At 30.2% G+C, this 72,089-nt stretch overlaps 2 protein-coding genes and 1 long non-coding RNA gene across 3 annotated transcripts in view; all 3 read left to right on the top strand.

Annotated features, from left to right (window-relative positions):
* The first annotated feature begins 24,546 nt into the window (after positions 1-24,546).
* LOC129969176 (uncharacterized) lies at positions 24,547-33,038 on the top strand. The gene is made up of 4 exons (XR_008784472.1): positions 24,547-24,676; positions 26,482-26,636; positions 27,603-27,709; positions 29,183-33,038. It is a non-coding gene; the product is annotated as an uncharacterized LOC129969176 (long non-coding RNA).
* Positions 33,039-41,897: 8,859 nt separating this feature from the next.
* Positions 41,898-54,086, top strand: LOC129968326 (astacin-like metalloprotease toxin 5). Its single transcript, XM_056082182.1, has 6 exons — positions 41,898-42,052; positions 46,015-46,097; positions 48,059-48,140; positions 48,431-48,545; positions 50,277-50,461; positions 53,848-54,086. Exons 1-6 carry the CDS (start codon positions 41,983-41,985, stop codon positions 54,072-54,074), a joined length of 762 nt encoding a protein of 253 aa, XP_055938157.1. The 5' UTR covers positions 41,898-41,982; the 3' UTR covers positions 54,075-54,086.
* Positions 54,087-67,828: 13,742 nt separating this feature from the next.
* LOC129969665 (8.6 kDa transglutaminase substrate-like) overlaps positions 67,829-72,089 on the top strand; it is an 8,153-nt gene continuing 3,892 nt past the window's right edge. The window contains exon 1 of the mRNA XM_056084320.1: positions 67,829-67,988. Within this exon, the coding sequence (XP_055940295.1) occupies positions 67,939-67,988 (50 nt within the window). The 5' untranslated portion in view covers positions 67,829-67,938. The remainder of the gene's footprint in view (positions 67,989-72,089) is intronic.

Raw genomic sequence — 72,089 nt, 5'->3', positions numbered from 1 at the left:
GTTTACAAGTGACAAATTTTAAAAGATTTGAGTGAAACTGAGATGAACCAAGATAAATATTATTGTGTACATTCTATTGCTGAGGATAAATTTATAATTTATTTCAAGATTTTTTTTTCGAGATATGACATAGGTAAAAATGAATCGAATGAATCAATTATTTTCCCCTTCCTTTTCTTGCTAAGAAATTATTATTATTACTTTTTTTGTTGTTCTACTAAGCAATGGATTGTGCAAATAAAAGTTACTAAGTCTGAATTATTTTGTTTTTATAATATTAACATCAATGTTTTTTTAGTCTAATGGTATATTGCAATTAAATGAAACACTAATATTATTGTGTTATTGCGTTGTCTTTGTTATTTTTTTCTTTCATTTTTTAGTATTTGTAACTAAAATTTTAATCGCTTTTTTTTCTAATGAATATTATTTTTTTCAAGGAATTTTAGAGTTTAACAAGTACAGTTTAGTTTAGTTATATTAACGTCCCGTTTCAAAGCAACATTAAGGCTATTTTTGCCACGGACCTCGTAATTTTGAGCTGCGGTGAGATGACGAGAACGACACCTGAGCTGGCACCCCCTCTCCAAACTTCCACACCACACACGCGGGAGGACGTTTGGCCCCTACGGATTTGGCGTGCATCAGGCTCGCTTGCGCAACGGTTCTTCGGTGGAATCGGGTCTCGGGCCTGTAGCCTTGCGGTTCCGAAGCCGAGACCTTACAACCAGGCCATCGCGGTCCCTCTTAGAGTTTGACAAATGAATGTTAAAATTGTAAAATTTACTAAACTTCATTGAATGTAATTTAGAAGGGGAAGAGTAGGGAGATAATGATTATAGAGATGTAATAAAACTAAAGCAAAATAAAAATGGAAGACAATGTTATATCGTTGTTAGTATGTCAAAAACTACAGTAAAACACATAACATTTTGATGTAACAACTAGAACCCTTCGGGTGTGGATTTAAACAACTTGTGAACTAGGTCGTGCATATTATGAGAACCTCTTTTAATTAAATTATTAAAATCTTTCTCACTAATATTTTTAACATTAGCTATTAAACCCTAAATTAGGATAATTCAGTGCTTTTGGTTCAAATTTGGAAAATATTTTCACTACAGAATAAATAATAATTAATAAGAATTGTCCAGGGTTGTTCAAGATTACTTCACTTTATTGATACCTACCTTATTTGGTGTCTATAAAGTTGACTACGTCAGATACCTACATCAGTTGGTATCAAATACTTTATACCTCTTAATGCTTTTTAGCATCTCACTAATCTGAATCTTATTTATGCATATGACTGTAAGAATTACAGTCATACTCTCAGCATTTCCGAGTTGATCATCAGTAATATGATTAAGAGCTTTTATTTATTATCCTGCTCTTGTTGTTGCTTATGGCACTTGTCATAAACAAGCCCGTTGACTAGTTCAGCGATTTTAGGCTCATGTTTAGAGTCTTTTGTTTCAGTAGCGCCATCTAGAGCCAAGATTATGACTTAGCTACTCATGCGTCACGGCCCTTTTCACGGGGCAGACTTCGTGCATACATTTCATTCACTCATCCACTGATCCACTGATCGTAATATAGACCTGAGTCAGAGAACGATGACCTCTGATCCAGTACCCTTAGCGATGTTGTCTCGATTTGGAGGACTTTGTAGCTACGACAGATCAGATTTATATATTCACTAGCTACCATGTACACGGAGTGTCTGCGGCAGTCGAGACTCGAACTCCCAACCCAAGGGAACCCAACATCCTACCAAGGCTTCCCCGGCCTATTTATTATCCTTTCGACTTTTAGCTTCAAAGTGAAGACATAAAAATTAATTTCAAATAAACAAATTGTAATTTTTAGAAAAGAAAGAAATGAATGACCAATGCGAATATGTTTCTCTATGTAGAATGCGACAATGCAATAAAAAAGTAAACAAACTGTGATTTACATAAAAAACAAAGAAGGGAAGAAGTGAATGACCGAAACGTAATACTTTTCTATGTAAAATGTAACAATGTTGTAAAAGAAGTAAACTGAGCATAAATAGGAGGTGAACTGTAAAAGAAAAAAAAAAGACAGTATGTTTTTCTGTCTCTTCTAAAATTTCGAAAAATACCCTTTCTTGTCAGGCACTGATTACATCATATAATGTACATGAATATAATTCTAGAGACGTTATGACATACAAAACAACTTTGAAGATTTTAACATGACAACTGTGAAGAAATGTTTCCCATCGTGTTACTATTAGTTACTAGCCTCTGACGAACTACTAGTTCGTCAGGATTACTGGCTGCCGAAAACTGCTTAATTATTAAATAAAAATTACTATATAATACAACTAGCAGACCCGGCCACTCGTTGCTGTGGCTAAGGTTTTTGTTATATTACATAGTAGTAAACTATTCAAGGGAAACGGTAGGAGAACACCAGTCATGGGGACCACCATGCTTTTTTACACAGATGCCATTTGTAAAAAAAAACATGGGGACATCCATGATTGATTTTCTACTACCGTTGATATTGAGCAAAAATCAATACAAAAAAAAATTAAATTTCTTTATTTTTTTGTTTTCAAGTTTGTAACAAATGAGTACATTACAAAGTTGTTAGTAAAAAACACGTAACACTTAAACTTATAAATGAGGTAGGTAGGGCAGATAGTTTTAAATCTTTTATTAATGTTTATTAATAAAAGATTTAAAACTATCTTAATGTTTATTATTTTGAATTATAAATACTTTTAATTTCAATTTAATTTAGCACTAATCGGTGCATAATATTTTTGGTTAACCTGTCTTTAGCTAACTCAAATAGATTTGACGGTTTTCCTACACGTGAACATGCAACATATAGTTGCCCATGAAAAAAACATGGATTTTCCAAATCTAAACCACAAATGGACATAGTTTGGCCTTGAGACATATTTATAGACATGGCAAAAGCTAAACGAATTGGAAACTGTAACCTTTTGAAGGGTATAGTAGATTCTGATGGTATCATCGGAACACGTGGCAACAGGACCACTTCTCCTTTAAACTTTCCAATTAAAATGGTAGCTTCAAGTATATTTCCGGTGATCTTTTTGATGACTAAACGCGTACCGTTGCATAATCGAGATGGATTCAAATTACGCTGGAGAATAATACGTGAACCAATCTTTAATCGAAGGTTATGTGGTTAATTTCGTCAACATCAACATTTTTGGCTGCCAAAATAGCCCGATAACTGAGCCAGTTATGATTGAAGTAATTACTCTGTATATCCGGAAAAATACTCTGAATCAATTCATTTTTTCCCTGAAGAACAGTACAGAAATTGTCTGGCAGTTTAATGCATTGCGTATTTGGTTGCAGTTCTATTTTACCGTTCCCAATATCTAGTAATTGTTCAGAAAATATTTGTGCTGATGGATCATTTTGCAATTGTACGCGCATGTTTATGGCCAATCGAAGTGTTTCAACACTTTGCCATAAGAATGATTGTTTTAAACATGCATTTTAATTAAAGATTGTTGAACAATGAAGCACTAATAATTAAAAAGCAAGAAGAATTGCACTGTATTACTTTTACTATAATATGAATTCAATTTAAACTTCAGTCTAAATAACACGTGGTCGGCTATGCTAATACCAAAAATTGAAAAAGTAAGAACAATTGAATTTCATTGTATTGCGTTTACTACGAAATAAATTTAACTTATACTTTAGATATCCGATAACTTAACTTAATCGGAATTCATTCAAAACTAAAAGTAATAATTATCCGTGTGCACCTCCAAGTATTTTTCCAAACTTCTTTATAATTAAAAAAAAGCAGAATTTTAGTATGCTGTATCAATCAGTGATCCGTTAAAACGTTTGTAATTAATCATTTTCAAATAAAATATCTTATTTCTGAGAATTGCCACCGTACACAGTAATACAAAATTCAAACATAAGATCGTGATACTTTATCCGTTGCAATGTATCAAATTTATTGTATAAATTAAAAAATAATTGTGGAAAATGATATCTTATTCCTGAGAAACGTTTTCGGATAGGATCAGAAATAATTCGAACATTCGGATTCGAAACGTAACGCAAATGCGTGAGTTTTTCTACGCCAGTTGGGGTAACTCTATGCAGATTAGAAATTTTTAATTTCCTTTATTCTGTTTTATTTTAATTCAAAAGTACTTAAGAATGAATCTGAAAGATCGATTCATTAACAATGTTTAATTTTAAATGCATCAAACATTAAAAAAATAAATAGAATCGTTTTAAATAATCAGCCGAAAAATCTTAAGCCTAGCCTCATGACTGTTGGGAAAAAAAAACTGAAGCCGTACTCATTTGGCGGTGGGGAAAATGAAACGATTTTTTTGGCGGGAAAGTTAGTTTTTAATTAATAATTAAAATTCTAATTAAAAATTCAAAAAAAGGGCTATCCTATCTTTTAAGTTAGATCAAACTGCACACTTTGTGCAAATTTGATTAAAATCGGTTAGGTAGTTTAGGAGTCCATCGCGGACAAACAACGTGACACGTAATTTATATATATTAAGATAAGAGAAAAACATTAATGTTGAAGAGAGATAATATATTTTATATGTCCAATTATATTATAATAAAGAGAAATAAGGATCAGAAATTAATAAATTATGCATCTTTTTAAAGTTAATTAATTACTGCAAAAAATCAGTAATTTTATTAAAATATGGTTTATAAGAGAAACAAAATGGAATAAAATACAAAAATTTTCCTATCTTGGTTATCAACAAGGAAAGAAAAATTCATTATAAAAGATTTGTCGTTACAAATAAATTTGCTTACAAAAATGAAAAGCATTATTGCAATACACCTAAAAATAGTTTCTTAATCTATTGTATTCTACAGCTACAAAGTATTAAATATAATAAAACAAAAAAAATTGAAATTTTCTGATGATGCAAGAATTGTTTTGGAGTTACAATATTTCTGTGAGTTATCAACAAAGAAAATTTTAAATTTTTATTTAGTTTTTAAATAATTAAAAATTTTCATTTCCTCAACATACTTATTTCCGTCAAATTATTGAAAAAAATTCACCGGTTGTCCGTTAAAAGTATGATTTCCAATATGTTTGATTCTTCATTCATTTCAACATACCAGTTTGATTTTATTATCATCAAGTAAATTAATTAAAACATTTTTTTTCTATTTTTATCGATAGAATCTTTAGGAATTTATTTCGTAATATTTAAACGTGTTTGAGAATATCCTCATCTAAATATTTAAAAAAAAAAAAATTGGAGACCATTGGTTGTTATTATTTTAATTAGATCTAACCTATTTTATCCACTCAGTAATTTGTATAGCTCTTAATACCCCATTTTTTCTCATTTATTTTTAACAAATTACAAAATAATTACTTCTTAGACTTTACTATTTATTATTTCCTTCCATTTGGCACAACATAGACCCCCTCCTCAGCTCCAATTAAAAACAGCAACATTGCATCATAAAAATTCCATCTTCCGGTGATGATGTTGCTGAAAATCTGCTCGTGTCAAATCAGAACAAAGGCAGCTCTGAAAAATTGCAGATAGCAGTCATAAAATAATTGCCCCTGATTTCATTTTTCTACTCACGTTTGGATTCGTTCCAAAAATGCTAAATAAAACGCTCCATAATTACAGCAAACAACAATTCATAAACCGAATTGCTTCTTTTTTTTTTTTAATAGCACATCCTTCAAGATCTTACAATTGCGCCACAAAAGTCTGATAACTGTCTCGTTTTTAAGATTAATTGTCACTGAGCCGCAACACTTGGTTTTCAGCCGTGTTTTAGCTCACAGAATTCCTGCTCAGACCGCATTAGCTGGACTTTAATATGTCGCAAGGGACGAAGAAAGTCATTAAATCCTGAATTTTTGCTCCCTCCCGGATGAAACTGCGAAACATTTTCTGTATAACAGACAAAATAAAAATCCCATGTGTTTATTCTGTTAGATGACTTAGAGAGAATTAATCGTCTGTTGCTAAATTATTTTGTAGCTCATTTATTTTTAATGAACATTCTAAATGCAGAAAACATATTTTCTAGTATGGACATCTGTTCTTTGCAAATGATAAAACAGCTGCTGTGATGATTTTTTTTTTGGTAACAATTTTCGCTTGAAGGCACTGAAATTTGTTTCAAAATCAAACGTTCCAAAACGGAAATTAAACTAATAAAATTAAAACAGTTACTAATACGGGTTTAAATAGTTAGGGAATTTTGAATGTACTAATTATACTAATATTAATGCATCATTTGGAGTCATAATTTTTTTAAAGTTTCGAATGTTTAAATAAAAAAATCCATATTATAGGTACAAAATTATTCCCCGGCTCTAATGAGCTGGCGACTGATTTTAGATAGGCCAGTCCATTTCCTGAAACTGTTCTTAAGATAAGCCAGTCCCTTTCCTCCCGGGGGGGGGAGGGTTAAATAGAGAGTAAGTCGCTGAGAAATAATTAGGATGTAATAAATAAGCCTATGTTGACTCGTCAGTTTATCAAAATGGATTCATCTGATAATTAAAGTTAATCTATTGACATTAGAGTTAAGAATAAACTGTTATGTTTATTAAAATTTATTTCAAAGTTTACAGATTAAAATCCTGTTAGAGATGAATTATGCATTTCATATTTTTATATCTTCATTACATATCTTAAAGGATATATATGCAATTATCTATATATATATATATTGTTACAAAATTTTTCTTCTACAAATACCGCCACTCAATTGTAATAACTCAGCACATTTAATTGCTAGTGCAGCAGCTTTCTTGCTGTCTAATTCAGTTTTTCTACGTGTCGGCGACTCCGACCACTCTCACACACCATCGCCTCTGACTATACACACACTTCTGACGATACACACGACTTCTCACGATACACACGACTTCTTCTCAGCTGGATTGCCTGTCTTTTATAGTTCCGGGAGGCGGGGCTGGAATCTTCAGACCAATCAGGGCGTACCTTGCTGTATCTCGGGTCTTAACGGATGGATCGTGAAAGTTCTCGAACTTTCCAGTAGTGTCCATTTAGTCGCCAAACTCGCCAAATGGTCGCCAAGCTCTCAGGTCATTTACGCGGCAGCTGCTCAGCACAGATCTTACAACGGTCTTTCTCATGATGACACTTTTCATGCCGGGTAGCAAAATTACAGATTTGTAACAATATATACTTATAATAAAGTTGAGTCTTTGTGTGAGAGAGTGTAATATCCTATATCACGCGCACTTGTCGTTATTACGCAAATCATTTCTCCTTGTGATGATGATGATTTCCATCAATCAACATTTTTGCTTTTTAATGATTAACTGACCTCCTCTGGCAACTATTTTGTTTATTCGATGAATCGGCTTTCCTGCTATTGTACTATTAGTATGAAATGAATTTATTTAAATTTTCATCTTGCTATTTAATGATTATTAAAGATAGTGGAATTGAAAATTTTATGGAATTATTTAATAATAAATTACAGAAAATACAAAAAAAAAAAAAGTTGTATGTATTACAAAATAAAAATGGCAGGAAAGACACTATTTCGTAAGGTCCAAAAAAAGGCATTTTTTTTAAATCTTGATTTAAAAATTGGTAAAAGTGCACCAATAACTGAATCATTTGATTAAATACTGAAGTGTGTTTAATTTCGATATAACAATAAAAACATTGCTACAGATTGTATACAATGTTTTAATCAATTTAAATTTAATTAAATTGGATTAAAAACCGTACCGAAATTAAATTGGTATATTATTTTAAAAATAATAGTTTGCATTTTAAAACAGGGTTAAATTCATTTTTTTTAGTTTTGGAAGATATAATGTAATTGAAAAATAAAAAAACTTGCTTAATTTTTAATTAACTTTTGGAGTTTGAATCTTAACGGTTACCCGTTTTTTTCTTGAAGAACATATGCCAAATTTCATCAGAAATGGACAAAAGCTACAGATTTAAATATAAGACAAATAAACAAACATTTATTTTTATATAGATAGATTTAGGCGATTATATTACTTAATTAATGCCATTGATTACCATGTTTTTGTTTGCTCAGATATTATAATAGCCTCATTTGTCAGTTAAAAAATATTGATTCACATTTTAAAAATAATTTTAAAACTAATTTCTTCCATTCTTTTACCTTTATTTTTAAACTGGATAAAAAATAGAACTTAAATATCTATTGTAAAAGAATATAAAATGACTAATGCATTTTGCTTGATGAAAGAGTGAAACTCGTGATTAGTCACAAATGTCCCATAACGTCCTTTGTGCATACCAAACAGTTGACGGTTCAATGACTCGGCGATGAATCACGGAATCACCAAGATTTTTTTTTAACTTCTACTTTGGGAAATAAAGATTACACTGCGACACATTATTCAAAGTCTATATTCAACATTAATGCAGTTTTTCTTCTACAAATATATGAATAATGTATTAACATTAAATTTAAAGAAGACTTATACAATTAAATTCTTATTTAATTATATATGAATGAACATATTATAACCATAATTAAATATTGTTCACTATAATTTAAGTTACAAGCCATAAATTTCCTGACCATATATAGTTAAATATATATATAAATAACAACGGTTAGGTATGAAATTCAGGTATACTACAGTATAACATTTTTGAATAAGTTCTATATTTTATATAATTTTTTGCATTAGAATGATAAATATTAGGCATTATTCGGCACAAGTAATAAGAAGGATTTTAGCTAGAAGAGACACTCAAAAATATAGTAAATACTAGAGGAAAATATTTGGAATTAATTGTTTTTCTATCATTAAAGTACCGAGCAAGTAGCCAGAACGGTTCCCTGTCGCTTGGATAAGGATATGTGAAAATATTATTGAAAGCAATAATAATAATAAACTTAGAATTTGAAAAAAAGACAAAAATTCACATTAAATAGAAACGGCTGTAAGCTATACGTGTCACAGGGAGTTTGTAAGAATATATTTTAGAACGTTGATGTACCAAAATTAATAAAACTGAAGCGAAAAACGAAATAAAAATTCAATTCTAAAAGAAATATAAAGCAAAAAAGTCTTACAAGAAAAAAGAAATTATTTACACTTCAAAGCCAGTTTTATAGAAAGTTCAGCTAAAATGTCAGCGATTAAAATCGTATTGAAATCTCAAGTATGCTGTATATTGTCAGGGGAGTAATGCTAAGAAAGGCACTAAATATAGCATCCAGATTGTGCGTCACCAAGACTTTGTAAAAAGAATTTTAACTCAGGAAAATGAAAACAATATGTCTACTTTCTTTTTAATAAAAGCCATAAAATTCCTAATTCTCGATAAAAAAAAAATAGAGTGCTGTTATTATTTGTGTCTACGAGAGATTCTCATGTTACTCGAGGTGGTTAGAACTAATAAGTGTTCATCCTATGGCATAGTGTATGTAATTTTATTAGAGCCTCCCCATTTGTCCTCCGATCTCAAATGGAATTGATATATCTATTGAAAGACTGAAATCCTACTATGAGTCACATCATCATTTGACGTTAAACAGGACGCTGTGGTCACTATATCATTGATACTAGTTAAATATTAAGAAGTGTTTAAAAGTTACTGATGTAGTTGAACTGCGAGACGAATTGATGTTATAATTTGCCGCCACCAGAGATCCTCAGGTTTCTTGAGGCGATTAGAGCTGATAAGTAGTTATGCTGTAATATAATTTATGGAATTTCCTCGGTAACCACGTCACATTTGTCCTCGGATTGCAAATGTAACTGATTCAACTATTGAGTGATGACATCATTTGACGTTAAACTGGACACTACTATATACATCACTGATACTTCTTAAATATTAAGACATATATAAGATATGTTATAATTTGCCGCCACCAGAGATCCTCAGGTTTCTTGAGGCGATTAGAGCTGATAAGTAGTTATGCTGTAATATAATTTATGGAATTTTTTCGGTAACCGCGTCACATTTGTCCTCGGATTGCAAATGTAACTGATTCATCTATTGAGTGATGACATCATTTGACGTTAAACTGGACACTACTATATACATCACTGATACTTCTTAAATATTAAGAGATATATAAGATATGTTAAAATTTGCCGCCACCAGATATCCTCATTGTGTGGGTTTCTTGAGATGATAAGAGCTGGTAAGTAAGCATGCGGTGATATAATATATGGAATATCCTTAGTAGCCGAAGCCACATAGCTACTCTGATTGCAAATGTAATTGACTTTTTTCATATTGTAATATAGAAATCCTGCAATCAGTACCAATACCATTTGAAGCTACATGGAGCAATACGTCATATATCATTGACACTAGCTAATTAATTAAGGAATATTGAAAAGAAACTTATGTGTTTTAACTGTCAGTTTAATTGTTATTAAAATTTATCTCCACTAGAAACCCTCACTTTCCAATGTGGATTTCTTAAGGTGACAGCAGCTGCTAAGGGAGCATGTTGTGACACAGTTGCGAAGTAATTTCTCCTTCGCCACGTTCTCATTTGTTCTCTTATTATAAGTGAATTGAGAGTTCTCCTAAAGGATACATATCCTGCAGTCAGTGACAAAACTATTTGGTGATGTGCCGGAAGTTACCCACTTATTATTGGCACTAGCACAATAGTTAAGAAGAATTTAAAAGTAATTGGTGTATTTTAATGTAACGTGTTTTAAATTCTAGAAATTCATATTTTGAAAGAACTAAGTTTTACATTTTAATTGAAAAGTATTTAATTTTATGGACTCTTTTTATGACTCTAAAATGCTTGATTACACGAATTATTTTATTCACCCTTAACGTGATTATTTATAATTTTCTTGTATTGAAACGTCCATTTAACTGTTCGTATTTCTGAACCATTTTGATAAAAGAAGGAATTTTTTGCACCTAATTACCTTATCTATACAAACAACTGGTAGTACTTCTATGCTTCCAAAATTTCAGCAACCAGAAATTTAGAAATGTTAAGTGATACTTAGAGTTGTATGCAATCTTTCCTCCAGGCATAGAACTGATAAGAGCGAGTAAATAATGTCGAGGATGATAATATTTTTAAGCATTTTTATCATATTTGATCTCAAAAAAGTGAACACATTTAATGTCAGTGTTTTGTGTTCATGATTTCTTCTACGATTGGCATTCAGGGCTTCTATAACATCCTTGTTTGAAAGTCTCTATAGTTTAGTTATATTAACATCCCGTGTAAGAGCAACACTATGGATATTTTGGGATGGACCTCGTAATTTCGAACAGCGGTCCGGTGACGAAAACAGCGCCTGAGCTTGCAACCCCTTCTCCAAAGTTCCACGCCACACCAATTGGAGGACGCTGGGACCCGACGGATTAAGCGTGCACAGAGCCCGCTTCTTAACCACAGAATGGTGGAGTCGAGTCTCGAACCTAAAACCCTCCCGTTCCGAAGCCGAGTCCTTATCATCAAGCCACCGCGGTCCCGAAAGTTTCGATATCTTTGTCACTTAAGTCTAAGGGGCATATTATCACTGCTGTACTAAATTATTGTAGAAAAATGTTTGTATAATTATCTATATCTACTCTCCAACTGTTTTAGTTATAGTTGACTTTTATCACAAACTGCAATGCATTGCAGGTGCCCCAGCAGTTACATCAATATTTCTTATATTTTTGACTGCGAATTTTTTTATATGTGACATTTTGATACAACGGTGAAGATATGTGAAATATCTATTTCATGCTTTCCAAACCGTTATGTAGAATACTTGAACAATATATAAATCTATAATATTTATATTAATACAATATGTTTAACTATATTATTAGGGTATTTTCACTGCAATAAATAACATTCAGATTATCGAAAGAGATTGTGTATATATAGTACATTATCTTGTACTAAACGTGCAATATTTTGTTTATCTTATCTAATATTCTCAGAATGGGTTTGTTTTAAAATATATCCTGAAAAATTTCAGATCTGAATCCTGCAGCTCTCTTTAAATTAATTCCCAAAAATAGAAGAAAGAGAAGTCTTTTTGTTCTAGTTGTTTTATTTTTGCATCATATAAAATCACAAGTCTTTAGGAGACTAACTAATGTACATTAAAAATAATTTTATTTATATCAGCAAAATATATACCAAAAGATCTATCAACTATTTTCATTGAAAAATATCTCCCCTGCTGATAAATTATTCAGTTTCTATTTCGAAGGCCAAAGCAGAAAGAGACGAAGTCGATAACATAACGGATAATATGTATCAATAAATATTTAAACATGAAACCCCTGAAAGAATTTATAAGGTCACATGTTTTTATTTTGCTGTTGCTATTCGTTTTATTTTTCTTCTTTTTGCGCTACGTTTTGATTTATCTATTTGATGTTGACGATTAGATTCAGCAGACACGTCAGCATTTCTGTCTGATGGCTGCGGAACCTCGGACATTGGGCAGTGACCTAACTGCAGTCTGGACTGTTCAAACAAATGGGATTTTTACCGAACTAGCAGACAAAGACATTTCTCGAAATATTTTTATCTCATATTTATGGAAATTTTTTAGAAATCGTTTCAGCTTGAATTCATGATGATATCCACACACAAAATGTTAGATTCGGAAATATAGTTCAAATATTTCACTTTTTTATTTTCGTAGGAGATATAAGAAAAATCAAGGGATTTAAAAAATTGATAAACATCGATTTGATTTTCATTTTTAACAGAGAAAAATACTGTAGTAAATCATATTAAAAATATTTTTAAAATTTTTCTGAAACTTGACACAAAATTGGACAACAAATGAATTGGTATTATTGAAATGATAACATTTGGAATTTTAAGTTATTGCAAAAATTATTTTTGTAAAGCAATATTTTCGAAAATTATCCCAGAAAAATTCTACAACCCTAATGAATTTTTATGTTATTAAAATTTAATATAATTACTCTTAGATGCATATTCCTACTTTCCAATATGTTAGTGCGAAATTTGGTAATTCTGCATCTATTGGTCTGTTCTATTAAACACCAAGGACAGACAGACATATAGTGAAATTCGTTTTTATTATTAGAAAATAGCGTATATATTATTTAGGAAAAATAATGATAAAATACAGTAATTCCATTTAATCCACATAACTCTAACATTATTTTAAAAATAACAGAGTTAAACAATATTCAATTTCGGTTTCATTATAATAATAATAATATTTTGGTGAATTTAAAAATGCCCTCAAAGTTGATTTAATGTATTAATACACGATTTAAGGGTACATCTTTTCTCTCTCCAACTTCCAATGTCATGTACTGATTATAGAAATTAATTTCATTACTCTATAAAAAAATTTTAAGTTTCAAATTTCTACAAAAAAAAAGTAACAAAAAATGGTAATGGTAATTTCCCGTCTTTTCCATGAGAGCAACTCGAGTATGAATAATTCAAAATTCAAATTTAAAAACAATATTTAACCAGATAGTGAAGAAACTACAAAACCATTCTTTTAAAAAATCTAAAGGTTATTTATTACCTATAATCTCTAACGGGTGCTAGGACCAGCATTAGTTTCTTTTAGTAAGAAGGCAGTGCATTTTCTCTAAATTATAAAGAAGCATTATATGAAACTTACAGAAAATTAATTTAATAGGAATGTTGCTACAACAATGTTATGAAAATTAAACAATATTTGATTTTAATTTTAATGAATTCCAATGAACGGCCCATTTAGACTAAATGAAAAAATTATTATATGAAAAAGTATAATAAAAGATCTCACGTTTCAGGGGTTCCATTTGATTTCCGGCCATGAACAGCAGATGTTCACCCAGGATTTAGGTCTGTAAGCCCGATTAGCAATTCCATTGTGCGAAAACCTTTCTTTGCAAGAAAATTGCCAACCCACCAAGACAAGTGAACTAAACATGTTTCTTAAAAGCGGATTGCAAAACATCTGACCCTCCCTGAAAAGATGAACATACGGCTCCACCTCATACCTCTAAGATGCCATAAAGCCTCGGTCAAATATTTAGAAAAATGTGTGGTAATCCGCATTGCATATTTCTGTGATATAACATTAACATTTCTGAGAAATAACATATTTTTACAGACATGGAATTCTGACCAATCTTCACCCTGATATTCTGCTTGTGATGGAGTGTCTCAACAAACATGCAACCGGATACCTCTTCTTGGATATGTTGGAAAGAAATCATTGTAGCAATAATAGTGATGATGGTGATCTGTGTTAATTCATATCAGATGCCTCGGTCAAATATTTAGAAAAATGTGTGGTAATCCGCATTGCAGATTTCTGTGATATAACATTAACATTTCTGAGAAATAACATATTTTTACAGACATGGAATTCTGACCAATCTTCACCCTGATATTCTGCTTGTGATGGAGTGTCTCAACAAACATGCAACCGGATACCTCTTCTTGGATATGTTGGAAAGAAATCATTGTAGCAATAATAGTGATGATGGTGATCTGTGTTAATTCATATCAGATACCTCGGTCAAATATTTAGAAAAATATGTGATAACCCGCATTGCAGATTTCTGGATATAACTTTAACATTTCTGAGAAATAACATATTTTTACAGATATGGAATTCTAGCCAATCTTCGCCATGATATTCTACTTGTGATGGAGTGTCTCAACAAACATGCAACCGGATACCTCTCCTTGGATATGTTGGAAAGAAATCGTTGTAGCAATAATGGTGATGATGGTGATCCGTGTTATTTCATATCAGATACCTCGGTCAAATATTTAGAATAATGTGTGATAATCCGCATTGCAGATTTCTGCGATATAACCTTAACATTTCTGAGAAATAACATATTTTTACAGAAATGGAATTCTGACCAATCTTCACCCCGATATTCTGCTTGTGATGGAGTGTCTCAACAAACATGCATCCGGATATCTCTCCTTGGATATATTAGAAAGAAATCGTTGTAGCAATAATAGTGATGATGGTGATCTGTGTTAATTCATATCAGATACCTCGGTCAAATATTTAGAGAAATGTGTGGTAATCCGCATTGCAGATTTCTGTGATATAACATTAACATTTCTGAGAAATAACATTTATTTACAGAAATGGAATTCTGGCCAATCTTTACCCTGATTTTCTGCTTGGAGTGTCTCAACAAACATGCATCCGGATACCTCTCCTTGGATATGTTGGAAAGAAATCGTTGTAGCAATAATGGTGATGATGGTGATCTGTGTTATTTCATATCAGATGCATCGGTCAAATATTTAGAATAATGTGTGGTAATCCGCATTGTGGATTTCTGCGGTATAACCTTAACATTTTTTAGAGGTAGCTTTTCATTCCAGAAACGAGATGTAGAACAGTCCTTGCCCTGATTTTCAGCTTCTGAAGGAGGGTCTCAAAATACATGCAATCGGATATCTCTCCTTGGATATACTGGAAAGAAATCATTGTAAAAACAAATATATTATGATCTGTGACTGAGAAACAACTGACCCCTGAAAAGACGAACATACGGCTCATCTTCATATCTCTGAGATATCATAAAGCCTAGGTCCAATTTTTAGAAAAAAGTGTGGTAATCCACACTGCAGATTTTTGCTTTATAACCTTAACATGTCTCATCAGATAGTTTCTTTCCAGAAACGAGATATAGATGAGTCTTCGCCCTGATTTTCTGCTTCTGGATCAGGGTGTCAATGAGCATGCAATAGGATACCTTCCTTTGGATATGTTGGGAAGAAATCGTTGTAGTAATGATGGTGTTATGTTTTAGTTTATTTCATATCAGAGTTTTTGACAGAAGCCACACAATTTCTCTAAATTATTCGGTTGAATAATGCGTTTGACTAAATGACATCCCCTTTCTGGATAATTACAAAAGTGAATTTTTTCCATATCTGAGCATTCAAAAAAGCCGAAAGGAGTTAATTACAGTTCGGTTTTCTAGGTTCGCATTAGCGTATCAGCAGTTTGATATGCAATATCTAAACTGATGAAAGAAAGTATTTGCGAATGTACCGATATTCTACAGAAAAGATCTTTACACTTAGATACATCAAATTCGGCACAGAAATCTTTAGAAGAGTGAGCGTGCAGCTCAAATCGATTTGTTAAGGAAATTTAAATTTCAAAAAATTAAACAGAAATTTGATTTTTTTTTTTGTCATAACTTTCAAAGATATTATTGTACAAATTTGATTTCTGTGTCATTTAAAAATTTAAATAATAGCCTTATAAACAATGTCATTTTAATTAAAGTGTAATTTTTCCCTTACATTTTTAGAATTTTTTTTTAAAAAATATTTTTTGCATGATTTTTTACAACAGTTTCTAACTATGAAAATATATTGTAATGAAATTTAAATTATTTTCACTGCTTCATCAAATAATCATAAAATTTTCTTCTGTTGTTAAAAGCTAAGGAAGAAATATCCTATCTCTTATCAGAACAATTTACATGAGCAATCAAAAAGAGAAATTACTCTGTTTAAAAAAACACGCAATTTAAAACAGATTATTAGAAGACGTTAGTTTTAATATCATTTTTAAGTCATGGGAATCGATTTCCTAAGGCAAACTCTTCTTTTATTGAAAAAAAACATCAAGTTGAGCATCAAGTCATGCATAAAAGATATAATCCAAATTAAACTCAACAAATAGTCCTTAAAATCCATTAATTGTCAAGTCATATCACTAACTTTCCAACCTTCCTCAAAGGCTTACGGATAAAAACTGAATTATCGCGCCGCAGCTACAGCAACCCTGACGGGAACTGTGGTTGAGTCCTAAGAGTCCGGCCACGGCACAACCCTTCCCTGAGGAAGTACGTATCGTCATCGATGGGAGGAGCTATATCCCCACTTTTACGTGTACCCTCCAGCTGGAAGCTTTTCATATTCGATTTCGAGGTGCCCCTCCCCGGGGGATGGGACCAGTCCCCAAAAGCATCTAGCGGATCAAAGAAAATTTATTTGATAGAAATAAAAGTTGAAAAATATCAAATACGTTTTTCTCTCTAATTTATTGCACAATTCTTCAAAAGGATCTCGTTTCTAATGTGTGTTTAAAAAAGATTGTACTTAAATGTTGCGCAATTAATTTCTGAACTAGGATCAATAATATCCCTAAAAAACATTAAAAAAAAAAAACTTTATTTTCCCTGGACAGAGGTTAGCTTTTTTTCTTTTTTGAGTTCATAAGTCATATCGCTGACTCTCCCACCCGCCCGAAGGCACACGGATAAATAAAAATTAACGGAAGCGCCGCAGCAACAGCAACACTGGCGAGAACTGTGGTTGAATCCTAGGTGCATGAGTACAACACTTCCCTAAGGAAGTACGTGCCGTCATCGATGGGAGGAGCCAGATCCCCAACTTTTTGTGTATCCTCCAGGATGGCGAGAACCAACCACCATGCCGGAAGTTTCTAATCCTCATTTCGAGGTGCCCCCCGGAGAGATTTTTTGAGTTCATAATTTTGATTTTGTTTGCTACAAATATGAATGTTATTATTTCATTAAACTCAATTTTTTTTCACCAACTTCGAATGAAAAATTTTCCTTTAAAGATGACAATTTCATTTTTTATACTATTATATTTTCATAATGAGCACTTTTCATTAATAGATATTATCAATATATCTTTTTATTGCCTCAATTTTTAAATTCACTTTTAAAAGTTGTGAAAATTGTGTGTTAAAAAACTTTATTTTATAAAATTAATTCTTTGACACAAATAAGTTTATTTGATATTGTTTTGGCCTTCGATAGCTCAGTTTTTAGAAAATTCAATCACATATAAATGAAACACAAACTCGTGGACTGTATCTCTCTTTCTTTATTCTCAACACTCCCGACACACCCTCACTCAGGGGTTTACACACACACTCTCCAGGTTATATGATTTCACCACTTGGTGGCGCTACAAATTTAGTAGGCGGAGCGTTCTGCTGACTTATTGGCGTCAACAGATATGTTCATGTGGCGAAGTGTCAATGTACTTGTAATTAAGTGCAATAATTAACTCGAAATTATATTTTCTTAAGATATGAATGATAACATACAGATGATAGGTAAAACGCATATAAAATTTTAATGACAACGCAAATGACGATGGGCACATTATTATGGTCTTCGGGGGGGGGTTAATAGTAAGAAAATAGCAAAGATAACTTAAAATGAATATTTATTATTTAAAGAAAATTAAATCCAAGTAAATTAAAAACAAATGCTGAAATTTAAGTTTCTATCTTTCAGTAGGTATTTCAGTTATATTTTAGTGTGCAAATCTTACTCATAGTTATACCGAATGAATCACTTTCTTTTCCAACTGGAAAACAACAGAAACAGAAACAATAACAAAAAAAAAATCTCATGCCCACACACGCAAATCCAACAGAAAATAATTTTCTGATAAATCTTATCAAACACAATCTTTCGCTCAATCATCAGTGAGTAACACAGTGACACACGCATCCCCATCTCCTTCACGCATAATAAAAAGCTCCCTCTAGTGACAAATTTATTTACTAAATACTAATTAAACCTTTTTTCACAATAAAAAGATAGTTGTATGAATTGCCAAGTTTTAAAACTCTATAAATACTTTGTTTTAATATGAACATGGACATTCTAGGGAAGCATGAATGTTCATTTTTTAACCTTTCTTGGAATTTTCCTGAGCTTAGAGCATGACTTTTCTTTGATCGTCATAGATATCCGAAATTGTCATATATGAAATTTTTCTTGACGTAAGTTGACGTTATCGGATATCTCCCACCATTGAACTGTCTTACAGTGCCCAACAAGTCTATTTATCTGCTATCCTGTATTAATTATTTGCAGAGTATTGTTAATACATTTTTTCAGTCTAGTGTATTTTCTGAAAATACATGAACTATGAAAATGTATGATTAATTTAAAATAAATAATTTTCATGTTATCTGTTTTCACTTTATTGCTTAATTTTTGCACACTTTCTTAGCACATGCAGAGGTGGGTTTAAGTTAATTTACTTCTCTAAATAGTGTACATCAAGAGGTCCCTATTTCAATAAAGTAGTAGAGACTTAGGGATCAGATGGTAAGTCATATCACTGACTCTCCAACCCGCCCGAAAGCAGACAGATAAAATTACTGAATGACCGGACTACCACTACAGCAACTCTGCCAGGAACTGTGGTTGAGTCCTAAGGATCATCACCGACCACGGTACAACCCTTCCCTAAGGAAGTACGTCCCATCATCAAGGGGAAAAGCCAGACCCTCACCTTTTCGTGTACCCTCCAGGATGGCTAGAACCAATCACCAAGCCGGAATCTTTTCATCCTCCTTTCGAGTTGCCTCCCGGGGGATGGATCAGGTAGTAAAGAGGGTATAGAACCGACCCTGGAATGCCATGGTAACTAAACATCATTGCGTATATGGATCTTTTTAAAGGAAAACATGATGAATGGGCGGACTAAATAATACCATGCCTCGGGTGAACTTTACACTTTCAAAGTCACTGATGACGACGAGAGGCGAAAAAATTTAGATGGTTTGTACCTCGGCCACCCTTTACATCCTCTCAACATCACTGTCAACTGAACAAATTAATTTCCTATTTCAATACATTTTTAGCATGTTAATGATTTATTTTAAGTTAATATCTTTTTTTTATTTTATGCACTTTTTGTAATATAATGAAACGTTTAAGAAAGCTGGATAATTAGGCTTGATAAAATTTTTATATTATCCAAATATTTTATAATTTATTGAATTTGTACTTTAAATATCATATGACAATCGGGGGAAAATTTTACAGACCGGCTTACAGAAACTTCACTCTTACGGTCTCTTCTCAGCCTAGAGACCCTGGGCTGATGCCTAATCGGAAATCCTCCATTGAGCACAAGAACCAACTTTAATAGAGAGAGACGCGACTTCTTACTTTAAAATTCACTTTTGATCGTCAAAATGAATCGAAAGTGCAGGCTGGCAAGCGACATCCGTATTCATCCAATGAAGTTCTAATTCTTGACGGTTTAGTTCAACTAACATCCCGTTTTAAAGCAACACTAGGGCTGTTTTGGGATGGACCTCGTAACTTTAATCCATGCTCAGACGACGAGGACGTTGGGCCCGACGGATTTGACGGGCACCAGGCCCGCTTACACGACAGTTCTTTGGTGGCTTCGGGTCTCGAGCCTGAGGGCCACCGATTCCGAAGCCGAGACCTTACCACCTTCAAAACTTGTAGTTGAAATTTCATGGGGAGGTAGGAAAAAAATGAGGAAACCGATTTCACATAGGAAAGTATGTACGCAATCTTCACCTGCATGGAAATTTTAAAAATAAGTTTTGAATCATCCTGTGTAACAAATCCGCCGACTATAGTGATCAACATTTCATTTGTAATAATCAATTTCGATGATCGGGTCGGAATGTCTAGAGCTTAACAAATTTTTTTTCCCATTAGATCGTTGCATTCCCTGAACCAACCCTTTTTATCTACCCTCTACAGTGTCCTATATCATTCCATTGCGTGAGATAAGGGCTGCTATCGAAGAACTTTTGTCGGCTTCATTACAAGCAAATGTCGCGTATTGAGTTTAATAGAAAAATGCTATCATCTGAACGATTATAGCCAATTTCCCAAACTGAGTTAAAAAAGTGATTTATCAAAGAAAGAGTAAAGGACGATGATGTAAAAGGCCCATTACTTCCTCAGAAGACTGAAAACTTTTAGGATCATTTCAACCACATGTTATATTTTTTGTTGAACATCACTCATATGAAAGGTTTATCCAATAAATTTTTGATAACTTAAAAAATATATTATACCGACAACTTTTTGAACGAAAATTTAAATACCTTTTAGATGGAAGTTAATTAAATATGTATGGATTTTTCTGTCAATTCTGTACATTGTATTGATTTTTCTAATTAAAACGATTGTCACATGGTCTTCTTTTTTGGTGACTTTCTAATCTTACAAAATTGAAGTACTTTTAAGACATTTTGGCTGCATTGATTATTCGAATGTAATGATCCCTATAAGCGACGTCTACAATTTAAATATTTGCAAAATTTATTTTTTAGTTAATTGATTAATTTTAAGGCATTTTCGCTGTATTGATTATTCGAATGTAATGATCGCTATAAGCGACGTCTACTATTTAAATATTTGCAAAATTTATTTTTTAGTTAATTGATTAATTTTAAGGCATTTTGGCTGCTTTGATTATTCGAATGTAATGATCCCTATAAGCGACGTCTAATATTTAAATATTTTCAAAATTTATTTTTTAGTTAATTGATTAATTTTAAGGCATTTTGGCTGCATTGATTATTCGAATGTAATGATCCCTATAAGCGACGTCTACTATTTAAATATTTGCAAAATTTATATTTTAGTTAATTGATTAATTTTAAGGCATTTTGGCTGTATTGATTATTCGAATGTAATGATCCCTATAAGCGACGTCTACTATTTAAATATTTGCAAAATTTATTTTTTAGTTAATTGATTAATTTTAAGGCATTTTGGCTGTATTGATTATTCGAATGTAATGATCCCTATAAGCAACGTCTACTATTTAAATATTTGCAAAATTTATTTTTTAGTTAATTGATTAATTTTAAGGCATTTTGGCTGTATTGATTATTCGAATGTAATGATCACTATAAGCGACGTCTACTATTTAAATATTTGCAAAATTTATTTTTTAGTTAATTGATTAATTTTAAGGCATTTTGGCTGTATTGATTATTCGAATGTAATGATCCCTATAAGCGACGTCTACTATTTAAATATTTGCAAAATTTATTTTTTAGTTAATTGATTAATTTTAAGGCATTTTGGCTGTATTGATTATTCGAATGTAATGATCCCTATAAGCGACGTCTACTATTTAAATATTTGCAAAATTTATTTTTTAGTTAATTGATTAATTTTAAGGCATTTTGGCTGTATTGATTATTCGAATATAATGATCCCTATAAGCGATGTCTACTATTTAAATATTTGCAAAATTTATTTTTTAGTTAATTGATTAATTTTAAGGCATTTTGGCTGTATTGATTATTCGAATGTAATGATCCCTATAAGCGACGTCTACTATTTAAACATTTTCAAAATTTAATTTTTAGTTAATTGATTAATTTTAAGGCATTTTGGCTGTATTGATTATTCGAATGTAATGATCCCTATAAGCGACGTCTACTATTTAAATATTTGCAAAATTTATTTTTTAGTTAATTGATTAATTTTAAGGCATTTTGGCTGTATTGATTATTCGAATGTAATGATCCCTATAAGCGACGTCTACTATTTAAACATTTTCAAAATTTAATTTTTAGTTAATTGATTAATTTTAAGGCATTTTGGCTGTATTGATTATTCGAATGTAATGATCACTATAAGCAACGTCTACTATTTAAATATTTTCAAAATTTATTTTTTAGTTAATTGATTAATTTTAAGGCATTTTATTCGAATGTAATGATCCCTATAAGAGACGTCTATTATTTAAATATTTGCAAAATTTATTTTTTTTAGTTAATTTATTAATTTAATTTCATTTTCATTCGCTAGCAATCACGGCATTTGGAAAGGCATTTGTGAAAAGAATAATTCCACGAATCTACAGTATTATTGAACGATGAATTATAAATTAAAAAAAGATGAGGTGGAAAGTAATTACAATAAAAATCTATCTTTTAATAAGCCAATATAAGTTGGCTGAAATATTTTTTAAAAAATCCAATAATAAATAAATTAATAAAGATCTTTTGCAAGCTGTTTATAGTTATAGCTATGCATATATATTTTGAAAAATTAAATAACAATCATAAATGCAGAAAGAAAACAAATATTTTTGAAATTATGTCTCTTTATGACAGAAATCTCTAGTTCTATTGTTAAAAGACGAAAATTTCTTATTTAAAATATCTACGGATTTTACAGATTTATAAAACAAATCTTTATGAAATTGTGAAAGAAAGTTTGATTGAAAAACATTTCGATATCTGAAATTCTGATATTAAGTGGAATTTGTTTATTTGTTTTTAAAGATATTTAACCATGAAAGGAAGCAAAATGTTTAAGGAATCTAAGTTCATTGTAATGTTTTTAAAAAGTCTGATTTTCACAGTTTTAGTTTAAAGTATACTCTCTAGATGGCAGCACGATACTTTAACTAAAAACTCGACTATTTTTCCCGCGTGAATATTTTTGTTTTATTTATTTTACGTTATGCAAAATATAAATATGACATTTATAATCGATCTTGAAAATTCTCAGAAAAAATTCCATTGATAGAAATTTTCATATGCAATCATATGCTTACCGCTTTCTTACTGCGAAAAATTAAGCATGATTACTTTTTCAAAGAAATGAGGTCTTAAAAATAAAATTATCAAAAAAATTTATTTTTAAAAAAGTATTTTAAAATTGTTGATGCTGTACTTGTCAAAATTCCTGGTTTTCCGAAGTGTTTTTATTTTTCATCCTGCCGTTCTTTTATTAAGTTAACACTCTCGAAAAAGTAAATTGATGCATAATTATGAACCTAATATAAGGATTTGTTTATTGCTCCGAAAAATATGTCTGTTTTGAGTTGAATTTTCCCGAAAAATTAATCTGTATATCCTTACCCATTTGTAGGTGTTTTTAACCATAAAATTTTTTAAAAATAAATAAATACAATGTCAAAATGATACACCGTCTTGAATGGTGCCTGTGAGGTGATCTATTTGTAGGATCCCTTATGCCAGGACGCCGGCTTCAAGTCCTAATATGAAGTGAATAATTATGCATCGAATTACTTTTTTGAGTGCAAAACGTTAATATACATAAACAAAGAAACGGTAGATTAAATGAGAAAAAAAGAGTCAATGCAGCTTGCATTTTTGAATTTTATAGTGTTTTTTATAACAGTAAATGAAAAGTAGTTAATTAATATTTAACATACAATGATTAACCACTTGTGACGAATACAGGGATGGATTCTTAAATTATGAACTGTTTTAAAAATGTTTGAAAACTTTTAAGGGTTTAATATAGTTAAATCAGACTGATGTAAATTATAGTTAGATTGAGTAATGTACATAATAACAATCACCAATTTAAATTCAAAAATAAATTTATATTCATTGAACCCATCAGTGAAGCTGGAAAACACATAAAGACTCATTATAAATGAACATCGACGTTTTAAATAATCGCAAAATACTGAAACGGCACCAAAATACGCAACTGAGCTAGACACATCAAAAAAAAGATATTTGATAGTCGATAGAAGAGTTAAAATGCAGCGTACGTGTATACATCAGAGAAATCAAGTCTCGAATCAATGACCTTCTATCGTTGAAGCGTATTCTCACCACCATACCATTATGAGGCCGAAATGAATAAAGAGGAATCTATTTTATGCAAATGAACACCTAATGGTAAGATAAAAAATATCGATTACAGCTATTTTGATTGGTTAGGAGATATACAAGATTCTTTAAAATAAATTGATAACTGGATGTTCTTATCTTTCATAAATTTTTGTGCCAATTTTCTTATTAAAGTAGTAGAGGTGGTTTGTTTCCTATGGAACTGTTTGCTATATTGTTCTGTTTGACATTTACAACTAATCACAAGAGACTTGACGGCAAACTACTATCCAGTTTATAGGTAAGCGATTTTTATAGGTTTTATTAGAGTAAAATTTCATTTCTAGATAGTTATTTTATGAGTAATATCTGAGTGAACATTTACGTTCTTAAATAACGTCCGTAATTCCAAATCTCTTCACCACCATATTGTTGTAACATTTGAATTTTTTGTTAATACGAAACTCCTCCAATTCGCATCTTAGCAAATTGGCTCTTTTCGTTTGTAATAAGAGCTGACTTTAGGAATTGGCTTGTTCACTGGTATATTGATTCAAGTTAAATCAAGTGGATATAACTTTATATTCATGTGTCGGACCATGTTATTTTGATCGCCTTTTCTATATTCTATGTATTGATCGTATGCACTTCCTAAAGGAGACCAGTATCAAGACGTCATAGCGCCATTAAAAACATAATACAACTTCATCTTTTTTTTTTTATTCGCCTCTTGTGTTATTTGAATAATAGAATCTTCGCTTCGATTTTTAACAATGAAAGCAACCACGCAATGAAATACTTGAAACAACTGTTCGGGCCCTCTAGGTGAAAATCAAATATTTTGTCGGAGACTAGTTAACAAATTAGAAAAATTAAAGGCAAACTTTAATAGCTATTAAATTATAATCAATAAAGATTTCTAAACTATGAGACTTGTAATTCTGCAATATTTTCAGAAGTTACCGTAAAGATATTAATCTTTCTTTAGCAAATTTGGAAGTTATATCCTTAATTCGAATTTCATTCGTAGATTAAGCAAAATTGTAAAAATAACTAAGAAATGTATATATTCTCGCCATATAGTCTATCTTATAGAGACGCAAAAGCGCACATTTATTATTAGCCGAGTACTATATGAAATTCATTCTTATTTCTATGCATATAGGAATGATTAACTACTATTAAAACTAATGAAAATAAAGTTGTCAAAATTAGCTTTTACTAAGCACAATAAGGAAACCTTCTGTGAGCTCCTCTCATGAGCAAAATACAATTCGTTAAATCATACCGAGCATCGATGCTTAATAGTTAGGATCTGTTAATCAGTAGATTTAAGTCAGGAAATTTCATTATACAAAACCGTTTTCTCTAGAGAATTCTTAATTTCAAATTTTGCTTAACGAATTAAATCTCCAGTAACAGCTCCGGTAAATCATGCTCCAGGACACTTTACGCATGTCTTGCGACAAACTTTAGTAATTTTTTAAAGATTAATTTCCATTAAAATTTGTTATAACCCCATAGATTCTAATGTCCGGTGTGATTGCCATTGCTTAGGATACTTTACATTAATTTTGTATAATTATTAAAGCCGAATAATAGCAAACTTTTAATTTTAGGAAATATAACAAACCTATAACTATTCTTCTGATTCGCAAGCACTAAAAAGAATCCACACATTATAATATATAATGCATCTCATTATTTTTCGGAATGCTTAAAGTTAATGATGAAAATAGGTTGCAATTAAAAATGAAATTTATGATGACAATTCTTACGAATGGTCGTGAAATGAACGGGGATTGTTAAATCTCGTTACTCTATATTAGAGTAATCTGAAATGTCTTTGAACAGATGCGACTTCCTATATTCGTAAATAACTTTTCAAATCTTCAACTTTTGCACTCGGAAAGTAGAAAGATGTATATTTAAACGAAGAGTTTATTCTATTGTTTGGAATAGTAAATTAGATGCTACAGTTTCCCGAAAAATCAATACCTTAAAACCTCGTCCGTTAAAATCTAAAAAACGAGGAAATTAGCAATAAGAGTGCAAAAGTTAATAGCTTTGAAATATTTATTACATAGTCTTTTTAATTTCTTGCAGAAACGCCGAATAACTTCAAGCTTCTGCTCTATATGAATTGCGAACTGCCAGTCTACATCAAAATCCTTATCGGGCATTGCATATGAAACTCGATTTCAGAAAGAAATGAGAAACGCCATGCTCCACTAAGGGATCTGCTTGAACTTGCTTCAAAGGTGAGAAACAGTCTTTATTTTACGAGAACTTAAAGTCATTAACTACGGTTAATTCCAAATTACTGTGAAATGAAGTATTTAAAAGTATGCAAAGTCACTGGTGAATGTTTTTAACTTGCATATGGCAATCGCCAATATAGATAAACGGGAATCTTTTGTTATCTGCCGGAGCGCAATGTAGACTTGTAGATTTAACAAGAGTAACCTTAATTTAATAAGATTTAAGAAATTTAGTGTATTCTCGATGACTTGCATTCATTGGAATTTCTCTAGTACTTTGGAAGGAAAAACCCGCTCATTAATCTATTTCTAATTTCAATGATTTTCATTCTTAACCGTATTTTTCTACTTAAGAAATGTATTCAATTAACTTAATGGAGAAATTCGGAAAACAAATGATGTAAACTGTTTATTTCAAGAGCTTTAAAAAAATATGCGAAATTTTAGTAAGATTCAATAAACGACTGTTTGAATGGTTTAATATTTTGATAATTCGAAACAGTTCTTGGAAGTATCTTTTCTTTTGCCATTTTCAAAAAAATGGCTAGTCTGTTATTATCGAGTTGATTGAGTAAACCTAAGCAAGTTGGCATGCGCCATATTTAAGCTTATCTCGAAAAGCATACAGAAATTCAATAAAACTCTGTAAATGGCACATTACAAGAAATTGAATAACATCCCTCTAGTTTAGTCCTAGTAAATTTCCATAACTCGCGTATAAATAGAAATGCAATACTTCAAAATACAGTGAGAAGAAAGTCTACTTAATTGTGGTTTCCGAAATCGCCCTTTTGCAAGACTTGCTACTCAAGTTCCCTCTATTGGAGAGAATTCTTGTTAGCAAAACCTTCCTGTAGAGGGTTAATTATCAACATATATAAACCTCATTGTCAATATACTTAACGGTCAATATATTAAAAAGAACTTTGTATCTTGTCCATATTTAACAAATTTATTTCTTTATAGGTTAATGAACTGAAATCTTCATTGTGCAGAACTTATCATATGGGAGAGGCTAATTATCCTAAGATTCTTCAATGTTCTGTCCACAACTGGAATGCAAGATTTCAAAGGTAAGTTTAAGAAACTGCTCACTTTCGTCTGTCATTTAGACAATGTTAGATCAATAAGGTTCAGTACAATAATATAAACAATATTAAATTTTGCGAATGCTAGTTTATCTGAAATAAAAGCTTAATCTTAACCTTGTTCACATTTGGAATGGACAGCTAAAATAAAGTTAAGATGTTTTATGCTTTCGGCTTAATTGAGCATGTAGCAAAAGCCACGACGTATGCAAGAGGAAATTTTATCAGGAGTAAATCTATTGTGTATCTACTGCAGATAAGAGCGTTAATTTGAGAAAATTAGCCAATATATAATCTAATGCAAAAGTCCCAAGCTAATTGTAATGTTATTGATCATGGGCGATTTTATTTAGTTTCGTAAAACATATGTCAAGCATTTGGGAATAAGACTGAAACTCGTATTATAAATTCATACTCGACTATAGTCGGTGAATAGTTTTATAATTGAAATTCATATTTGGGTAACTCTCGTTAGATTTAAGTGAAAGAAATCAATTTACCCATTTATAAACAAGAGATTGGTCGTATGGAATTAATACAAATGGCCTATCCATTGAAATTATTTATGAGAAAGCCATCTTTTAATAAATTATTTGGTTGGGTTGGCGTGCTTATGCTCCTAAAGCTTAATCGCGGGATTTAAGTCGGATAGTTTCTTTCTGTATGGATTTTAATCCAAGAGAATTTTCAAAATTAACGTAGGAAAATCCATAATGCAGTGGAAGAATATAATAGCCGATTCCTTTTTATTCGGAAGATGCCGAAGTCGCAATCGGCTAAAAACGGGACTCTTGCATATTAAAGCGTCAGTTGATTGCGTCCCTCTATTTTGCAATAAAGAGCAAATTCTCTTTAAAAAATTTTTTACGCAATTTCATGTTTATTAACATGGATTCAGAATTCCTAATGTTTAAGGATATTAAAGCTTAATAGTCGATTGGATATTCCTGAATAACGGCAACTTCTATCGGTTTATTCGGTAGGTAAATTCCGAAACTGGTGTTTCGTTGCTTATGGATCAGAATTGTTATTACCTTTTACGTTTATGATAGCCAAAGGTGGCTTTTGTGCTCTAAATGCATCTTCATGCTTGAAAATAATTATCTGGCTTGGAATTCGAAAACTATATCTGATTATCTAAATATTACTTCATTGCTGCGTTATAAATCTCAAGTGTACAATGTTTCCTACACGACTTGTTAATTTATAGCTTTCATTCTGATTGATGAAATTGGATTTAATTTGTGCATAGTATAAGGAATTGGTAATCTTTTAAAAAACTTTATAAACTGTTTTCTCATGGATATCTTAATTCCTTTGCTATTAAAAATTCTTCGAATATCAAATGCGATTTTATGGTAGTTGTATCTTTTTTCTTTATTTTAAATTTTTACATATTGCTTACGATTACTCTGAGCACATTTGAAAATAGCTTACGTTCAATTCTCGTTTTTCTAGGACTCCTAGTAAATTCCATTCATCGAACATAAAGACGCAGATGCTGATCTAAGGTTTAATATTCAGCAGTTGCGACTTGCCAGTTCAGTTTCTGAAATCGTCTTGCCAGCGGAATGGTAAAACTACTACTGAAGTACTTTTATGTTTGAAATATATTGGAAATAATTGTACAGCATCTTATTTCAAGTGACTTTACCAATGAATTGCTCAACTTAAATTTTTAGTAATGAGATTACTCTGAAGAATTGCTTGTACTCAAGTTGTAGATTCAGCCATGAAATTAACTTTAACAGGTTGCTGTAAATGCTCGTTGACCATTATGCAAGGGAACTTCAATATATTTAGTAAGTTTTCAAATTCTTCATAAATTCTTTAAACATTAAAAGCGGAGATAAATGTAAACTTGATTTTTAATTACCTCGAATGAAACGGACAAAGCTACTGCAATTGCCTTAAACTGCTTCATTTTTGTAAATACTCTAACGTAACCAGTAATCTCAATTTCCAATCCTTAAAATTTAATTATTCAACGCATTTATGAATTCTACTCAGTACTGATAATGCTCTCCTCAGACCATTATAAATAGGATGCCTTTAAGTTTTTCTTACAGAAACTTAATAGAAAATATCGTCCAGATAAGATCACTAAATTTTAAATGGTATACTAAACAATATTTTCAGCGAAATAGATATGAAGAGACATTTTATAATAGATTATATTAGATTGCCGAAGTGAAGATATCTTATCGTTATAATGTTTCAGCTCAATCGTCGGCATCGGTAAAGGGCTTTTGATCTAAAATTCTTTTAAAAGATGCGTACTTTAAATTTTAGTTGTCTAGGGTAGGTATTATAGGTAGGTTGACTAGTGTAGGTATAATGTACAACATTTTCTTGAATTTGATTGGCATATGGCTATCATTTGCATATGCCAAAGTTGAAGTAAAATTGCACTTAACTGGTTCACTATGAATAGTTGAAACGATTGCGTGAGACCTAGAGAATAGGTAGGGATGGGGATGGTTGACACGTTAAGTAATTTACCGGTCCCTGTTTACTTTCCGTCTAGTCTGTTTGGGACCGGCGGACTAAACGGAAAGTATCGGTCCCCAGGTATCCGGCACTTAACGTGTTGCCTATGAGTAGGGTTAGAAGCCATCGTGAAAGAATATATCGAGCGACTTCTAAATTAATACGATACAGTAAGGAGATCTGTAATTGGCTTAAATGACAGATCAATATGACGGGGAAGGAAGTTTGAACCTGTTGAGTGTAATTTATACTTTAGTTTATAATTGTCGTTGCCACTATCTCAATTTGAATAAGATTTAAACGCGTAGGTGTTAATGTATTAGTAAATTTAGCGTTTAACAAAGAAACGCAGACCTGGTACTAAATTTTACTAGAAACTTACGCTTACTATGACTATTAATGAATTTTAAGACATTTTAAAGATTAATGTAAAAATACATTTTGTATTTCTCCGTTCCCGAAGAATAGTATCGCAGACATGAATATTTAAACAGCACTTTTCTGTTTTTGTCTTTAATGTGTAAAATTCAATCTCAATTGTAGTAAGTGGGTCAGGGATGTTTAGACTATATTGAATGTCTGGTTTCAATACTTAATTTTATCTGCAAAATTTTTAAATAAACATTCTCTCGCTAGTGAATTCGCTAATGGTCTGAGGAGTCTTGAGGGCAAGAGTTTTAAAGCTGTTAATTTATAATTTCCTTCAATAATCGAACTTAAACAATTCACTTGAAGAAATTCTAAATAGGGCCTTCTAAAACTTAATTGTCATTTAATCTAACATCAATCTGATTCGGAAGAAAATCAAATTATTTGCTTCGGTTTATGGCAATATTTATCTGTATCCCTTAGTTAAAAATATTAAATATCGGTTATGTGATAATTACACCAAATCTGTAGCTGGAACAGCAATGGTGAATAAAGAATCATCGTTAAATATACAGCTCTCTTCTAGGATCAACGTTTAGTATTTTTCCAAGAAAATGTAATCAGATCTTGAATTTTCTAGATTATCTCGCAATTAATATTGTAATGTGGATTACTAGAATCCAGTGCAATTCCACAAATAGAATATCCATTGCTCTATTTCGAATGGTTAATCTAAAACCCACTTAAATTTTACACTAATCGATTGCAATTGTTATATTTAGTTACCGTCACTAAATTAAATCCTCGCAATTGTCCGTTTCATTTGAATATAAAGCTCCAAGTAAATTCCTTTAATTTATAACGGAATGTTTATAACCTCCAACTCAAATTAAACCTAAATATTTTTGGTATGCAAACTTAATTAAATGATGCATTTCTATCGGGAACTTAATTCGTGGAATAATTCGTCTTAATTTTCATGCCATGTATGGACGTTAAAAAAGCAAACCTCAATATACGTAATGCAAACTTTTTATTTGGTATTGGGTAGTTTCGGAATATTAATTTTATTGAAGTTCCATTGCTGTTTTAAAACTTTAATTGAAGTAACTTTCTATTGTAACCGTGAAACTGATTTCTTGTTTAGCCGCTAATATTTTAAATTTGATCTTGACTCTTATAAATAGCTTAAAGGACGACTCTTCCACAATAGATTGCATTCTTAAGATTATGAACTGTAATTGCATGATACATTAAATTCTAGATTTTCTTTTTGTAATTGTAATACTTTAAATATTGTGATTACGTATTAAGTGTAGTGCAAATCTATCTCAAGGCTGGATGATGCATGGACTAAATAGATTCTGTGCGACATTCCTTAACCTTAAATGCTTAATTACGGTTAAATATCTAGTTTAACTAATCGTTATTTTGATACGAGTTAGCAAAAGCTTCAAACGGGAATTCATACAATTGAATTGATTTTAATTTTTCAGACGTTTCTAATCCCTAAATTTAAATCATAATCTCAATTTTCCAAACTTACTCTTTATGGAGTAATGAATATGTATTTCTTAAATAAGATTAATTTAAAAATAAAAGTTGATGCATTAAAATTCAGATTTTCCGTCTTGTATCAGATTTTCAAGCATTGATAGCAAAGTTGTAAAAGTGGAGGACACGAATACGCAATACTTGGAAAAACGGGGAATTAACTTGTGTAGGATTCTGGACATGTTTTAAAAATTGTGAATAGATACAAATGTTTAAACTTTAATAGTAGCCGAAAATGCCAGAAAAATTAAATTTACCTTAGAGTGGAAGAATTTCAGTTTGGCGTTATAACCCCAAAATCGTTATATCCATTAGTTCCAACCTTGTTAATGATAGGCTTAACGCGTTAATGGATGTCAACAATTTTTAAAACGTGTAGCGAATAACGCAGATATTGTATTTAAATGCAATTCTCCGAAACTATTTCTTTCATCTGATCGCGGTTCAAAATTACGAGGTCCGTTCTAAAATAGCTGTAGTGTTACTTTAAAAAAACGGGACGTTAATATAATCTGATCCTAAGCGATTTCTTTAAGGAATGAAACCTCATCAATACAAACTCGGCAATTTTAAATGACTAATCTTGCTATTATATCTTCCATCAAAGAAACTTTAAAATCTTGTGCATAGGTACCAGACAAGTCCGCTTTACTTATCTAAATTCTGGTCTTTTATAGATGCAAACATGAACTTCTAAAAGTTCTCGCGATTAATTTTCATAAACACTTTAATCGTGCGCCACAAAAGTTTAAAAATCTTAAACTGAACGTAAATCGGGACTCCCGTAAGGTTAAGTCTCCACTAGCTGAAAGTGGCCTGTAGCTTCGCCGGCAAGCTAATAGACCACCTTTCATTTCATTTGAGGCATTTCGATCGCGATGCCTGGCCAACATTCGATCGAAACGCTTTAAACAAATTGCTTTAATCCGCCGTTTATTAGACGTTTGTAGTAGTTTAAATATTAAAGTTAATATATCTGTTTATATATTTATAAACTGTAAATTTACACATCTTAAAATGTGAAATGAAATGTCCGAGGTACTGTAATTTCAATGCAATTTTCGCGCATCCTTTTTCTAATAAAATCAAACGAATTAAATATTTTACGACTTAATGCAACGTTTACTTTACGAACAGCTTTAAGTTCAAATAACTTATCAATGGCGGAACTTGTCTGGTTTAAAATCAGTTAATAGATACAACATTGAAAATTCCGCTGTGCTCACTTTCGTATCGTATTGTGATAGCTGTAATCCTTATGGCAAGAAACGTTTAATTTTCGGATCTGCCGATACAAATTTTCCTACTACACGCTATATGCTTTAAATCTGCCTTTTCTCAAATTTCTCGGGCGCGCAAGTTTTGGGTACTTTTTAAAATGCGAGTTATACGCTTTAGTCGATGCACATCGAATCGGGTGAATGCCAGCAATTAGAGGGAGAAAAAACTTAAATCGCACTTAAATTTTAAAAATAATAGTCAATTCAAATTTCTCTCTCGTAATTTAACGATATTCTAAATGTGAAATTTTAAGTGTATCTGGATTTTCGGTAGGTAAGATTTTTAAAGAAACTCAATTCGGAGGGCTTTCTATTTTAATTCGATTTTTCTGGACTGTTAAAGAACGCTGGATAAAATCTTAAATATCACCGTTATTCCAGTTTATTGGCTAACGGAGAGGGCCTTCAGCTGCATTCATGGCAAAATGTTTGGCTTGAGGTGAGTAAAATTCCGTGGAATACAACCTTGAATATCTTGCACACCAAGCAAATAGATGGAATTAAAATAAACAAATTTAAGATACATGATGGAAATTTGCTGCAAGCAAGATTTAAAAATCGTCAGTTTTATTCCTAGTTTCGGCATTGGTTACAAAAAAATTTAAACCGTGACAAAAAAATTTAATCCGATATTTTAAAGAATTTTAGAAACAGACCTTAAGTTTTAGAAGTTTAGACTTGTGAATTTTGAACCAATTCTACATTTTTCGTTTAAAAAAAAAAAATGCCGACATCGGAACTCGCGTCCATTAAGAGTGTCGGTGGCTGTGCTAGCCAGTCAACTGACATTCTTCCAAATTTCTGATGGCATCTTTTGATTTCGATGTCTGATCACCATCGAAATCCAAAATGCCTTGGCATTTCAAACCCTTTGGTGAATAGGAAGCGTACATCTGAGTAGAAACCTATTTGATAGGACGAATGCGAAGAATTTCCAAAAACACTAACGGTACTTGTCAACCATTTTATATTTATGATCAAAATGTAATTGCACAGAAACTCTTACTTAACGATATTTAGTTGCGCTTTTACGATTCCATTTATTTGCTGGTGCCTTTGTTAACTTTTAATCTAAAATGAAAGTCCGAAGCATACTTAAAGTTAGTATAAATCTCATGATAAAGTTCAGGAAAATCCCCCTTTTGTACAGACCGCTTATGAATTTTAGTTCTTGAAAATTAGTTCTGAAATTTAGTTCTTTGCTTTCTTATGAATTTTAGTTCTTGAATTGCCCCTTGAATTACGATTCCGTTCTTTAATTTTATCAGCTTAACTACTTCAATGACAGAATTAATATAGAATAACTGGCATATCTCAAATCTTATTCGATGAAGGTTATTCTGTAATTGGAACAAAACGATTAAATCTTCGCAATTAACCTACAAAAGAACCTTGCTTCAAAATAATACTCCTCATCCCACCATTCAAGTTTAAAAATTAAATAAGCCTGTTTGTGCTGGGTCTAAATGCTGTAATTTGTCCGCTGGCATTCACTTCTGCGCGATGAATCTAAAACGAGCCTTTTTCGCAGAAATAAGATGCAATCAGAGAACAAGTTTCCAAAACTCCGCAATGGTATATTGAAAGGCAAACTCGCGCTTAAACGAGTCTCTTCAATTAAAGATTGCCTTCTCATAAAGAATGAAATGTAATATCTTAAGGAGAAAGTACGATTTTATTAAATTAATCAAAAATGAGAACTTAAAATATTTCTTATTAATCTCAACTAGACTTGAACGAATATTTTTAAATTTTTTAAAAAAATCTTAGTATTTTCAGAATCGATACAAAATGAGCACTTTTATTTACAAAATGCATCATCCAGCCTTTCTTAATAGGTTAAGTTCCTTTTATTTTGAGGCATTTTAAAGTTTTCAGGTAATTTAATGTTTCTAAGTAAGAAATGTCATACCTTAATTCCAATGATTAAACGAAAATGTGCGAGCACTTTCCTTGTATGTATATTCTAGATCTGTTTATTGTCACCTTCCTCGATTGTTAATATTGTAATTTTATGCAAATTTCCCTACCTGATTTTGCCAATTTGTATTTAGCCTAAAAACTAACCATACGAAGATGCGCCTTGCACAATTCCAATCGCAATAAAAAAAATTGCTTTCTATAGTAAATTGTGGACTGCATACTTTTTTAGAGTGTAAATCAGATCAACTGATCCTTCTCCGTCAAATTGATTCGACAAGTTTCATTAGTGCAACAAATGCAGAAATTCCTTGGAAATTTAAACTTCCAGTTTTCTGTTGTACTTCTGATTTCTGTAAATAGAAACTACTTCAATAACTAAAAGGAAAACGAAAATCTTGAAATCGTTGTGCCTTAAAGAATTTAAATTCGCATGTTTTCCGAAGATTCGATTTCTGTCCACTCATTGAATAACCATAACCATGATAGCCAAAGCATTCTCAGATTGATATTTCATGGATAATGACATTATATTTAAATTAACGACTTGTAAATCTTGGCGATTAATGCGAGACTTGAAATTTTCATTTAAATCCTGCTTGGTGTATTCATAGGCTAGAGCGAATAATTGGAATATGGCGATTCGTTGACAAGTTTTCAAATTTTAATTTCTGAAGTTAAAACTGTACAAGTATAAAAATGCCAATTTGTATAGTTCAATTATTTAACCTATGTTTTGTGTATAAATGCTTTAATTTTTGTACTCAAGTTTTGTATTCCATACTAGTTGTATTCATTGTGGCATTTGTTAACTTTCTTAAGCTTGGCATATATTCATATTAGGAAAGTGGAAGGTAAATACACCACTTAAAAATGCTAAATATGATGAGACTTCTCTCCTTAAATATAACTTCTGACAATCGAACTTTCCAATTAGTTTTATTTAAAATTTAATCTCATTGATAGCCAGCTTCGAATTTAGCATTTTATGTGCATTTATCATCTCGAAACGTGTTCTATTAATGATCCTTCAAAATGGAGCTTTTCTCCCGTTCATGTTGGCGCCGTTTTCTATTTTACAATATCTAGCTTGTATGCTATACAAGAGTAACTCTTCCCTCAAATTCACCTCACAAGAGGTTATTCATATTTGGATTTTTAATCTTTAGTGTTTTATATTGTTATCTTTGAATTCTTTAGCATTTATTGAATTTTTTAACTGTCAAACCTATTGTAAATGTTAGTTCTCTTTCTGTACTCCTGTCTGATGCGACTATTTAAGTGTTTTATTTGAATATCAATGTGATCATTTATTTTGAAATAACTGTGAAATTGCATATTTCATGTAGTGAATATTCATGAATAAATCCGATTCTTGATAATTTTGAGTCCTTATTTGTTTTCTCCATTTTTGTCTCCTTCATGAAGTGATTGCATTGCTGCCTCTTTCATTCTTGTATAAGCAAAAAACTCGAACGGTTAATCAATTGTTTAAGTTTTAACTATCAAAGCTTTTTAATCGGGTGGATTTTTCAGCTTTTATTTAATTTAAAAGTGAAATGCCATAGTTCAGCTTGGATATCTAAAGTTTCAAATTCATGCAAAACGTCCATATCCTGCTTTTGCTTTTTAATATTTAATTGCTGAAAAATTGTATATGAAATTAAGCCTCCGGTGCAACTTTCGATCCATTTCCCCCCCCCTAAAGTTTTAATTAGAAATTGTTAGTCTACAATCAGTCTCGTTTTTAGGAACGCTTCTATCGAACTTGCAACTTAATGGCACTTAAGTTGATTAATCATATTCTGATTTGGGCTTTGTAGTTAATTTCTTTCAAATTGTGCCTCCCTATTCAAACTTCTCTTGCAATTTTCCAAACGATTACAAACTACTTTTGGACCTCTACTTTGTCTGATTTGATGTTATTCATACTTTCCCTCCCCTATTGTTAAAATCTGTTTCCCTGTAATAACCCTGTTATTGTTCGGCAACACTTAGTATTGCGCCAGTGTCTTAACGCTCAACATAAAGTGCGCTTCAAGTTTTGACTTTAGAAAAGGTGCATAGTGCTGCATTTAGTAATTTAATATCTTGATGGTAGTCTTTTTCAGAATTATTTCTTTTATTGGTGGCATTTAATCAGAGAACCAAGGAATGCAATTCAAGAATCTCGAAAGCGTTTTGTTTCATCTTGTAATGTTACTTTCAAGAGAATACAACTGGCTTTTCTGTTTTGCAGCCACTTCTGTCCGCTAAATTTTAAATCTTTTTGCCTTTGCTTTCTCCTTTCCGTTAATGGCGTGCTTGACATTGATGGAATGCTTCAGGCAAGTTTTCCAGTAGACTCGCAAATGTAGACAAGAACTTATTTGCGTCGACAAATATTAAGCAATTCAAGGAAAGTTCTTATACTTTCGGATAATTATGGAACAAATTTAAATCGTGTAAAATCTCTCCAGAATTTCTTTAGTAAGCGAAGCAAGATTTTTAAAATATTAATCTCGGATAATTTTTATCTTGTGTGAAAGGATATCCTAAAGGCTTGAGTAAAACTCGGATTATACAGAACAGAAATGTTCATCTTTGAAACTGAATCTTGACATAAAAATTGTCGAACTTTTCATACAATTTTATTTTTCAAGTATTCAATAGTTTTGAAAGAAATGGGACGTTTCGTTAACTGAAAAGCTAATTTCAAGTTTTCAACCCATTCGGTTCAACTTGAAGTGTATCAATATTTTACTCGCAATGATTCGATTCGATATTTCTCCTCAATAGAAAAATATGAGTTCAATGTACTCTATGATGGATGTCTAGATCTAATAAATACGAGACTTGGTTCTATGTTTCATTAAGCATTTTCCAGAGCTTCATTTGTTTAGTTCCGAAAAGGTAACAAGTTTATGGAAAAGAATCTTCTCAGATAACTATTATCAATTTTAATCTCTGCAGCACAAATTTTTCTGTAATAGTGGATGAAAACGTATGTCAGAATGCAGACCACTCTTTAGTCTGAAACATTAAATGGTTTTTTAAACAAAGAACATTCTTGCTAGTAATTGTGGAGGGCAAAGTATAACAAATGTACTTGTGTATCTAAAATATTAATATAGTTAAACTATTTTGTGGAAGGAAATTCAAATTTCAGTTGAAATAGAAATATCGGTATAGATCTCTTAATTCCACTAATGAAATTTACATAAAAAAAATCTGTTGATGTGCAACATAAAGCAACTCTCGAGTAACATATTAACTAAAGCATGCATTTTTTGCAAAATTAATTTTCTCATTTAATACTTTTTTAAGTGCAAGAGTTTGGCCTAGTTTAAGCTAAACTAGGCTTGCATATTTTCTGTTGAAAACGTTCTAAACAACAATTGAAATTTGAATTACATTTTTGTTGTTGCTCATATTTACTTCTCACCAAGAAATGTTTACTAGAAAGTTTCGATTTTTAAATTAAAAATTTAATCGAAATTTTGACTCTTTATTGATCGTATAAATGTAATTAGACCTTAAAATCTAAAACATTTCAAGTGATACTCATTAGTGTCGAGAAATTTCTTCAAATTTAATAGATATGCTTAAAATTTTAAACATAAAATGTATTGTTATATCAATGAAATTGAAACAGATTATATTGTATCAATTCGTCCCAGCGCATTCTTTTGTCTCTGAAACGGATTTTTCTTATTAGCACTTTGCCATCTGCATGTCCATTAAAAATTTCTTCTCTTGGCGCCGGCAGCACTAATTACGATTACTTCGCTTATCGCCGGCAGTTTTTGAGATTATTGGGCTTGTAATTATAATTTGTCAACTTGTAAATTGTCAACTTTATAAACTGCATGCTTTACGTACGACACTACTGTGGTGTCGCCGGACGGCACACTGTTAACAAAATGCGAATGCATAAACTGTAATGCAATGTTCTTTATATTGCATCTTAGTTTGAAATTAATTGTACAGAACCTAAGCAATTAAAATATCTAATAAAATATACTTTAAATCAATGCAATGCCGCCTTACACAATTCGCAATGTAATTATCTGTAATAATTAATCATAAACTCAAACTCATTATGTGCTTGATTTTTAGGCATCAATTCAACTCTACTAATTTATGATTATTACTAATTTTTTTTTCATCTCGGCAATATTAAATTTTGCTTATCTAATCGCTATTTTCAAATCTGCACTCGATTAAAACGGGTCATATAATTATGTACAAAATAGAATTAGTAGCAGGTGATAAAGCGAAATTTGGCAGTTTGATGTATATCTAAAAAGATTTTTAAGATTCATATCTATATATTTATATATCTAAAATAAAATACATTTTGAAATTTCTCAAGAAATCTCCCTATTTTCCAAATCGATCTCGGTCAGATAACGAAAAAAAAAATCGGGGATTTGGGAGATTTTCTAAGAACTCTCAAAAGATATTCAAACAAGCTCTTGCTTAGCAGCCATCAGCTAAACAGGATTTTTTATATACCAATACTCTTAAGAGTATGGCTTGTCATTGCTGTTTTTCAGAGAGATGTTTATCCCTTCCCCCTTGTTTTTGAAAGATAAACTTGGGCGTTCCAGTATTCTGATGTATCTGAACACGAAAGCTTTGAAAAAAGGAAAATAAATGTAGAAATATACAGAACAGATAATCGAAGTGAATAATAATTGTTAAACCGTGACAGTTCGGATATGAAAATTCTTTAAGCAGGTAACTGGTGTTTATAAATATTGTAATAATGAAATGAATGTTGTGAAATAGATAAGTGCCAGGTAAATTATGCTTTATACGATTTTAATGTTGACCCAATATTTCACAATTCATAGAATATTTCAATTTCTTTATTTGGCAAAGATTCATAGTCTTTTAATCGATATGCCTGTGGCCTTCTCCAACCGATTGTAAATCCGCCATTGAAAAAGCAAATTATAAAATACTACCGATAAAGAAATTTCTAATATGGAGGGGCAATACAATGACTATCGACGCTTACTATAGACAGAGAATCCTCGAACTGAATTTCAGTCTGTTCAGAAGTTTATTTAATCTCAGAAAATTCATTAGCCATGATATATCAGTAAATAATTTTAATAGTATGAAATACGTTGGAAATTATTGAGTAATAGAGATGTAACAACAACGCCGATATGAGATGTGAAAGATTTGCGACACTTTAGCTCACCGAATTAGTTAATTGGTAATTAAATTAGAGGGAAATTGGTGTTGCATATGCTGTGTCAATATAACCTAAAAACAAAAGGTGCATGGTCCTACTTTTTGAAACCACAACTAATTGGAATTTCTTGAATTAGAACTGGTTTGTCGTCAAAAAATTTCGATTCCGTTGTCTAAAGACAGCCACTATTTGACACGGCAAGAAAATTCAATTCCATTTCTGCGCCAAAAAAAAGGCCGCTGCATTCTATATTTAGAATATGTGGGCTCTACTCGGTTGTTAGAATTGTATTTCAAAATATTGTTTGCTCCTTCCTCCTTTTGAATTATTGAGTTCTTCTATTAAAATCGGAATTTAAATAAATAATATAAAATTTAAATAAATAATATAAAATTTAATTAAAATTTAAATATAAAATTTATATATCGGAAATATAAATTGGAAAAATTACATTTTTGGCGAGTATAGAAGTCTATATCTTTGCATACAAATCAATTAGACGAGTGCCATTAGTCTATAAATTTTTGTAGAATGAGTTTATTTTCAAATCTTTTTCACGATTCCCATATATGTTATGTAGATTTTTCTTACTTAAATAATAATTATCACGCTAGCGAAATTAGCTGCCTAGCAGAAATAAATCAAAATAATTCATGCTTGCACAAAAACATCAGACATTTTATATATTTCCTAGGCATTGCGTACAATACCTGTGTTTTATATTATGCCATTATAATGTATTTTGAGCAAGTCGTTATTTTCATATCTTGAGAAATATCCATTATTTAATAAACCCAAAGATTCCATATCTCACCAAGACAAAGCCATTTCGACCAAAATATTAACCAGAAAAAATTGTTAGATATACGGCAGTATTGATCTGATTGTTGAATAGCAGATTTATTAACTCCCGAAGTGAACTTTCCGAACTTTTATTTATTGTTTTATTTCGGTTTACGAGATGGATTGACGCAAATATTTAAAAACCCGATACATAGATATGTCGGATTCTAAGATCAGAATCAAACTATTATGTTAACAAATTCAGATGTATATGAGATAAATTTTATGTAGCATGTAATATTCCATTCATAAGATATCTGTTATTTACAAAAATTTTCAAATAAAAATGGTGAGCAAAGGGGAAAAAAACGAACTCGGCGAAACGAATGATAAACAAAAGTTACATTTTTCAAAAATCAAGCTTCTTGAGTTTCTAAAGCTATTTTAATCAATCGAAAAACTCGCTGTTCTTGCAGTCAGTCTGGAAAGTATCGATTTAAGATTAGATGTAAAAAGAAAACGCACCAAAAGCGATTTCTTTGATACAAACACTTGTTTTAGAGAAGACGTTGCGTGTTAATTCCTTAGAAATCCGATGCAATATTATAAAATAGAATATCACTTCCTAATTTCGAAGCATCTGGATAGTCTGCAGGAAAACATCGCTTTAAGAGATGGTCGCTTCCTTGCTTGTAGTTTTGGTAGGTCTGATCGCGAACAGCAACTCTCCAGTTGAACACAATGGTAAATATTCTTGCCCTCTTTCGTTGAATATTTCATTAATTTTACCTTCATTTCGTAAAATTTTGTCAAAAAAAATTTGAGCCTGCTGAATAAGCATTTTATAAAAAAAATATTTTTGAAGTCGCCAAAATTTATATCAAATTAGAGATCATTCTTAATATAATCGACAATAATTTACTGGTTTTCTCGTGTTACTTTTAGTTGGAATGTATAAAAATAAAATGTTATGTTTTTCAATAACATTTTGTTTATTTTTACAAGAGATGTTCGAATACCATATTGGAAAGATATTGTTAGGGTTTCGGATCGTCCTATATATAAATTGTCGAGTCTGAGTACTTTTCTAACAAAGAGTTTTGCAATTTTTTCACTGTGCTGTATAGAAGTCGTGTTAATTGTCTCTGTTGCAGAAAATTTGTCGTTATCTTATAATCTAACTTCTTGCAATTGCTATGTTAAAATACTCTATTTCTAAGGTTTTGCAGCCTTTTTCACACCATTTTATAAGGAAATCATATTAGAGGGAACTGTTTTAATTGTTACAATCCTTCATTCGAGGTGTTTGGAATCTGCTTTGTTAAAATGCTCTGATGCTATATGGAAATTTTATTGTTAAAGATCATTGCTGCTAGCCAGTTGTTGGAATCCTTCAGTCCATCTGTTTGAAAACCTCTTTGTTAAAATGATCTCTTACTATATAAAAGTCGTGTTGTTAGAGACCATTTATTATTGCTGATCAATTATTATACTATTTCAGTAGCTATGTTTGAAATCCGCTCTATTAAAATGCTCTGTTGCTATATGGAAGTCGTGTTGTTAAATACCATTGTTGTTGATCAATTGTTATACTACTCCAGACGATCTGTTTAAAATGTGTTCTGTTGCTGTATGGAAGTCGTGTTGTTAGACACCATTGTTGCTAATCAGAAGTAATACTACTTCATTGGATCTGCCCTCTAGCGGCAAATACTAACAGTTATAATATTCGCAGTGACAGACATAGTTTTAAAAATGTGTTTTCCAGATTGAGTGATGTCTGAAACATAGGGCCTCGTCAATATCTCAAAGCACTGCCTCCTTGTATAAGAAAGAGTAGAAAAAAATGGGGTTAAAATTTTCAAGTTATGGAATGACTCATGATCAATTTGTTTCCATACACTTTTCATGAAGTTAATTTGTGAGAGTGCAATAAAAAAACCCTCACTAGTTTATTTTTTCTTCAAAACTGAGCAAAAATGGGACCAGTAAAAAAAATGCGGTGATTAAGCAAATATCTGAACAGCTTTTTCATACTATTTAATATCTTATTTTTCATGTGGTCTTCTGTCATTTCACTTTAAAGACCGAGCATGTACCTCCTGTCAGTATTTATAGAAATGAGTGAATAAGATTTATTGGAAGTTTTACGCGTCATTTTTTATTATTAACTTGCATTAAAATTGACAGAACAACATGAAAAGATCTCAGAATCTGCATCAGTATGACATGGTTAATGACCTGCATCGCATTTAAAAAGTTCCTTTTTGACTGTTATTAGAAGAAACATTTTTGCTATACTCTGTTTTGAAATTTAACAGTAAAAGTACAGCAGTTTATTAATATAGATTATAATATTGAAAAATATATAATTATTCTCTTTATACATAAGATTATCATAAGTTTCATATAAACGGGATTATAATCATATTTCACTACTCAGTTCACTATTATTATTATTATTATTATTATTCATCCCATTTGTATTCTCTTATGTGTTGCCGAATTCTCTCCCTAAATTCTGTTAGATGACTCTCAATCAAGTTTGTGCATAGGAAGAAATAATGCAATGAATTATTTCATATTTACAAACAAGAAACATTGATATTGGTATTGATAAAATTTTACTCTCAACTTAACACTAAATCGGAGAAATATTTTTAAGTATCAAATTGTTCTCGATATCAAAACAATGTTACTTTAATAGCCTTACACTTATTCTGTTTATTGAGTATATGAACCAACCTGATAGTCAAATCCCATGATATTATAAGATTTCATTAGGCTTATAATGCAATGTACTATTTCATCTATTTTTTAACTTTTGTCGTATTCTATATAACTGTACTTTCTCATCCCTTCATATAAAATTCCAGTGATATTAAACAGAATTCTTCTTCCTTAGCTTTAAACGCTGGAAGAAAATCATTCAATTAAATAGTTAATGGAACAATGAAAGCGATTTGAACTTCAGTTTTAACAGTGAAATCTATTGTAAAAAATTATGCAATTTTTTTTAAAGCATGGTCAGATTTTTTTGAAACATTTGCACTATAATTAAATTGTCATAATTCAAAAGTAAATTTTTTAAAATGGAGCTAAAATTAATTTTGCGCAATAACAGTTTCGAAATTTATGATGTAGAAACATCATTTTACTTCATTTTTTATCAATTTAAATTCTAATTTAAATTTTGAAAAAAAATAGCTAGGAGGTGTACCCTTCTATCTTCCAAAGTATATTTGTTCCTAATTTAGTAATTCTGATCAAACTTTCTACCTTCAGAGGTTCAATACACGCACGCACGTACACATTTATTTTTATTATTAATAAGAATAGGTATAATATCACATTTTTTATAAATGTTATTTGTACTTTTGTAATACAAATGCTGTTGTGAATTCAGAAAATTTTATTTCAAAATATTTAAAATAAAATAACGATCTTTCGTATAACCGGGTTAAAATTTTTCTAATGTTTAATTAAGTTTTATTCTTACTTGAGTTGTACTGATACTACACTAATACAGTTTTTGATCTACAAACGGATTGCTTAACCGCTGAACTATTACAATTTTGCCTTCCAATTCTAAATATCTTTTGATGATTTTACTCATTGCCCTATTATATCAAATTAGTGTGTTTGATATTTAGTCAGAGATTACAAAACAGGAAACTCCAAGGGTTATCGAAGTAATAAAGATTATATTGTTATGGAATACTTCCGTCAGGGCTCTTGTCAGATTTTTTGGTCGATGAAATAAACACAATCAACAGGCCTCAGTAGAAAACATTGACGACGTTTATTAAATACGAGGACACTAACACAAAGACGACAAATATATACAGCAGAGACCAAGACAAGCAACACATACCAGCACACTACAACAAATAGTAGCCCACAAATAGTAATCGGTAGTAAAGACAACCACAGCACACAAAGCGGTCAGACAGAATTCAGCAGAAGGAGGGAATCTGCGAGCTTCACTCTACGATCTCTCCAAATGTCTGAAATTCTCCACAGTCCGCTTTAGCTGTATCCAACTGCCGACTCACTATTACACGACTGGCTACTTCACACACGATTCGATGCCGTTTCCACAATAAACACAAGGACTCGGATTATATCTCAGTTCAATAATCGCTTGAACTCCACACAACCCTTGTTCTTCATTGGACTATTCCACCGTTGCTACATTATCCTCTTGATAATTGACTACGACTGATTGCAGCTTGAGATTGCCGACCGTTTATAGTTCCCGGGAGGCGGGCAGTGAAGATTCTGAAAGAATCAGGCATATAACGGTTCCTATTGACTGAAAATTCTGCAATTTTCCAGCAATATCTATTTTGTTGCCAAATTCGTCGTCAAGTATCCAAATGGTCACCAAATTTGTCGTCATGCTCAGAGATCACTGAGGTGACAATCGAACAGTACCAGATCATAAAACGGTTTTTCTACTGATTGAACTAAATGTGATGCGAAGCAAGATTACAGGTTTGTAACAATATGTTCCATTCACTAATAAAAGAATAAGGATCATCGTTCAAAAAAAAATTGAAATTTTTTCAAACGTATTTAAAATATCAACAAGCAACATATGCAAAGTTAGGAGCTTTATATGCTTTTATAAATCTGTGATTTCGTTATTAATAATTCGATTTAAAATCATTGTCTGCTTAATTTTTTTATTGTTTTCATTTTAGAGATTGATATATGGCAACAAGCATTGGAGAATCCAGACCTCGTGGGTGGTGATATGCTGATACCTCAGGGTGTCAGTTTAGGTGTAAGTATTAATAATTTAATATCTATTGTTTTTCGTCTTTTTACTTGGAGAATTCATCTAGCATTCTAAATAATGGAACATTCCTATATAAGTATCATAAACAAGACTTAACGAATTCATGAGCATGTTCCTATATTGTTTTCTAAAATATGATTTCATAAAAGTAATATGTGCGAAGGACTACGTGGTGGAGATTTCGGATTTGAGACTGAAGAATAGCAGATTTTACAAATAACCTTATTTTGTAACTCGTCAGACGTCAAACTAAAGCTTAATCGCTCAAACAGGAATCGAGCAAATGACATTTATGTTTCTTGGGAAAATACCCTTTGTTCTTGTTTTACTCATACTATTATAATTTATGTATAAAAAATGAATATTCATTTGAAACTTATCTAATTCTGAACTTATTGACATGTTCCTTACTCTTCCTGTGTAAGAAGGATTCATTACTGTATTAAAAATTTACTATTCTCTCTAAAGAGAAGAGGAGAGATTTTCATTTTTCTTTAATAGCTTTTAAACATATCATTCTGAAAAAGTGTTTTTGCGCCATCTTAAAATTAAAACAATTAGTTTCTGAATGATTTCAATTCCATTTTCCTAATTTTAATTAAACTTTCCAAAATTAATTTAACAAATTCTATTTTGTTGTTAATGGAATGTTAGAGCTGTTTTAAATTTTAATCACCTTTTATAGGTGGTTTTGCCAATGTTGAAATTACATTAAGCTTAGTTTATTCGGGATTTGACGGATTTCGATGTTCCAACTATTAGGCCATGTTGTTCTAGTGCTAGAATTTAGGCTTCGACTCAGGAAGTGTTGAAGAGACCCACCTTCAGAAAAGATCTTCCTTATAATCGAGCATGATGCATGTTAAACTCATCGAGAGTCATATTTTTCCCATTTCTCAATATAGCATTCTTAAGTGAATGAGCCGAAGTGGATTTAAAAGAAAATTCTTCAACGGATGTAATGTTTAAGTAAGATCAAAGGATATCCTCAATGGTCTCAGCCCTTGTAATGCCATCACATTTCGATACAAAACAGAGCATTCAGATCTAGCACTCAGCTATCTACAAAACAGAGCATTAATGTGATTGAAATTCGCGTATAATAAAATTTCATAATCATATCAATTGCAGAAGCTTCTAAATTATCGTAAATATCATGATGCAAGCGAATTATCGCGATTTTAGATTATTATAGTGTTTGATTTGGGAGGATCCGACAATCAATGGTGGCATTTGTTAAAAGATTTTTTTTAGTTTAAAATAATGAAACTTGAAGTTTCATAATTCAATCTTTTCGAGTCATAGAAGAGGGAACTTTTTTGTTTAAGCTGTTAATATTTCATGAATATTTTATTGAATCTAATTTTGATATATATAGTAATTATTTCAAGTAGTAGTAGTAATAGCTCTTTGAATCTAATTTTGATATATATAGTAATTATTTCAAAAGTACTTCTTCACATTCTTTAATAGACTAATAAAAGTGTATTTATTGATTAAAACAAACATAAATTATAATTATTTATCTCATTTAGAGAATTATACTAATTGTATAAAAATAAAGTTAATATAACTAAAAAGCTATTTCTTTAAATTTAAAAATAGCAAAATTTTAAAAAGTCTATTAAAATTATATGCAACGAATTTTTTAAAACTTTTATTAGCTTTTAATAGAAATCTTTGAAAAACCCTGTCTTAGGGAATATTTTCTATCAACTCTAAGTGTAACGACATGCTTTGTTAAACATTTTGAACAATTTTTTTGATTATGCATAATTTCTTGGTAGTACGCTTGCCTAGAAATGTTAGCAAATAAAAATTATCCATATATTTGTTACTGATAATGAAATTACAATCCAAGTGCCATATGAATTTTTTTCAAATATTGTTAAAAATTTAAAAGGAATAATGATGATAGAATATTTAATTATTTAGAATTTTTTCAGAATGCTATCGCCAATGAAGATTTTAGATGGCCAGGTTATCCAGGTGGCGCTATCATTCCATACGTAATCGATAAATCTTTATGTAAGTATAGGGTATCAGTTAGTAATAATTAATCTTCATCAATATTATGAAAGTCAAAACAAAATCATGTTGAAATAATTTTATGAAGATATTATTCACATATAAACGCGCACTATAAAAATATTTTTGTTGTTATTTTATGACCTTTTAAACTTAATCTTCATTATTCCTTTAATCTTTTAATTTCATTGGTCATCTTATCCTTTAATTTTTATTAGTCTTTATGTATGCTTCATTTTTTTTCTCGTGCAGCTTTTTAAAAATATATTTTATCTTTTTTTCTCCATTAGCAAGCGTGAAACCTCTGATTGAAAAGGCAATTAAACATTACCACGACAACACCTGCGTGCGATTCGAACCCAGAAAGAATGAGAAAATCTATGTGAAGATATTCAAGGGAAGGGGGTAAGTAAGTCTCTTTTATACTTAAAAAAATTGCAGTTATTATTGAAAAGATTGCATCAATTACAAATGTCTTCACATTCTTTGTAACCACGATAAGATGAAAAAAAATTCAACAGAACGCAAAAGGAAGCTTCAAGATTTGTTTCTGTTGATAATAATTGTCCTATATGATTTTCCTTGGTTGTCCAAATGTAGCCAGACTCTACGAAACGTATAATGGCAGCTGTATATATGCGCATTCAGTAGTTAGATGTATCTTTTGCATGCGCCATCTGAATCTTCTGAAATTGCTGTTAGAACTTTCATTTCTTTGGGATGTGTCATAAACTCAGATTAAACTCAACCTCTGCGTGCAATATTAAGTGAATGCATAGTGAACATTCTTAGTAGAAGTGAAATAGACTATTACATGAATGTTTTCATTTTAATCTGGAGAAGATACATATCGAATTTGTTAATATTTTATATCTGTCCCCCATTGGCTAAATGGGAAACATTCATGTAGTTGTACATTTCATTTTTCATGTAAAATATAATTTATACACACTTCAATTTCCCACAATGTTCCAAGCTAAAAAGGTTTTAAAGCAGAATCTAGGATATATACGAATGAAATGAAGACTCCAGCGGAAATTTCAAAACATTTAATTAGCCACACGGAAAACATGGTTTATGGTTGCCGAACGCACGTGTATGGCTGTAACTATGTTTCGTGTTATCTGGCGTGATACAGACAACCGCTTTGGCTATTAAGGAAAATCAAACTGGTCATTTATTATCTACTGAACAGAACTTGAAGCTTCCTTTTAGATTGTGTTTAATTTTTTTTCTATCGTGATTGGAATTATAGGTATTTGTTATTGATGGAATAGTTTTGAAGTAGCCTGTGCATTTTGTCACTCTTTAATGCTTGACACATTTAACTCGTATTTGATATTCGTCCTAATTACATTCAAGAGTCATCATGCCACAGAAAGATCTTCGAAATCTTGAAATGGGAACAGTCGTCTGCATTAAATGAACTGTGATTTACACGTTAGGGCAGTGATCCATTTCTCTTTACTAATTATTTCAATTAATTAGTTCATAAATATATTCGTCAATATGTTGTAAAAGAACACATAATAAACAATATAATGTAGATTTTTTTAAAATCTGATTTTTTCAGTCCATGGTTCCAATAATCTAGAATTTTTATATGCTAATTTGAAAAAGATTTTAGGACTACCGATGTATTTTACTTTGGTCTTACAACATCCAAAAGCTGAACAATAACAAATTTTTTACATAAAGTTTGAGAGAAAAATTTTAATACTACGTCCATCCAATTATAATAAAAGCAGGCAATATGCAATACAGGGTAATATCTTGTGTGCCTATTTAGATTAAGTACTCATTTACTTTAATCATGTTACTGCAATATCACGTAAACTGATATAACTGAAAACAGTAATTTCTGACTTTCTAGAACAAACCTTCAAATAAGAAGTATTGATTAAAAAAGAGATCGCTTAATATGTGTAAAGAATTGCAAAATTTTTAACAACTACAGAAAGACTTATAGTGATGTTTAGATGCTTAAATGCACTTATGAACAATTTTTTTTAAGTTATCAACATTTAAATCTTCAGTTTTTGCTTTTAACAAAATATTTTAATCTCCATATCATTGCTTCTATTTGATAACGATGTGTATCTTAAGCTATTTGAATTTTCTTATTTTTAATAAAAGGTGTTACGCAGCTGTCGGCAGAAACAAGACATACTCACAGCCTCAGCCACTCTCTTTGGGAACTGGATGCGACAAGATTGGAACCATCATTCACGAACTGGGACACGTTCTTGGCTTCTACCATGAGCAGAACCGTTCAGACAGAGATAAGTATCTGAACGTCTACTTGAACAACGTTCGTGCAGGTGAGAAATCATATTTTTTAATAGAAAGTCTGCGAACATTTACTCAAATATGTTTTATAAGAGAAACAATTCGAATATTTATTCAGATATGTTTTATAAGAGAAATAATTCGAATATTTACTCAAGTGAGTTCTGTGAGAGAAACAGTACGAATATTTTCTCAAGTGAGTTCTGTGAGAGGAGCAGTACGAATAATTACTCAAGTGAGTTCTGTGAGAGGAGCAGTACGAATGTTCACTCAAGTGAGTTCTGGGAAAGAAACAGTACGAATATTTACTCAAGTGAGTTCTGGGAAAGAAACAGTACGAATATTTACTCAAGTGTAAGTTCTGTGAGGGAAGCAGTACAAATATTTACTCAAGTGAGTTCTGTGAGGAAAGGAGAACAAAAATTTACTCAGATGAGCTCTGTAAGAATACAGTACAATATTTAGACATTAAATTTGAAAACACTGGGATGTCTTCTTTGTGAATGTGTTCTTATGCGAAAACCAGCGAATGCGTTCTTGTTTTATTTTATCGTACAATTAGTCAGCTAAGTATGCTTTTTAATGTTAACCTCTGCATCAACAGAACTTGTAGCAAAGGAAGAAGTGTAGGGGCGAATGCTATAAACCCTCAAAGATCAGGCCCATTCCACAAACGTGTGTGAATCTCACCCTCCAACTTTTATGTGTACTGATTACACACCATCAACTTTGTGTATAGTATACAAGTGTAAGACACACACATTTGTGGATTGCCGTGACTTCATTCCTCTATTCTGCAGCTTCAGTAAATATTGATGCAAAATGATATATTAAATGTTTCATATGACAAAGAATTATCATAAAGAACAATGAATAGGCGTATAGGATCTTTCATTTCTATCAATTGTATCGGAAATTCAATGTATAATTTGAACAACAAGACCGCACAACAAATTTAATTATCTAAGCCGGGTTTTTTTTTAAATCGTCGCATTAGCATGCATATGGATATATAAATCGGCAGATGATCCCACTGTTGATGAATTTGGCCCAAAATTCAATACAAACTTAAATTATTCATGAAAAAACTATGTGCTAAATTTAATTCATGCAGCTCTTATTACATTGACAGATATGCTTATAGATAAATGGATAAACTTCTCTTTCCCCGGTTTTGATCAATTTTGATAGAATTCTACAAATTTGGTCTAAGAATACCAAATTTTGATAGAAATATGTGAAGATTTAACTTAGATTTGCTATCATTGAAGTCAACAAAAATATTCTATTCAGTAAAATCTTTTTTTATCACTTTGCATTAGTTATAATTGAACTTGTATTCGTTTTGTATTAGTTGAAAAAAAAGGCGCTAATCTTAGAAATAACATAGAGGATGTAGGTTTGTTATATCAATTCATCAAACCAATCAGAATTAAATACAGAAGTGGTAAATACATATATAAATACTATAGAAAAAAGATTCCTATTACATTATTTATAGCTTTCTCTTTACTTGTCATTTCTCCGGACATTTCAGCTGTTATCATCTTTTTTTTATTTACACTAACTTACTCTTTTATCTGTTTATATACGGTTTGTCTCAACCAGGTGGATTGTTTTAGAAGCTATTTGTTTTCTGCTTCTATGTTTTGAGTCTGGGATTTATTAAAATTTCGTTTTTGTATTTTTATCTATTTCAAGAAAAACTTGTTCTTTACTTCTACTTCTGTCTGAGAATTCCCGTGATTCGAATTCTTAAATAATATTTATAGTCCCTAGAACTAGTTTATTTCATTTTTGGTTATGGTTTTTATTATATTTATCATTGTTTTATTTTTGGCACGTGTGTTTTGAGAATGGAGATTTCAAAGTGACTCAAACTGAAAATTCTAGCTTACTTGGGTGAAACAGTAATATTGAATCATATATTGTATCGAGTGAATAGAACATGTTTCCTTACATGCATAAAAATAAGAACTTTATTTAAGATAGAACACTTAATTTCAATCTTTTTTATAAGCTTAATGTAGGAAGAGACATTACACGTTGGTGGAAATAAATTGATAAGTATTTTTTTTCCAGTATTCAAAAATTGATAGCCCGTTCAAATAATGTTTTATAACGTGATATGATATAATCTACACTAATAATAAAGAAAAATGTAGGTGTCCGTGTATCTGTTTGTTGGTATTCTACATATCAGATCGTTTGTTCTAGAGCTATGAAATTTGTCACAAATAATTTTAAGAGGATGAAAATATGCATCTCGGTGCAATTTTTTGTCAAAATTTTAATTGTGTAAAATGTTAATGCTTTTTAGTGATAACTTGCGAAAATATAATTGCCCAAAAATAATTTTTCTGCCAGTTTAAAATTTAAAAGAATTGCCTTACTGGTGTTATTATTTTAAGTTACTGAGCAATTTTTCCCCTTAATTTAAATAGCTTTTCAAATCTTTTTTTTTCTGTTTAACTTTGAATAATACATTTCATTGTTTTATGGAACATTTAATCGAGTGACTTCCTTTCATTGAGGAAAACTAAGGAAGAAAGATTTAGCTTTTTATTTTCTCACTTTATACGAGTCATATGAAAATGAAGTTATCCATAATTTAAAGGACAGAAGGTTAAAATATATAGCTAGCAATGGTGCATATTTTGAATGAATAATTAATTACCTTTCCTTCGAAATACAATTGTTTTCTTTTAAAAAAATGTTATTAATTATTAACCAGCACATTAGGCATGAAGTTAATTCATTCTGATATGCTGATTTCTTGCTTCCTATAACAGTAAAAGATAAAAACGAATCTATGCCCTTTTAAATTTAAAATTTTAACAAAAAAATCAATATACTATTTTTTTCAGTTTTAAAAATAACTTCTAAAATTCGTTTTTAATTACAATGGCGGCGATAACGAGTGAAAGAAATATAAATGATTTTTATCATTGGACTTAAGCCTACAGTAATTAAATGAATGCAATAATTAAATTTCATTGATTGTGAATGGCAACGAGTATCCCAAAATAATACTTTCAAATGTATAATGCTTTATGCTTCAGTTCACATTATAATGAGGAGAACTGAGAAAATATTGCACAAAAGTATCAATTATCATGTAAAACTGTTATAGCTATGTATAAGTTTTGATTACAATTTTATACATAGCTATAATTTTATTGTAAATCTAAATGCCCAAATATTATTAACCTAGATGGCCGTGTTATGAATTCATTTCATCCTCACGTGCTCACTGGAAGCCAAATAGGTACACAAACATTATTATAAATTTGCCTTCTATAGAATTTGAAATTTCAAAACTAAGTAAAACCTTTTATATGCCATCTTTTTCGTATTTAACATAGTGGGCTTAGATTAAAATGGTAGCTAAAGTAATTAAAATATGTTTATATTTTAGGGATGAGGGGCAATTTTATCAAACTGAAGCCTGATGAAAACATACTAATCAACACCTTTGACTACGATTCTATCATGATTTATGGCAACTATGCCTTTTCCAAACGACCAGGCGTTCTCAAGACCATGGAAGCGAAGAATGGACAAGAGCTGCTCAACCCCTATTCCAAAACTAAAATGACAGATTCGGACATTGAAAGAGTCAACAAAATGTACAAATGTCCATAAGTCTAGATTTGGATCCAGATATCTGTATGTAGTACGAATGTGGCAATTTATACAAAAATCAGAAACCTATATTTAATAGTAATAAAAACTGGAGCTTTTAAATGTTGAAATATAATATTTTTCGTCTTTCATTTAACAATGCTGAATCTAAATTTAGTTATTTCTTCAACTTACGTTAACTTTACAAAGAATCTGATTTATATAATACTAGCCTACCCTACTATAATTACCAGCTCAAATTATTGTTTTTTTAGATTGTTAAACCATTAATATGGAATGCATATTCCACTTTAATTTCATTTTGTTTGTTGATACAAATGGAAAATAAGAATTTAATTGAATCAATTTGCTATAAATAAATGAGGAAGTGAAAATCCTATTTCAGATTTTTTGTCCAAAGAGAGCACTTTTTTCCTTAATTTAGCAAAATCATTCGATTAATTTTGATTTTGAGTTGAGTATGAATTTCATCATAACGTTAAAGCTATTATTAAAGATTGTATATTACATTTAAAACATTTGTTAAAAAGGAAGAAAACATATAGAAATAAAGTTGATTTCATTAAAAGGTATATTTTTTAGTTTTATGATAATGCAAAAATTATTTTTCTGAGATAAGAATTTTTAATGATATGGTCATTAATTTCCGAAGGTAAGTAATACAGATTACACATCCACCGACAGTAAAGCTATTTTTACTCTAGATTGAATTTTCAATTCGACACAAATTTTGGACTTTTTTATATCTTTCCTCTATCTGAATGGAATTTTTGACAACATGACAAGACCTCTCCAGGCATTTCTAATAATATTTTGTAGCTTCATTAATTAACGAAATGCTGTGTTAAGTGCAACTGTAAAAAAACGAGCAATGAAATATCTTAAATTTTCGTAAAGTTTTACGTTTGATTGTTACTATTCGACATTAAATAATAAGAATGACTTTTATTCTATGTACGTTAACGTGGTAAAAGTGAATTTTAGTGTGCACCCATGCCAAGTCGCCAATAAAGATGGCGGACAAAATAAACAAATACTTCCGCGGAACAGTTACGGTTACCATTTCCCGCCATCTAATTAGGACTTTTTACTGATAAGTATTGTTTTTTTTTCATAGCATTTCATTTTTTCATGGGCAGAATTTTTTAACTTAAAAAAAAACATCCTACGGCTTCGCTAGCAGCGGGAGCGGGAACATAGTAGCTTCGCTAGCACAGTGAACATAAGGATTGTGTGGATAACATGAACTGTACATAACCAAAATAAAAGACAAAACGGAGAAATAAGCAATTGGAACATTCTCCATACAAAATTTCAAACAAACATACTTTTCCCAACTTCATCAACTCATAAAAAAATATATTCCACTCACCCTTCATCCATTCTGCCGGTTCGATATCAAACCATTCTCAATACAAAATTTCAAACAAGCATCCTTTCCTAACTTCATCAACTCGTAAAATATGTATATATGCATATTTAACTCACCCTTCATCCATTCTACAATTTCGAAATACACCCGACATAACAAATTATGAAGGGAACCAACAATTATAACACCAAAAGAATTACGAGAACTGCGAAGAATTCCATTGCAGCTGTCTTTTAAAGTGAGAATGCAGACGATTTTTTTAAAGCGCATACTGACAATTAAAATTGCAAAAGAATAAGTATTTTCTGTTCGTATTCACATAAAATAAAAGAAAGAAGAAAATAACTTTTAATTATAAGCATAACTTTCTTTATTTAATAAATTTGAATTATAATAAATAACAAAATTAAAATCTTTAATCGATATTTTTTTTAATTTAACATTTTTCATAATGTCATTGTAGTTTATGTACAACTCAACCATTGCAAAAAGTGGTAAACAAAACAGCAGTACGGTTGCTATAAGAGGGAACCGATGGGTTGCAATATTGGCGACAAACAGCTGGTGCACACTAATCTTCACTTAGGCCGTTAACGTTTTTTATATATAGATTCTGCATTATATATTACTATTTGCGACTTTACTATTATCGCTATTTCATTTTATTGCTTTTGATTTTATCACATCTTGCTTAGTGAGATTCCATATACAAAATGACTTATATAAATGGCTGGCATAACACGACTTTCTTAAAAGTTCTGTCAATACTACTTTAAACTTAGTTCAGTAAAATACTAGTTTAATGTGCACATTATTTTAACAAGAATGCCAACAGTACAGAGTCGCCAATCAATTTAGCTGGCCATATAAACAATACTGTCAAACATTTGCAGTTAACCACCATTTTCATTAAAAGTATGAGATTTACGATTTTTTTTTTATCTAAGAATACTTCTTTTTCAACCTTTATGGGTTACAGTTGCTGCATCTCTTTTGAAATCTTAAATAATTAACTTTTGCAAACCGGCTGTGCCGGTCTGTACTTTAGACAATAAAATTCGAACACGCGAAGCCTTCGGCATCTGTAGAAGGTACCAGGCAGAATTTTATAACTTAAAAATAAACATCCTATGGCTTGCTAGCAGTGGGAGCCGAAACCCAGTAGCTTCACTAACACATTGAACACAAGGGATTTTGATTTTTTTGAATACCTCAAAAAAAATTAAATAAATCAGCAAAATAATACCTTCGGCATCTTAAGAAAAACTGGGTATACTTTTTTTTACCTTAAAAAAACATTCTACAGCTTCACTAACAGCCGAACCTAGCATCTCCGCTAGCATGTTAAATTTAAGGATTCTGAGAATAACAAGAAAACACATGGAAAAATGAAAGCATCCTTTCCTAATAGCTTTGCTACTAGAGACTAAGGCTTTTCTTAAGAAGAAATTTGAAAGAATAAATACACTTACTCGGTACAACTCATTCTTCTTTGTACAGGGAACGGTTTCCATAAATAAAACAGCAAAACATCAGTGATGAAAACGTCGTTCTGTCGGCACCATATATGTTTCGAAATGTAGACATCGAATTCACAAATATAATATCCTTCTTAATATTTATGATTATTCCAATTATCAGATATTGATTTTTAGAATATTATACTCTCAAACTTATCGAATAATCACGAGAAATCCAAGAAAAGAAGAAGAAATCGCAAAGAATTTCGTTAGAATGTAAGATAATATTAAAATGACAAAGTATAAAATAACGACAAACGATTCAAAAAGCTCGAGCAAATGTTTTTAGTTTTTCATTTTCTGTCTTGACAATATTCGTAAACAGACGATTTTAATTAGAATAGCATAATTCCATAAGAATTGAAAACGAATAAATATTATCTATTCATAATTCACTTTAAAAATAATTTCTGGATGATTTATTAGTAGTAATAATACTTTCAATTAAAAACGCAATTTAATTAAATTCCTTAATGAAAATTTATTTGTCGATTATTTTTAATTTTAATATCTTACAAAACTGCTGTAGTAGATGTGCAACTCAACAAGCGAAAAAATTGTAAACAAATCAGTATTAAGGTTACTAGGAAAAATTTTGCCTTTTAGGGTTACCATAATGGTGATAAATTCGTAGGCACACTATACTAGGGTTCTACCAAAAAAAAGTTGCAATTGTTAAAATAATCCAAAGAGGGCACTGGAAGACAATAGCAGTACAACTTTTCGTTGCATAGTTTTAATTAATTTATAGATGTTCAACAGATTATATGACAGAACATTAGAAAGGCGAGTCATAACAATTTTGACAAGTGATTGCAGCATTTATTGGTGATATCACCTATGGCTTGATCATGCATTCATAGAGATTCTAAGTTCTTGTATTTAAATGTTTTGTATGTTAACACCCCCAATGCGTATAAAATAAACCTTAAGTAAATATTAAATAATCATTCAGGGTACTATTTCCAAGGATATTTTCAGTATTAACAACCTTTTTCCCGAAGGAGAAGATACATATCCTTATGACTCTTGAGATTGATTTTCTCATTTCCCACCCAATATAAACTGCAGTTTATGAAAACGAAAATTTAACAGCCTAGTATTAATTTCTAGGCTGTCCTCCCGTAAGTGTTAATATTATATGCTAATTTCGAACTTTATATATTGCTATTTTTCAGGATTTTAGATTATTTCAAAATCGTCTCAAAAATGATACGCCAATTAAAGTCCAGATCTTTCTGGTGGCGACAATGGATAGGATTAAAATAATGAGATTCAAAATTTTATAACTCAGTCAATTTTGGTCAGGGAAGAATTGATTTTTTTTATTGCAAGAGTTCGGTTCCTTATGTTAGTATTTAAAGAAAAAAACATGTAACGTGACTAATGTGACCTAGGTACTGAATAAAAATTTACTCATTGTGATTTTTTCAGTAAGACATTTATTGGCACAAAAAGTATGAAATTTGTATCGTTTTGTGAGTTTTGCCATCTAAAAGAATATGCCTAACTCTTATGATTAGTGTGGACAACATGCATAAATGAACTTATAACTTAATAAATGAATGTTCATGAAGTTAAATGAAGAAGATGGATTAGACATTAAAATAAATTGGACTTATAAATTGAAAAGTCTGTAGTTTGCAGGCATGTTTTATCAAGGAATAATTTTAATGGGACAATGACATACATTTCTTTTACATATCGAATAAAAATATGGTATGGCGCAAAAAACTGTAAATTATTTTATTCAAAGATAAATAGTATTGCATTAATAATGATGGATTGCAGAAGCAGAAATCATACTATTTATTATAGCATTGTTCCTTAATATAATATGTTTTCACTCTCGATATTCCGAATATAATGTCATTTCTCCTCTGTTAATGCCTTATGCAAGGACAGAGCGCTTTATTCAAAAACTTGAAGTATAATTTATATTCAAATGAATAATTAAAAACTAAAAATTATTAATAAAAGGTTTACAATTCTCAATTTGAAAAATATTTTATTTCTCAATAAATAAATTCAAAAGTCATGAGTCATGACATTTAGCTTCAACTAAATAAATATTAGAAAATTTCAAATTCCAATTTAAAATAAATTTCACTTCCAAACATAATTAATTCAAAAACTGCTTTTTCAAATATTATTATTTATTTTTACTATAAAAGAAGCTTCCATTTTTAACAAGTATACTCGGGCTGTTTTCTTATTACTCTCATTCGTAATACAATAATAATAATGTAATGTCCAAGTCAGAATTACTTCGACCTTGGTAAAGTTACTTGAACACAAATGATTGAAGTTGCTCCTGACATTGGTTAAGTGATCTAATGGATTTAGTTCTTAGCTTGTCAAATCAATGTTTAAAGACACTTGAGGTTCTGTAACGTTTTTTTTTTTTTTTTTTTTTTTTTTTTTTTTTTTTTTTCTTCTTCTTTTCATATGAGATGTATTCATTCTTTTCTAAAGCATATGTGGAATAAAATGTTTTATAATATTAATCGGATTGATTAAGCTTATATTAGTCCACCTAAGGGTACTTGAACCGAATAATAATAGAGTTTTATATATTATTAAATGCAAATATATTACAATAATTATTAAAAAACTAAAAATATAACTGCAGTATATTAAAGAAGAAGAGATCAGAGTCAGCATATTTTTGTATTAATTTTAAAAGTAAATACACCCAAAGCCTAGAAAAAGTGGGTTCAAGAAATCATGCTTTATGACATTAAACAGCTATTTAATTATTTATAATATTAAAAAAATTCGTAGCAGATCTTAATGTGATTAAGTTCCAGAATGGCTAAATATTTTTAATACGTTCTTAAATGTGTCTCATATTTAAACCGGAGCACTATAAAATGAATTCTTATTCGAAATGATTAATTTTAGATTGCGTGAAATGCATTATAAAACAGATAATCAATAAAAATAGAAAATCGTTAATAACGGTGTCATGTCAAAGCGATCAAGTTCAAACAAAAAAATTTGAATAATGGGTCAGTATAAGTTCACATCAAGTATGCGCATAAGCATTGAATAAACATTTGCTCATTGTTATTCATGGTTCCGTGTTAATTCATTATTTCTATGCATCTCTATTCAGCTGTCCTCGCCTTTTTTTCAGAAAGAATCATAATTTTTCAGCTGTTTGTACAAGATTTGTTTCGACCGATGCAAAGAAAGCGGATTCGAATTTTTTTGTGTAATTATTTGCGTTTGCTTGAAAATGCTTTTTTCTTCAAGACTTTATTATTAAAACTGCATTCCGATATTGGTACAAGTCAGTTTTTTTTGGAACATGTCTCTATTTCTACTTATATCTGATTTATTTGTAAACTGGTTTTAAACCCTGAATTATGTTGTTTTGATTCATTATTTACGAGTAAAATGCAGCATTTGTAATTTAACTATCAACTGCCCATAAATAGAAAACATCATAGTCATTAATGTTTATTTGTTATAAAACCTATTATCATTCAACGTTCAATATTACTTACTTTAATATCTTATTTTTCAGTGCAATACCTGCAATTAAATTTGCATTTTAAAAAACAAAAATAAAAAAATTTGCCATATACTTAATGGCATATAAAATCCAAAGCATTATGAAAAAGATAATTAAAAAGGTTTATGTAATTATTATTGAAAGATTGTATTACACAAGTAAAAAGTACAGGTTAACAAGTGAAAAAATCTCATAGCTTTAAAAATATTTCAAATAAAACAGAATATTCTGGCATTGTTTTTCTTTTTTCTTGGGATGATTTTTAAATTAAAGAGAAAAAATATGAAAATCTGGAATGTCTGCTTGTATTTATTGTCTTACAAAGAATTTTGATATGTCTAATGGAAAAAAAGTATCCAAACTGTACTATTATTTGCCAACAGATCACGGTGATCATTATTTCCATAATCACAAATTGAAACATTCACAGCCTCACTAAAGTACAGCTTTGCTCAAATCACAGTGACCCCTACTTTCATGTTAAATGATGTTCATGTCCTTTGCATCATAAATATTTCTTCTCAAGTGACCTTTCAGATGCCATTCAAAATAAGTTGTTTCATTCAGATGTCATTGTTTTCAACTTGGAAACCGAATGAGGTGTTTGATTTACTAATAAAGAAAGAAAACATTTGCAATCTCTTAGTATGTTGACAGCTATTGTGCGTATTTCATTCATCATATTTCGTAACATGTGGAAAAAATTCAAATGCGAGGTGGCAAGAATGACAGCGTGAAATCAAGCAGAGAAGGTCACTAATGATTACACCCTGACATTGAAGTCCCCAAATACTGACATGACAAATTACAACTATAGATTGCTATAATTACAATATGGGATTTTTTTAGTTTAAATTCAAAAGGAGAATAAAGCTTGAAATAATTTCAAATGATTCAAAAAAATAATAATAATAAATAATAACAGAAGGAAAATGCGATTTTAAGATTTTTAAAAAGTTTAACTTTTAAATTTACCTCCATTCATATTGTTCGTAGAATTAAACAAATTAACACGTAAATCCATAACAGAAAATAATTATTTTCTCGTCATGCAGTGGTAACTCTTTCATTAGATTTGCACAGCTGTAACACACTCTATGTTATTTCAAACATTATTTATTAGTTTCTTTTGCAACAAGGTTCTTTACTTTCTGTTATATAAAGTACATAAAGCGAAAATATTGTAAACATCAAAAACATTCGAACTCGAGATTTCGAAGAATCTCCATGCTCTCTCTGACCAAAAAAATACAGTTTTGGAATTATACATGTCTACTCTAGATGGATGAAAACTGTCATTTGCAGATTTCTATCAAATTTTGAATGAAATCCATTAAGAAGAAGTTTGTTTGTATATAAGTTTGGAATATAACTTGCAAAAAAAAGAAAGCAAAATGAGTTAAATTTGGTAAGCAAATTTGTTAGGAAATTTCGGCATTAAGATTCTAAATTCCAAATCATTTTGTCTTCTGTACTTTATTGGAAAAAATGTTGCAATGCATTTTGAACCTTCTTTTGTGCGTCATTGGTATGAATAAATCACTTCAAGTGACATTAAACATTTAACTATTTAATCGGTATCGCATCTGATATTTATGTAACCTAGCAACTGTAGCTAATATAAAAACTTTAGAATTAAGACATGATATAAAAATACGTGTCGTTATGTTTGTAAGATGTTTTGTTTCGGTATTGGTCTCAGGTCCTGTAATGACCGTTTATGTTTTTATAAGTTTTCCCCGTCATATCTGTAAATAGTTCATCATGTGTTCAATTCTATTTCCTCGTAATAAATTGTATTTAAATTAAGCCTTTCCTTTTGCCGGACCCAATCTTTGGAGAGTTTTTATTTGTCATCATTTCCACTGCAATACTCTAATATCAAACGGCTGAATTCCCAGCCGTTTTATAAAATACCATTGTAACAAAATTTAATATCCAAATTGTGATATGTTTGAAATTTGGAGCCGAATTTTTCGAGGGGTTGACTTTTTGTCCGTCTGTACAATTCAAAATCGCGATGACTTGAATACATTCAATTTGATACTAATACTATTGTGACTAAATTGTAGCTTTGTGTCAGACTTTGGTTTTAATGTCGGAAAAACGTGTCCAAAAGACGCGTTAAGTTTTCTGGTACTTGAGTATTAACCACTTCCTAGAAATTAATCCCCAAAGATAATCTAAATGGTTCATTCGTAATTATTGCCCGCCAGTAGCATGTAGTTAATGTTACACGAGCACATTTGTTACAGAATATAACCCATTTTTTAGAAAATAATATTCTTGGACTTCATGATTTTTGCCTACTGCAAATGAAACCAATCATTAACCATTGTCTATAATCACATTTGAAATTAGAAAATCTTCTATTCATTTCCAAAACATTGCGAAGTGCTGAAATAGAAACTGGAAACTGGTTTGGAACTGGGAACTGGGAAACCGTCGTGGTATAACCATATTTCAGTTCAATATACAGCTTGAAACATATATCAGTTATTGGAAAAATTTAAGGAGGATCTTCCTTCTTTTCATCACAAAAAACATTACTTTACAAAAAAGTATTCTTATTTGAATTAGTTCCATCGGAATGCAACCAACAATGAAAAAGTGAAAATGTCCCCAAATTTGCATATAGTTTTTTTTAAATGATTTACTTGTGCATTTTGTATCTAAAATGAATATATGTTTTTAAAAAACGTTACGATAAAGTTTTTATCCTCACGAAGTCTTTATCCAAGAACACAGACTTCAGTATTCTTGATACACTATATCAAAAATATCGTCAAAATACAAGATATTTAAATTTGAATTTATTTCGATACTCAATATAATATTTTTCTATGATTTATGAGCAAATAAAAATTAAGAGACTTATTTCGTATCTGTATTCATCTTGCAATTATCGCTGATATTATGATTACCCACGCACAAAAAAAAATCTTTTTTTTTTTTTTTTCATATCGAGGTAGTAAATTATTATTTTATAAATCAGTTAGGGGAAATCGAAGTGCTAAGTCATCATTTTATAAATCAGTTAGGTGAAATTGAGATGCTAAGTCATCATTTTATAAATCACTAGATGAAATCGAGGTGCTAAGACATCATTTTATAAATCATTTAGGTGAATTCGAGATGCATTTTATAAATCATTTAGATGAAAAATTAATTATTTGGAAAATTTGGAAGAGGAAAATTAGACTAAAATGCACATTGAATATTTGTAATAAGGTTTTTATTTAAGTTTTAAATGACTGAAATAAAATAAAAATTCTAAAGCCAGTAATAAAATGCAGCTTTATTACTTTACTAAAATAGTTCTAAAAACATAATAATAAAAATTAAAAACAAAACATTATAATTATTTATTACATTAATATTATGTATGTATGAAAAAACTATTTACAATAATTCATTTCATTTTCTTTGCATGTTTGGATTTTTCAATAGAAAATTCATGAAAAAAATTAATTTGCATCTAGCTCTGGAAAGGGAAACAGATTTAAAATGATGAAATTTTGCAAAATTTTTTGTCATTTACAACTTTGATGGTGTTCTGGGAACACAATTTTCTTATGTGTTCTCAGAATTATTTGTTACAAGATATCTAAAAACATATTTTGGAGTTCTGTTTTTTTATGTCACCTAAAACTTTTTTACTCCCACGAATTGGAGAAACATTCCCCGAAGTATTTCCACATCACTAGAGTTTTCTAAAGAACCAGTTTTGTATCTGTCTAGATAAAGTTAAAAGAAAACAACAAGTGGTCAAGAAAATACTGAGAAAAGGAATTATAACCTCGACATGAAAATTCTCATGACGTAAAATGAAATGGATAAATTAAATAAAACTGTGTGATATGATTGAAAATTCTGTTGGCCATAAAATTACGTGATGGTATTGTTAATAGATTTAGTAGAAAGAAAATGCTTGCTGCTTTTTTTTCATAGATTAAATATTTGCATATAAATAAGTAACTTTAATATAAGCAGTCTTCTATCAGAATTTGAATTCATTTTCAGTAACGTTTCTTTCATCAGTAAAAAGTAATTGCATGTCTGGCATCTGTCTTATCTGTCTCATTCCATCATATTCATTGATAACTTAATGCATCGGAGAAAGTGATTATGAAATACTTGTGAAGAAATTAATTTTCCCACAACTTGATCAGCAAGTTTTGAAATAACATCTAAGTTTTTTTTTAAGAATCTCATCAAGATAGGAAAAAAAGTTCAATTTCGTATCAGCTTAATTTTACTGAAATAATTACCATTTTTTTCCTAGAAAAAAAATTCTTCAATTTCTTGTTAATTCAATATATTCAGTGACAATCAAAATTCTAATTTTGTTTCTTCATTTCACCGACATATATTTCTATATGAATAATAAAAAAGAGCAGGTGCTTATTTAAATTTCATAATCAATAATTCTCAACAATTTTTACTTTCTCATATGTAACGAGAAAGAATTACAAAAGAATCGATCTTGAAGTATTAATTTTTGAACATTTTGTAAAAGTCCTTAAGCCCAAAAAACACATTTTTGGAATTATGTTGGTCAGTATGTTACTCCGCCTTCTATGAGCACAATAATTTAAATATTGGATCCGATACTAATTTAATCAATAAATATTAGATGAAACCGATATAAAGTGATATATGGATTCAACACCACTTTTGGGGATTTCTATTAAAATTAAGCATATTATTATCAAAATTACGCATACGTTCATTAAAACACATGTGAACACAATAGTTCAAAAACATAAATAGCTATATAAGTGAAATTTGGATCATACATTTGTCATTAGAATTCCAGATGTGTATAAAATTTTGGTACAAATCCGTCAAAATCTTGCTCGTTTATTAGTCTGTATATTAATATGCATTTAATCATGTTAACTGAAAAATATATCAAATTGGATAAATAAAATTTAATAATCTGACCTTTCGCCAAAACTACTGATCTATGTCAAATTTTTGGTTTGATTAGTTGAAAAGAATTCATCCAAAATGCATATTCAGTTTTCTTTATTATTTATAGTTTTTGGTGATCAATTGGTTCACTGGGGATAGATATTGGTTATATTTAACTCCAGTTAACTCGTTTAAATACAACTACATATCCATGACTCTGTCATAAAGTCAGACTTTAAAGGGTATTATTTTAGTTGACTTGTGCACATTCTGTTAGTTGTAAATGAACTTTCCCGAATGGAAACTGATCTTATAATATCATGATGCAATTGAATATATAAATGTGCGATTCATCTGATTCTTAAATTTCATGGTAACTACACTTTTTAATTTCCCTTGTAAACGACACAGATATTAAACAGATTCTTTCTTCCTTAGCTTTCTTTAAACAGTGGAAGAAAATCAAACAATGAATTATTTAATAAAACAATGAAAATAGCTTGAATTTCAGGGAAACGTTGACAGTGAAGAGACTTTCGGTTTCCTGACGTCATTTTATTTCATCTTGGAGAAGCAGACATTATGTACAAGCAGGAGCGACGAACAACACACAACACAGAAAGAAATGAAGGAAAAGCTCTTGAACATTTTATCCCTGGTCTTATATAACCTGAGATTTTGATAGGGAAACTATTTCTTCATAGTGCTTATACACAATGAGATTTCAATAGGGATTTTTGCTACACTCGCCAAAGAGGCAGGGGAAACACAGAGATATTTTAAAAAATAATTTGTCTCGCCAGTGGTATTTAGTCCCTTCACTCGGAGTGTGGGAAAATTAGGCTTTTAGCCTATTCAGCAATTTTACAAAGCTTCTCTTGAATTAATTAATTAGTGAAAGTGGAATTGTATCAGGAAATAAGAGAATATTTTTGAATGAAGTTACTACGGGCTAAATTAAGACAAAACCTTGGAAATTAATTAAATTAAAATTAGAGTTTAAAATATCATATATATATATTACTTAATTTAGTTTAATTTAATTAATTAAAATTATAATAAAAATGTTAGTAAGTCTCTGAGGTGCAAATTCCTAACATCCAAAGAATATGTATCTAAATTTGATTGTTGCAGGTTATAGTTTGACCTGTAGAGCACCAGCATACACAGACATATACACATATATTAATGTATATTAGTAATATAGATAGAAATAGATTTATCATGAAGCAAAACCCGCGCCAAAACGCATCACTTCACTTGAAAATCTGGAGAAGAGGTTTAAAGGTCAAGGGGGAGAATCTTTGACGATCCCATTGTGACATTATTCAAAAGTTTGTGTCCTGTTTCGTTACATTTTCCCACCCACCCTCATTTTATGTCCCTTGAATGAAAAATGGGAAGAGAACAGAAAAGTACATATTATGTATAAGAGAAAATCGATAGCAGAAAATTTTTTCCCACCCACCCTTATTTTATGTTCCCTGAATGAAGAATAGGAAGAGAACAGAAAAGAACATATCCTGTATAAGAGAAAATCGATAGCAGGAAATTTTTAATTCTTGAAAAATCTCTAGTTTGTGTTTAATTTTTAACGAAACTTTATATTTTATAGAATTCATATTCTCCAAAACCAAATTTTCTCATAAAGAATTTTTTCATTAATAAAGTAAAAGACTTAGAATAAATTAATAGTCTTATTAATTTAGGTCTAATTAATAAGACTATTAATAATAAATAGTCTTATTAATTTAACACTAATTCAACACAAGTTGAGAACAAGCGATTAGGCTCACAATTTCCCTTTTCATTCAATACACATTTTTTTTTCATTTGAATCAATAAAATTCTATCACTAATGGTTTTGGATTTTCCACCATTACCAATTCTCAAAGGATCCACACCGTACTCTCAAGCTTACATCTACCCAAGTTAGTTTTAACAAAAAACAATACAGTGATACACCTTTATTATTTCATATTTCATGGGAGGAGGTTCATCATTTTATTTTTATTCATTTTTCCCCTAAATTTATATAATGAATTCTTCAAATACAAATTCAAAGTAAATATCAGATTTTTAAAACCAAAACATAATTTATTTTAAATAGCATTGCATAAAATGTAGATGATTGTACAAAATGCAATTCCTTTACGTTGTGAAGAATTTTTAAAACTGATAAAGGAATAAAAATAAAAAATAAAAATAACTTTCAGAATTGTTCTTTAATCCATTTTAGTTAAAACAACACGAAAAAAATTGTTCTGGGCTATCTGCCATAAATTCCAAAAGCGATTTTGAATTTTGCTTTTATCAGTTTTGGAAAACAGTGGCAGAGGAGTTTACGTGAAAACCAGTTTTGTTTTCGCAGCCAATAACAAACGAGAATTGTTATCGATGAATGATGTCATCAATATGATAAATAAAGGCGAATTTGAGCAGCTGCTTTAAACGGCATTGCAGTGACAGTGTTTCCCTTCATTGTCTGAATCCATCGTACCTGAAAGTTTAAATTCATTTGAACTTATATCAAACATGCAGAAATTGACTTTATTTCTGGCATTTGTGGGCCTTATATCTGTGTTGTGAGTACATCTTTATTTTAGAAAATTTCTAAATAATATTTCTTGAATTATTGAATCAACAAACTTTCGTTATCTCATGCAAGAACAAATATTTTACTTGCCACTTAAATGAATTAGATTTGATTAAAAAGTAAAACGTAACCTCTCAGTATTATCATTTTAATTTTTGTACAAACCTGTAACATGTACTACTTTGAATGCTCATCAGTTTATTTATTAAATTTAAAAGGAAGGCGTTTGTCTTATGCTGTTGTATGTTTGATGTTCTTATTAAGCCTTCAATAATACAGAAATATGAAAAATTTCATAAAGTTTGAATGCGATTGAAATCCAAACTGAAGATTAGATTTCCTTTAGTTTTGATTCAAATATATTGATGATTGCAGTGAAAGCCCATTATTTAATTGCAGTTCATTAGTTTTTATTAATTAAAAAAATTGTATTTTCATATGTAAAAAATATATTTTATCTTTTATGTTTCCATTCTAATAACAGAAATTAAAATAACGTATTTATTTTATTTTGTTTCATTTATTTTTCTCATAAACATTAATTGCGATGCATAATAAATTTGATACCATTATCTAAAAATTATTAATTCTTATGATTATGGCTTATGAAAGATTACATCATCTTTCATGAGTTTTAATCAGTTTTTGATTTTGAGAAAAACTGAAAAACTATGAGACTTAAATTGTTTTTTTGTAATTACTGTCCTCATTTTAATGAAAAGTAAAATTGCAGACGATAAGAGAATTTTGTATACTGTAATTCTTCTCATAACAATATTTTTTAATTAAAATGTCTTATATAATTTTTTTAAAAAATCAAGTAAATATTATTTACTTAAGTTCTGGCATTTCATTGTGTTCTAATATTCAATATGATTTTAATTTCTAATATATAATGTTTGCCCTATATATTCCTCAACAGTTGATATTTTTAAAAATGTTATGGCTGCAACCTTTTCCATGTTATTTTTGAAATTTTGCTGACAAATACAAAATTGAAACTAAAATCTTTTTAAAATTTTTTGAAAAAATAATTAAATTCGGTAAATTTATTATTATCAGGGTTGTTATTACTAAAATGTAGTTAAAACGTTTTCATTACAAATAAAATATCTTTGAGGTGTGAAAAATATGATGTGTTAACACCAAAAAATGTTTTCATGTGTAATAAAGAAAACTAATAAAATTTTAAATACCAAAATCTGCTATTTATCAAGTCGTCATTACATGTGCATGTTGAACAAAAGAGTTTTCGTACTTTTTTATGGTTGGGTTTCTGAAGATTAATTTAAGAAATTTTTAAATAATCGTTTAAGGAATAAATATCTAAGAACAATTTTTCCTAAAATAAATTGGTCATTTCCTGAAATATATTAATTTTATTTTTTAGTGATATATCAGTTTAGCACAAGAAAATATATCTTGTTCTTAAAAGTAGTCACACTTTTATGACGCTGATAATCAATATATTCTAGAAATATTAGGAAAATTATAGATAGCTTTCACCATCTGTTGTAGTATCCTTCATACTAGTGTTTCATTTTATTTCCTCATTTTTTTTTAAAAATATAGCCGTGGTCTTATCAACAGACATTCTTTTATCTCGAATTTGGTATGAAATTAAATTTTAATGCATATTCTTATTAACGCGTTTAAATTTTTTCTCGCAGTAACTTACAATTTTGATTATAATGTTTATTAATATCATCCTAAGTTTATTCAAAATTATTAGAATGCTATAATTCTAAATAAAAATGTAAAGGATTTAGATTATAACTACAGTAACTTTGTTTTTCTTGATAGATTTTTTTTATTTGTCAGTTTTGTTTTCAATTTTAAAGTTATATAATTTCTATATAGTATCTGTCACGTAATTTTAAGACGTGGTACTTGCGAAAGATTTGAATTTAAAAAATTGACGAATATTTAAAAAAATTCAAGTTAAGAAAAAATACACGCAGGAATCAATTACTCACTCGTTCAAATCTAATGATCCCCAATTATTGTAAAAATTAAATTCAAAAAATTTTTCTGCGTTTGTTTTATATTTTACTATTTTATTTTTTATGATTTCATTTTAGTTACATTCCTCCTTTTATTTAGGTAGAAAAATACATTTATAGTTCTTTGTATAACGATTTTATGATTTAAATTATTGATTTTGTTGAAGTCATAAAATAAATATCACAATAGCTTTATTGTTTTTGTGTTCAGAATCCATGAATAACTATCGTCTTATTGTTTTGCGTTAACTTTATTATTTTATTTCATACAGAATAAATCTCATTTAAAAGAACTAGAATAACTGAGATTATAATTAGAACTTTGTGTTTCAAAAAAACAGTGATTAAAAAAAAAACATCGATTGAAAGTTATCCGTATCTGTTTAAGAACAGAATGACTCGGTTATCTAATTCGATATTTTCAAAACACGTCAGCTGATCTTTCACACAAATCATTCTCATTTACAGTTTTTCTTTAACTTTTTATGGACATGAAATTGATGATAAATTACGTTAGAAAAATAAGTTTTTGCCAACAATAGAGTTCCTTATAGTTCGCAAATTTTCTTATTCTGCTGTTTTATATTCTGCATAATCACATAAACACTTCTTCTAAGAGTTTTGAATTATATATATACGTATATATTTTTGTTGTTCCATGGCTCGAATCCCAGCCATGGTGTTATATCCAGAAACTGGAATTCTTTCATTGAATATGTTATCTATTGCTTGTCGGAGCTCTAAAAGATTTTAGTTCCTTCTTAAATATTCAAAACAGATTGTTCTCGAACATTCTATGTGTATAAAAACTGAGTCCTATCAGTTACGGAGAAATTCTGTCTTGTGTTGTCGTGAGTTGCTTGCTCCTAATAAATCTAATTATTTATTTAAACTCATGCCCGTAGTTCTTTACATTTTCATGACAATATTTTACATTTCTTTCTATTTCCTTTATATTATTTTTTTTGTATTAGACTAACAAAAAAAAATAAAAGATATTGTTGTAAAATATGTTTGAATTTAAAAAAGATATTTTTTTAAAATTAGAGAAACTGCTAATCAGCAAAAAAAATAAATGTTATTGACTAATTTTTTCTAAATTTTACAAATGTTTTAATAATTTCTTTATATGCTAACAAAACTCCGAAGGTATAATTGAAAAGTCGTTGAAACTATTCGTCGCTCTGTCTATCTGTCTGGTGAGCAAGATAATTTGAAACCGTTTTTAGCTAAGTATATGAAATTTGGCATCTCAGCTATACACCAAATTTGTTCATTCCTATCAAGTTTTGAACTAAACCCATTCAGAGAATGTCTGTTTCATCCACTGTCCGAATAGAAATGAACACAATGTCTAGAAAACGTGCATAGTTAATTTAAAAAAATTGGTGCATAGGTTTAGCATCTAAAATGTATATCAGTATCAAATACGGAACAAAATTTGTCAAAGAGTTGAACATCCGTCTGCATGCACGTAAACACGATAACACAAAAGCTTAGCAACTGTGGAACATTTGGTTCATAAATCTAGCATCTAAAATGTGAATTTTTATCACATTTTGAACCAAATATGCCAAAAGGACCGTCTGTCGATCTGTACTTTTCATACACAATAATTCAATTCATTTTAGGAAACCGCAAATGAAAAAACAAAAAGTATGATGACATTTTTTGTTTTTTCATTTGCGGTTTCCTAATGCCCTTACAGATCCAACAGCTAATCAAGAATTAAAATATTTATATTTAGATCATCCTTTAAACCAGGTAAAATTAAAATCAACTATAAGGTTTCGGAGATTAAGAACCACCAAGTCCAGGCGCTCCGCCAAAATAAGCATCACTTCATCGTCAATAATTCAAATGCCTTAAAAATGTCTATCAGCCAGTCTTTGAATACGATGACTTAAAATCGCTTTGAGCTAGAAGTGATTTCGATTCCTGGTCTGAATACCAAATTTGGTATATTTCTATCAAATTTTGAACAAAATCTGCTGAGAGGAAGTAAAAATGATGTTTAAAGATTGAAATTAGGTATGTGAGCTTGTGACCAGTTATTAATTCTATACACAATTTTGGTTTAAATCAGA

This window comes from Argiope bruennichi, chromosome 5 (assembly GCF_947563725.1).
Source record: "Argiope bruennichi chromosome 5, qqArgBrue1.1, whole genome shotgun sequence".
Taxonomy (NCBI): domain Eukaryota; kingdom Metazoa; phylum Arthropoda; class Arachnida; order Araneae; family Araneidae; genus Argiope; species Argiope bruennichi.
Note: the sequence above shows the minus strand (reverse complement) of the source record. Positions and strands in the feature narration are given on the sequence as shown.

Coding starts and splice junctions, on each gene's coding strand:
- LOC129968326 (XM_056082182.1), top strand. CDS start 41,983: ATGGTCGCTTCCTTGCTTGTAGTTTTGGTAGGTCTGATCGCGAACAGC. Junction 46,098..48,058: donor CTCAGGGTGTCAGTTTAGGT/GTAAGTATTAAT, acceptor GAATTTTTTCAG/AATGCTATCGCCAATGAAGA. Junction 50,462..53,847: donor CTTGAACAACGTTCGTGCAG/GTGAGAAATCAT, acceptor TTTATATTTTAG/GGATGAGGGGCAATTTTATC.